The 54782-nt window shown below is 31.9% G+C and overlaps 5 protein-coding genes across 14 annotated transcripts; 3 read left to right on the forward strand and 2 right to left on the reverse strand.

Annotated features, from left to right (window-relative positions):
- Positions 1-1989: 1989 nt before the first annotated feature.
- On the reverse strand, positions 1990-2993 carry LOC7496820 (uncharacterized). The gene has a single exon (XM_024602330.2). The coding sequence runs from the start codon at positions 2697-2699 to the stop codon at positions 2145-2147; it is 555 nt and encodes a 184-aa protein (XP_024458098.1). The 5' UTR covers positions 2700-2993; the 3' UTR covers positions 1990-2144.
- Positions 2994-5304: 2311 nt separating this feature from the next.
- LOC18095306 (alpha-mannosidase 2) lies at positions 5305-10440 on the reverse strand. Its single transcript, XM_024603253.2, has 4 exons — positions 9697-10440; positions 9461-9610; positions 9303-9335; positions 5305-8496 (listed from the first exon to the last, which is right to left on the reverse strand). Exons 1-4 carry the CDS (start codon positions 10300-10302, stop codon positions 5758-5760), a joined length of 3528 nt encoding a protein of 1175 aa, XP_024459021.2. The 5' UTR covers positions 10303-10440; the 3' UTR covers positions 5305-5757.
- A 2125-nt stretch (positions 10441-12565) lies between these two features.
- LOC7487846 (uncharacterized) lies at positions 12566-15733 on the forward strand. 3 transcript variants are annotated; one of them, XM_002299991.4, is made up of 4 exons: positions 12566-13051; positions 13564-13617; positions 14978-15037; positions 15430-15733. In XM_002299991.4, exons 1-4 carry the CDS (start codon positions 12740-12742, stop codon positions 15556-15558), a joined length of 555 nt encoding a protein of 184 aa, XP_002300027.1. In that variant the 5' UTR covers positions 12566-12739; the 3' UTR covers positions 15559-15733. The 3 variants fall into 3 exon arrangements, with proteins under 3 accessions (XP_002300027.1, XP_024457973.1, XP_024457978.1); XM_024602205.2 differs by lacking the exon at positions 13564-13617 and having other exon boundaries at positions 12573-13051; XM_024602210.2 differs by lacking the exon at positions 14978-15037 and having other exon boundaries at positions 12574-13051.
- A 17355-nt stretch (positions 15734-33088) lies between these two features.
- LOC18095305 (gibberellin-regulated protein 14) lies at positions 33089-34587 on the forward strand. 5 transcript variants are annotated; one of them, XM_052452491.1, is made up of 5 exons: positions 33089-33279; positions 33389-33421; positions 33572-33811; positions 33977-34079; positions 34193-34587. In XM_052452491.1, exons 1-5 carry the CDS (start codon positions 33223-33225, stop codon positions 34375-34377), a joined length of 618 nt encoding a protein of 205 aa, XP_052308451.1. In that variant the 5' UTR covers positions 33089-33222; the 3' UTR covers positions 34378-34587. The 5 variants fall into 5 exon arrangements, with proteins under 5 accessions (XP_052308451.1, XP_052308449.1, XP_052308447.1 ...); XM_052452489.1 differs by having other exon boundaries at positions 33090-33279; positions 33572-33889; XM_052452487.1 differs by having other exon boundaries at positions 33092-33279; positions 33572-33788; positions 33867-34079.
- Positions 34588-38355: 3768 nt separating this feature from the next.
- On the forward strand, positions 38356-53149 carry LOC7487844 (GPI ethanolamine phosphate transferase 1). Of its 4 annotated transcripts, none has more exons than XR_008056804.1 (19): positions 38357-38676; positions 38755-38946; positions 39029-39184; positions 39334-39627; positions 39972-40186; positions 40290-40364; positions 40629-40695; positions 41960-42282; positions 42989-43222; positions 43313-43500; positions 44019-44160; positions 44258-44366; positions 44821-44923; positions 45041-45230; positions 49919-50017; positions 50111-50169; positions 50557-50662; positions 52176-52596; positions 52859-53149. XR_008056804.1 is itself a non-coding variant. In XM_024587376.2 (18 exons), the coding sequence occupies exons 1-18, from the start codon at positions 38448-38450 to the stop codon at positions 52338-52340; spliced, it is 2946 nt and encodes a 981-aa protein (XP_024443144.2). In that variant the 5' UTR covers positions 38357-38447; the 3' UTR covers positions 52341-52695. The 4 variants fall into 4 exon arrangements, 1 of the variants encoding a protein (XP_024443144.2); XR_008056805.1 differs by having other exon boundaries at positions 52864-53149; XM_024587376.2 differs by lacking the exon at positions 52859-53149 and having other exon boundaries at positions 52176-52695.
- The last annotated feature ends 1633 nt before the right edge of the window (positions 53150-54782 follow it).

Genomic DNA, 54782 nt, shown 5'->3' on the forward strand with positions numbered 1-54782 from the left:
ATCAAAGTTTCAGACAGATAAAACCAGGTCATATTAGCATCTCGTCATAAAAAATCTGAAAATTCTGATTCCTGTTGTTCTGGGTGTTGAGCAGGATACGTGGCTTGGAGAGTGAACAGAGTGGTTTTATGGGCTCGAGGAGCGAAACAATGGGTGGGGTATGCGCCGGTATGGTGTGCACTAGTTGGCATCCTCAACTCAGGATCTCAGCTCATGATTTTGTGGGATGGGTCATGCCTCACTCTAGCTTGTAGCTCAATAGTGGAAATAACTACCCTTGTCTTAACATTAATGGCAGTGCGAGGATTATGTGGAAGACTTTTAGGAGAAGAAAATGGGATATCTAACACCACAAATAAATTTAATGGTTCAATCACAAGGGATTTGGTGGGCTAGAATTGAGATCGGTAACGAGGAAAGAAGAGGGGCGAAATTGCCCAATATTATCTACAATATTCAATCAGGCTTCAATTTGACCCTTGATAAGTCTTAAAATGGCCCGATAGTATCACTACAGCTCACTCTTTAATACCTTTTCTTTGTTTACTTCTCTTTATTTTTACTCTCAAAAATCCAAAAAATAGGGTGCCTGGTGATTAGAGGGTGCCATGGGAACTTTTTGGAAACTATCATGATAACATTGGGAAGCTTATAACGCTCCTAGTAGAAGTGGAGCATTGATGAATCTATACTGGCACAAATAAATTGACCCTTGCAATTACGAATAGTGGATGCAATTTTCGAAATGATTTTGGAGACCTATAGCAATTGGATCAAAATGAAACATGTGTTTTACAATGATGCGCTCCAACTGTTGAAAATGAATCTCTAAACCATGCAGATAGATACAACCACAACTTTGTTAAAGTAACATGTGTTGTCTAGTAGTAGTTTGTTTGGACCACTAATGGCATCATAAACATATTCTCAACTAGCTCCTAGCTATCATGACTAAAAATATCCAGTAAGCTAGCAAACTAGGTTTTTCCCAATGTTCTAAACCTGGGGTCTTATGCTGCATACAGGACTCTGATGCTATGTTAGATACAATCCTGGCAAGGGAACAGGCTTCTAGCAAAACCAATCCCATGGCAAGAAAAAGGAATACCTATGAGTGAACAACTAGGATCAGCACCAATATAAACAACAAGCCTTAAATGAAAACTCATTTGGTCAAAGGTTTCAGGCATTTCAGATCTAAACTGACCGTACTACTTGAAAACAGACCCAACCAAACAAGAATTCAGTGATTGAAATGGCACCAGTACCTTGGCAATTCAGGGGGAGTTTACATGCAATGTAAGCACTAAGAAAAGCCTATTCCTAACTACCATTAGAAATCTAAAGAAGATCATTAATCTAAAAAAGACTTGTAACTAGAAACTGACGTGTGAAGATGACTGGCCAAAACAACACTCTAAAGTATACCTGGAAAAAACAAAATTCTTTTAGGGCCACTTGACCTTATTGAAAACCAGTTTCCACCTTTCTATTGACTGGATATGATATCCTACCTAATAAAAAATACTCTTAACATGTGAGCGAGAAGACAAGACAAACCATGAAAGTCCTTTACTGATGAGGAAATGTATGTACTACTGCAATTAGTCTGCAGATGATAAGGTTGTGAAAGCTACAGCCTAGATGTTATTAACACACATGAATACGCTCACTTTCATTATGTTAAGTCACAAACACCAAACATTTTCACAAGCCAAAACATATCCACTCCATCTGTAAAAACTGAAAAACTATCAAAACTCACAATAATTGAGTACCATATAGAGCTCCAGACAAAATGACTAAAACATCAAAACATTGAATTACCATGTGGGTTAGCAGCCAAGGAAGTAGATTGGATTCATGAACAAGCTATTAGAATTATATTTGGCATTTCTCAACCTAATTTTCATACTCAACATTTAGGACGAAACACACACATGCCAACATAAGAAGCCAATCCTAAAGACTTAATATGAAAGCATGATAGATGTAAACGAGTAGGACTTTCATCTAGGAACTATCATCATAAACACAACATGCAAATTATCTAGTATGCTATAAACTAGCAAACTTGATATTAAACGAGAAGATGTAAATGTAACACCTTCAAATTAATTCCATAAAAAAGAAAGAAAAAACCATCATCCTTCTAATGTATTACCAAGCACGAACGAAAAGAACTCACGAACGGGAGAAAACTCCACTAACCCAATATCCATTGCATACCCAGCAACAGGCAACTTCAAATCTCTCAAAACACATAAAGACTCACCCATCCTTGCCTTGGGGACATCCTGAGCCACTGCACAATAAGGAATCCAATTGTCCGGGCGATATTCTTCACTGATCTCAATCCCCTCCTTCCTCATTGCATCACACAACTGAGAATGGAATTGAAGAAGGGAAAGCGAAGGCGTGGGGGCTAAAAAGAGAATATTGTTGTCATTTGGAAGGCAACCAATGGTGGAGAGAGATAAGGGCAATGGTTCTTGCTTAGATGCGAAAGTCTTGATGATTGATTCAAGCTTAGTGGGATCAATAAAGGGAGTTGAATAAAGGGTTATGTGAGGTCGAGACTCGATTTCAATAAGTTGGCTGCTTATTTGGCGTCGAGCCAGCACGTTCCAGGCCTTGAGCACCTGGTTTTCAAGTGCTGGATCGAAATAAAGCTCAATAGCATAACCACCCTCTGACATTGAATCAAATCAAATTTGAGATCTAGAAACCCTTGATATTGTTGATTGCAATGAAATCAAAACCCTAGACGCAGTTGGGATTCAACAAAATTACAAAGGGAAAACTGTTGAGGCCAGGCAGATCGGATCAAGGGAGGAGAGATGAAATGTTAAACGGTGGATGGAGATGGACGCCGAGTTTAATTTAAGAAGAAAAGAAAAAAAAAACCAGAGAGAGGGTTTCTGTTTTATGAAAAAACATTCAAGAGAGAGAAGGAGAAGTTGCTTTTGTGACTCCGAATAGGATATTTTTCACTCGGAAGAAAATAACAGTTTACAAATTATGAACAAATCGATCCATCTTTCCATATTACTCTATGATCCACAAGTATTGAAATCAGTCAATTTGGTCCCCATACTTAATGAATTTAACGCATGACGTGCACAAGATTTTTATGTATAATAGTCCCTATTTGCTCCTTCATTGAAGTTTTCATCCACATACATTGATTTTCACTCATCACTTGCACGAGATTTGTATAAAATGTTTTTTTATTTAAAAATAAAATAATAGTTATTGTTAAATATTTATAAATAATTATTGTTTATCTTCAGCATCACCCGCAGCATATTTCTTCTTTGATCAATCATCCATGAAATTTTCAACTTACTGCAATTTCACACCAGACTTTACATTGAACTCTCAATTTTCAGAAAATCTAGACAACAATTCACAATAAGCAACTCTTTTTTTATTTAAAAAATCAAACTTCATTTTATTTTCTTCAAAAAAAATAAATTACTTAGAATATCTTAAGTTTGATGACTATTTATAAAAATAAAAAAACAAATAATCACACATCATTTGATTGAGAATAATAATATTTCACTTTATAAATTAATAAAGAAAGATAAAATCGATCATTAACTAGCAAAATTGATCAAAGGTGAGATCGACCATCGATCATCGACTAGGAAGACTACGTGAATAACTAATCAAGTATTATTCAAAATAAAAGTCTTTAGCAATTAAATTAATTGATATTGTAGTATATAAAAAACCATACAACTACTAAAAGGTTAACTCAAATATGTACTAACAACCATAAAATTTAATTACGTTCAAGCTAGAAGTCCTCAATGGAATAATTAACAAGAAGTTACAATATTAGCTTAAGATTCAAATAATATCAATAAAGAAGGAGTTTAGTTTGTATTTGGATTCAATAAAGTCGATGCCAATATTTTTATAGGATTATGATTTATATATTTAAGATAGGATGTAAGCTCTTATTCCAATATATAAATGGTGACAAAATCATAGTTAAATATGATCTGCTTCATGTATATGATTTTAATATAGTTTTTTTTATATATTTTTTCCCTATAGGGTTTTTATTACTTTCTTTACAACTATTTTTTTTTTTTTTTACACTTTAATTCGTGTAACTTTTTTTTCTCTAGGTCTTTGTAAACCTCTTCTTTTCCTTGTATGGTGTTGCTTTGGAATAGATCATCTTTTGACACTCTGATAGGAGTGTTTAGAATGAGTATGTCTCGTACAAGAAGGTATTCCCCAGTATATTATACACATCAACAGACACATCTCCGCTTAGGTATGATAAGCTAGTCAATTCCTTGGTATACAAATAATCATCTAGGTGGTAGCCTAGTTGTAAGAATTTGGGATCAAGAGGTTTGTTCTCTCTGTGGTCTTAGATTTGAGCCATGTGGTTGCTCATATGATGGCCACTGGAGGCTTACATGGTCGTTAACTTCAGGGCCCGTGGGATTAGTCGAGGTGCGCGCAAACTGACCCGAACACCCACGTTAAACTAAAAAATAAAAAAATAATAACCACAAGCCAAATAGTTAATTATTTGCGGAACAAAACTTTTATCATTTCCAACAACAACATTTTATTGGAAATTTTATGCCTCATTGGGTATGTTAAAACGAAGAAATCGATGAATAACATAGGGGAGGTATATACAGAGCTGAACTAGCTCAACACAAAGAGAGATATGGCTAGAAGAAAGATGATAGATTACACATAATTCCTGAAAGTTATAGATTTAAAAGCAATTTTCAAGGGAAGGTAACCAATAAATAAAAGAGTACATAGTCAAATTTACTAATCAGCAACCAACCCTTTTATAAAACCGAGGTTATTTGCTTGATCATTGACCAAAATAGAGGGAGCAGCCAACGGCTACTGCCTTGCTAGCGCATCGCGTAGCAGCAGCAGCATTGGATGCTAACACCAACAACAGTGGTGCTAGCATTGTTGGCATGCTTGACCTGTTGCGCGCGTAGGGCCAAGTCGGCAGTAGTGGTTTGAGCAACAACAAAGGGCTGCTACCCTCCAATGGCTACTGGAGCCCAGCGCAAGGTTGTTGCCTGTCATTGTAGGAGGTGTAACAGCGATCATAGGAGCGTGCCCACCAACAGTAGTAAATAAGAAGATGTGGTAGAATTACGATTCTTTTCCTTGAGCTAGTTTTAGGGTTTTCGTGATTTGAATTATGATTCTACTCCTGAAACAGGTTTTTAATTAAATAAAATTTAAAAGCACAGGCAGTGATGGAAAAAAACTAGTACGTTGAATCGTTGATGGAGCTTCCTCTTAGAAGAAAAGGCATCACACTAACAATAAACCCAAGGCCACAGCGTATACAGAAAAAACTCTAATTTCATCACTGTTTGCCTTAGTTCTGGAAGAGACAAATGACGATCTCTTAAACAGGTCACTTGTAAAATTTTCTTTCATCTAATTAATGTAGGAATCCTCCACAAAAATAGAAAACAAAAATACTGCATCGAAACCTTCCATACAAAATTATAGCTGAACTTACACCACTCCATTTAATCGTTCGGATGCTCATGCCACTGCTACGCACAGGGACCTGATTCCAATACAGCCTCGACAGTCGGATATTTCATGGGATAGCAACGTATAAATGGTTGCTCATGAAGTTGGATCGTGTTCGGTAAGGTAGAAAAGTTGTTCTGTTTTGCCACTGACACACATATGATCAACACACCAGAAAAGACATTGTAGTCGCATCAAGTTCTGCATTTACTGGTGTGGCCGTAGTACCAACTTGTATGCCTGTATTTCCATGGGAGAGATGACTACATGTCCCTCTTGACCCACATCCGCAACCTGCTCCATATATCCAAGCATCTCTATGTCTTCATGCAAAAGATTCAAAGAAGTTGCCTTTGCTTTCAACACCTCAAGCCCCTTGAACATGTTGAAAAGATTTAGAGGTTCATTAGCAACAGTGGTACACTGAGATCTACCCTTTCGACAGTATGAAGTATCCCAATGCCTCCTCTGTAAGATCAGGACAAACCTAGGATCTTCAATCAGCTGCTGAGAATATTTTGATGGCCGGGGAACTTTAAAATTCACCATATGCAAGTCACAAGGCAAGGGAGCAGCCAAAGGTGAGAAGGATCTTGGAGGTGGTTGCACAGATAACTCCTGGGGATTCTTCGCTACAAATGCATGCAATGGATAATTCAAGTGAGCACCAACTAAGTGTGAGAGAAGAGAAGGGCTGAGGGGAAGAGGATTGGAAACAGGATCTGAAGTGGAAGAAATGTTAGACTCAAAAAGAAGGTGAAAGATCACATTCATTGGACGATTATCCATCACTCCTTGCCCAAGACCACGTCCATCGTCTCTTAGCAAACGGCGGTCAAGCATAATCTCTAACCATCCATCTTTAAGGCTGGCCACACCCAGTGACTGTCTAGAATGGACAGAAAACCTCTTGCCATTGGATCCTAACATGAATGCTAGAGAAGGCATAGGGTAGTAATTCCCCTGCAGGGGTATCTTATCATAAGTCTCTCTCCTGCTCATCTGGAAGCCATTTAAATCAGAAAAGAAAATCCTTTTATTATCAAGATCTGTCTTGTATCTAACTATCAATTCCCTGTCATTAAAATCTTGGCCAAGAAGCTCAACATGGTATTCTTTCTCGATAAGCAATTCCCTCATAGTGCTATCTCCATTATAAATTCGAGTGCTATGGGAGATGGGGGCTTTTTCCCATGTCGTTTTAGGATAAGAATACACTTCCTGAACCAATAGACCCTCAAATATCACCATGTGCCCACCAGCCTCAATGATAGGTTGAGCATGACCATTGGGTTTGAATAGGTAGGCCCCACTTCCCCGACTAGAGTACATTCCTATTTCTTCACCCACAGCATTCATGGAACCATCTGTATTAGTTACTTTCTGCAACAAACCATGCTTGACATCAAAGGTGAGAGTTTGATGTTGATTCTGAATTTCAGCCACGCCTTCTTCTATTTTGGAGCAAGCATACGGAGCAGGGCAAGAAAATGAATTAGACATCGAGAAGTATTTTAGTTTTGCTGGTTTCGCTTTTTCACATCCCTCAAAACCATTAGCAACATAATATGTTTGCAATCCCATGGCAGGAACAGAAGCTTTCCAATGGAGACGATGCCTCCCAGTAAAAATCTTGCTTTTATCATGCTGCAATTCAGGGGACACTTGGCTTGGGACACAAGTCCAGTTTGAATCCAAAACAGTAACATCAGGCCTTTTAACAATGACCATCACAACCTCTTCTCTAGTTTGCTCCAAGGGATTAAAAAGCACAACAGATTGTGAAGTTCCTTCACGAGCATTGATTGCCTTAAGCACTGGTTGAACATCATATTTAGATCTCACCTGTTCTGACTCAAACTGGGATGGACTATGATCAGACTTTTCATGGTGAATACCAAGGAGTACTTCAATTGATTTGGACATGAAAATTTGCAAGTCCTGTAAAGAAGTATGCATCCGAATTCCGTAGTCCTGAACAACATGATCCTTAGCCGTGCCAGTTACCCCATCATGATGTTGGAAAAGAGCTAAATTCCTCCTCGCAGCAGTCATCTTGTAGGCAAACCCTGTGGCCAATTTTTCACATTGTGCTCTCTGGCAATAACCATGCAACAAAGCCATCATTATTTCTGCAGCACGAAGTGTTTGCTCTAGTACCCGATCAACAGCCTTAAAGAAAGGCCTTGAGATGTAATAGCCACTCCAATAGTCCTGTTGCCTATCAGCATAAGTAAAGAAGTCACCTGATAGAGATGGAAAACCCCCAATCTGACCAGAGCCAACCTCTCCAGGAAGAGAATAATTTATCCTGTCAGCCTCTTCACGAAGAGTTCGGAAGTAATCATCCAAAGTACCAAATTTTGCCTCTGCATTTAAACTGGGATTGGAGTTGATGTAATCAAATAACATTTGGTAATTCCGAAACTGAGCCTCTGCTTCATCAATACTGATGTAACGGAAATCATCACCAAGAGGAATAAGGAGGGTATTAGTCCGGTACAGAGTTGATTTCTTCCTGTATTGATCCAGTAGCTTTAGTGCTCTCTCCTGAACATTTTCCTGGCTGATTTCCACTGGATGTTTGCCCCATGGACACAGTTCATAATTAAAGCCATGCATTCGAGCAAAATCAAATTCACAACAAATAGCAGGCTCTGGTCCACAAGTATGAGGAATATCATAGGAATAGAAGGGCATCATGTGTGTAAAAATATCAGTGCTTTCCTCAACATCCCAGCTCTGACGCCATGTGTATTCTAAATTCTTTTGCAAAGCAAGTTCCTTCTTCAGCTCATAATGGGTTCTTTGAATAAGCATGTTCTCGAAACCCATACGACGAAGCAGATATGCCATGGTGGGAGAGTAACCAAATGGATCTATTGCCCATGAATTCTTAGGAACAACCCCGATTGTGTCCTTCAACCACATATTCCCTTCTGTAATCTGAAACATAAATTCCAAAAAGCTTCATTCAGATAATTACCACTGGAAAAAATAAAATCCTAGGCATAATTTTCATCACACAACAATGCTTCTGTTTACCAATATCAGATTGTGAGTAAAACCAAATGCACCAGGTCACTAACTGAGAAAATAGATTATACCATGCCAAATATTATATCTTATAGTGAACAAAAACAAAACAATCTAAGAGATTGCATCAAGGAAAATTAACTGCACACCAGGAACAACTAAAAAAGGCAAGCTTGAATCTACTCACTAGTTCAGCATTGATCTCCCATTTGTCTGTGTGTGTGACTTAAAAATAAAAACCAAATTTTTGCATACAGGAACTCCTAGAAATGGTAAGCTTGAAAATACTCTTCAGTTTAGCATTGATCTTCCATTTGTAGCATGTCACTTGGAAAATACAAGCCAATTTTGAGTTCCTCCACATCACACTACCTCGCCATATTAGCAAATACAAGACACAACTGATGCATTATTTTTCCATTCTAGAGATAGAAAAATGATTTATTTTTCTCCTGAAAAAGATCGAGCGTAGGACCAAAACAAACCCTCTACATTTTCCCACTATACGCTGTGGGAAGATGGATTGTAAACTGTACACATCGCTTTCAACTTGTCAACTTCAACAAAAAAACAAAGACATGCTTAAACAGCAGTTGAATACAGAGATAAGAATCCAAAGTTCAATCATAGTTGTTTAACAAATTCTGAACACATAATTCATTAATGTAACCACACAAATGCATAAAAGTAAAGGAGGAGCGCTGCGAAGTATATACCTGCTCGATTATGGCAAAGTAATGCGAATTAGCCTGCATCAAGAGAGAGAGACTTCATCAGTGATATAAAAAGCACTAGGCAGCAGATGCATGGGTATCTATGGAAGTAGAATGATTTGTATATTATGATAAGCTCATCAACATCAACATTAACATACCTCATCATTCATTACCCAACCGCCCCCAACAATTTCCAACTGTCCTGCCTTGACTAAATTGGTAAACGATTCTCTTTTTTCCACTGATGCATCCCTCCACCATCTCTCCAAATAAGACATCTCTTCCCATATGAATTTCCGACGAGGATCCTACAAATCGAATAAAACCCGAATGAATTTTACAAGAACAAAAGTAACAAACACAAAATGAACTTTTTTATTATCATTATTATTACCTTAGAAAGTGTGTGGACAATTGTATCAAGTATATGCCTAGATTGCATGTCATAATACTCCTCCACAGTAAGCTTCCAGCCTGGATCATTATGCGAATGAGGCACCACAAAAACCTTCAATTTCTCACTATTCCATTCATCCCCTTTATAGCTCACTCTCCAACCTTGCTTCCACGGCCCACCATCCTCATCCAAGAACTGGATCCTATCATACAAACCCTTTGTGGTTATATCCACAGTAGCCCCACCAGCTCCATCTTCCTTCCCGTTGAAGTTATTGCTGCTGTTTCCGTTGCTGTTGTCATTCTGGGGTGGCTTTCTATTCCGGACCCTGTAATAAGAAGGAGGCTTGGATTTAAAAGGAGAGGAGAGGAGGGGTTTTGGGATGCCAAAGAGGAGGATGGTAATCAAAAGGAAGCAGAGAGAGATTGAAAGAGCGATGGTGAAGAAGTTTGTGAAGATGAAGTTAATCAGAGCCGTCCTTTTGCGTGACTTTCTTGATGGGTGTTTTGATCTAGTCGGAGTGGGAGAGATGGTGGGGAGAAGTGAGCTGGGCCACACGTTGCCACGGCGGGCGTTGCCACCAATGTAAGAGGAGAAAGGCATCGTCTCCTCTCTGCTCTATTGCTGGGTATGCTTGTTTTTTTTTTTTTTTTTTCAAATAGAAGAGAAGATCATGGGAGGCATCGTCGCCGCCGACTTCCGCCTATGATTCCCTTGATATAATTGAAAATTATTTATTTTCTCTCAGTGGAGTCTTCCTTCCAAGTCAAGAGATGAATTTTGGTTCACTCTTTTTTTTTTTTTTTTCTCCTTCAATTTTACTCCTATCAATTCGCAGATATTTTATTTATACCCCTATTTTTTGAAATTTTCAAATGTAGTACATAAAAAATTCCAATTTTGCAGCCTAATTTTTTTATGTAGTTTTGGACCGTCCGATCATTTTTGAAAACAGAACAATGAATGTGTGTCTTGTTAACGTATTTTGGATATCGTGAAAAAAACAATTATCAACCAAAAGATTAATATGTATATTTAATCAAATAAATTAGAACTATGCCAATAAATACTAAAATAAATTCTTAGTGCTATGCCATGGGAAAAAAGCGCCAATTTTGTAGATGCATTTTATTGTATTGTGAATTTTTTTTAATTGAAAAATGTAAAGATTTTATTTAAGTTTAATAAAATAAATTTAAAAATCTAAGAAGTGATAAGTTGAGAAAAATTTGTTAATGGTAATTAAATATTAAAATAAAAAAATAATTTTTTTCATAAAAACAAAATACAGATAAGCATGGAAATATTTGTGACTTTTTTTTAATTCATATGTTTTTTTTTGTTTTTTTTATCTTAGAGGTTATTTTTTAATCAAAAAATAATTTTATTTTTATAAATACATTATGAAAATACAGTTTATTTATATCAAATATAAAAGAAAAAAATAAAGATAAATTACATTAACTTATTTGATACATTATAAAACTAAAAAATAATTATAAGAATAATTGCTATTTAAAAAAGATAGATTAAATAATTTAAAAAAATAGACAAAAAGGGTATAAACATATATATATATATATATATACACACACACATTTTCAACACTCAATTCCAAAATATTATTTCTATGGAAGATTAATTTTATCATGAAAATCCTTTCATTTCATTGTTGTTTCAAAACTTTTTCCTTCAAATTGACATTACAAATTATGAGATTTAACAAAACCTCAATCCTACTATGTTACCATTCTTGATATTACAAATTCTGTTAAATTGAAATACTTTAAATTACATTTAAACCACTTAGAACTTACATACTCTACATGCATTATCCAGAAAATCATTCATCTTGCAGATTGAAAATAACCCTTACATAAACCCATCTCTTTTCCGATCCACCAAAATATATATATATATATATATATATATATATATATATATATATATATATATATATAATGGTAAAATAATCAAAATTAGATTAAAAAACAAAAAATAAATAAAAAATGGTAGACTTAGACATCTGGTCAACCACCAAAGAGGTTAAGTGCATCTGAGCTTAAAAACTCGGGTACACATAACCAGCCTGTTTTTTTATAGAGTAGATGACACGTTATCTATAAGATTTTCAAGTCATCACCGGTAACTAGAAAATCATGATCTGAATTTTAAGATTCAAAAAATTCATTTTTCATCACCAAAAAAGGCTTATAAAACACCTTTAGAATGCCAATAAACCAATTTCTCAACTTAAAACATCTTTAAATTGGTTCAAAAACACAAAAATAAACAAAAACAATTTATATCTCAACTCGATTTTTTTTTTTGCAAGATGAAGGGTAAAAAAACATCTCAATGAATTAAAACTCATTGACATGAAGAATGAGTTTTTGTTGTTGTCAGAATATGAACAACAAATGACTTCTTTTTTTTCTTGTTTTTTTCCCTCAAATTAGGAGTTTAAAGATGAACAAAATAAATTTTTTTTGACAATAACACCTAATTTTCAAAATAAAAGAACTAAAATACATATTTTTTTTTAACTAATTCTCGAATAAACGTTTTCACATTATTTATTGTAAGATAAATATAAAATTTAACCAAGAAATAAAAATACAAAGAAAAATTCATTAAGATATTTTAATAATATTTAATAAACAAAATAATAAAATAACAAAAATTGAAAATCCAAATGGATTTTAAAGTGAATTAGTTAAAAAACAATTATACAAATAGTTTATTTAATGATAGAGGATAAATATTTAGATAAAAATTGATAAAATGTAAAATTAAATTAAATTAAATTAAACCCCATATTAATAACAAGGCGACAAAAAAATTATAAGTTATGGGGGTAGAAAAAACCTTACCAAAAAAAAAAAAAATTGGGAGCTTTTCTCTTTTCAAAGCTGCTGGGATATGGAAATGGATAGGTTGTGAGAGTTGAAGCATAAAAAACTAAGGACAGGACCTCTTAGCAACAGCAACAGCAACAGCAACCTCTCTGTCTCTCTTTATCTCTTATCTGAATTACAAAATGACTTCTACGGTCTCAACTTTCTCAGCTCTACACTCAGTTTGCACTCCCAACGCCACCAGAACTCCATCTCCTCCATTCGCCCGTCGTATCACAACCCGTTTCCATGGATTTCCCATTTCTTTCAAGCACTTGGCACTGAAAAAGGCCAATGATTTCTATTCCCATGGGCTTAGAAGATTAAGGTCACTTGAAGAGGAGACTCAAATCCCAGAAGAAGAACAACAACAAGAAGATGTACCAGAACAATCTGAACAACAGACTGTGTCTGTCCCTGTCTCTCCCTCTGACACTCTCACCATGTATTTCCAGGTAATCTTGCTTCTCTTTCTGTTATTTTAGTTTTTTTTTTCTCGATGCTTTCATCGTTTCATTTATACATGTAGATAAATGTATTAGGAACCCATTAGAAATATTCATTTTGACCGGCAAGTTTATACACATCTTATGAAAGTTTTGTTCTTTCCTGCAAATTCAATGAAACAAATAGTGTGGTTGTGTTTTCTTTTTTCTAATTAAAGCTGTTTAACCACACAAGTTTTCCTTAGGCAGAGTAAGTTAGAGTGTGATCTATGCAATGCAATGCAATGGAGACCAGAGAGGGAATGCAATGGATGCTTCCTCCTTATTTTGCATTTTCTTTTGTCAGTGCTAGGTTTTGAAATGAGTTACGGGATGGGTTTTTAACCAATTAGTTCCCATGTTTCTTGAAATGTAGTTGGGGACTCACTTTATTACTATTCCATTTGTATTTATCTTTAGGATTATTTGTACCTTACCTGCATCACTCAATGTATGACATGATTGATTTTCCATATCTCAAGGCAGAGGGAACAATGAATGAAACGGCCATTCCTAAAGTGACTAATGCCTTAGAGGTACATATGGTTTACTCCTCCCACTTCTTCTTTTTTTCCCTGTTGCTGCTTTCGGTTTGATGTGAGACGATCAATTTGTTTACAATGCAAATATGCTATTTTAGTTCATCTACAGAATGAAAGTCATTTGCCATCATTTGTAAGGAGAAACTAAAAGCACTGGTTCTTTCCTCTATTGATAACTGTATATGCACGTGGTTCTTGATGAAGTTTTATGCGTTAAGGTGATTAAGGTGATATGAAGATAGTTGAGGGTTGTTGGTAGGTAGGGAAGGAATTGTTTATATCCAACAGAATGATTCAACTTATCAGAAATACTGGTAAGTGGCTCATAAAAAAATATACTAATTGAATGTATTGTGCCAATTATTGACATTTTAAATTTGGTAGTTGAAATCCTGGGTTTGTGGAATTGGCTTGTTAAAGGATCAAAGGAAAAACATTGGCAGTCCGTGTATATAGGAAAGATGTAAGCAGAAAAGAAAAGAAAATGTTGAGTTTTCCTCTTACACTTGAACTTATGTAAGAAATTTATCTGTGTTCTCTTTCTGTTGGGGTTGTATATGATGGCAGTTTGAAGCTGGCCTTCCTAAGAATTGACAAACAACCAAAGAACAACGAGAAGGAATGCATAAAGATTGATCTTGTGTGAAGCTTAAATTGTTTAAAAGAAGTGAGAAGCAAGTTTTTCAAATGAATCAATACGGAAATCCATTTTGGTGCCAGCTAGTTTAGTTAGTAAACTCATTTAGCATTTGCCTCACGTAAACTGGAATTACAATCCAGCTCACATTTGGTACGAGGGAATTAAGGAAGGGGTAAGGGATCCCGTTCTGAGTTTGGTTGCTGAAATACTATCCAAGACCAATGATATTATTGTACACAGGGGAGTTAAAAGCTGGCATTTGCATATTAGCTCATGAAAGGATCAAAGGGCAAACAATGAGTGGTGGATTTTTTTTAAAAAGAAAATCAATGACAATCTCCTCCTTGAGTCTTGATTTTTTGGAATAAGTGACTGGTACTCTTTTTCCGTTGACATTGTATATGGTGGCGTCTACTAGAATTTCTAAAAATTGTCAAAAAGAATAAAAGTAAAAAAGATAAGGGGTGGTATGTGTAGAAATGCTATTGTTATTCTGTGTGAAGCTTGAATTATTATGAAGTAGTAAGCAAATTATCAGGATGGACCCATCCATTTTCTTAGAGGCAAGTAGGTTTCTACAGTGATCATATCTATTAGCTAGTTATATGATTCGCTTTCTGTGAATCAAGTTGGGATGTGTGAAATTATGGGTGAGAGAGCACACTTATTGTCATGCTTGTTCTTAACTTTTTTCTTTTAACTTTTCTTGTTTAGGGAACTGAGGGTGTTACAGATTTAAAGGTTCGAGTCCTTGAGGGCATTGCAAGTGTCGAGGTGTGTATGAACGGTGTTTTACATATAGAAATTGCAGTGTATTTCAGATATTGGCATATTATTTATCTTTTGGTTAGAACTTTTGGGGCATCTGCCAGTGTTATGATTGCAATGGCTGCATCTAGAAAGATATTCACTCACATTCATTAATCTTGTGGACCTTTTTCATGCGGAATCTTCCAAAGCAATCATCAAACTTTTTATTTTGGATCCCTTACATAAATGGAAGGTGTTTTTAATGCGTAATTGTTTACCAGATCTGTTTTATGGGTTTTGTCTATTAATTGAATTGTACTTAAATTCTAGAATCAGTTTTGATATATTAATAGTTAAATCTGAAGCAGATAATGACTTTGATTTTGTTATGTTCTTTTGTCGTTACTTTTATTCAGTTGACGAAACAGACTACTGTTCAAGCTACAGGGGTGGCTTCTAGTTTGGTTGAGCTGGTACAGAGTTCAGGTTTCAAGCTACAAACGTTGAATCTGAGTTTTCAAGATGTGGAGGATGCCCTTGTTTAGGTCATGCAATTTACTTAAGCCAGACGGAAAGGGAAATTTGTATCTTCTGCAGACTCTTTAATTCTGCAAGCACCTTCTTGGGAATGACCTTTATTGGATTCATTTCGGTTCCATTGTGCAGTGTTTAACAGAATAATCTTAATTGATTATGTTCAGATGGAGCAGTGTTTCTGCAGTTTATGGCCTCTTCCCTTCATCTACATTTAAACGAAAAAACACACGAGTCCAGTGCACCACTACATTTTCTTAGTGAAATAACATGCAGTTTAAGGAAGTTCAATCAGCTCATGGCTGCCTTGTTTTCCTTGTGGGATTCATGGACTTCATGTACGTTTACAATTATAGAAACGTAGTCTTTCATAGTTGGAACGGTGAGCAGCGTTGTGTATGAGTGATGGCGTAGTAGAGCAAGAATGCAATAGGGAGAGCAGAGGAGGAGAAGCAGACAATCTTGATAGATGGTGATGTAGTGGGTGAAGACTTAAGCATAGGTGGAGGGTGGTATAACTAGGTGTTTTCGATGCTAAAGGATGGGGTGTGTTGCAATCTGAACAGGGCATGATTTTAGTCTTGGGAGCACCACAATCTATAGGGAAAAGGGCAGGTGTGATGTTTAAGAGGAAGTGTGGTTGTAGAGAGAGTTATGGTGTCAATGGAATGGCAAAGGCGTGCGAGGGGGGCAAGGCAAACTACACAGAATTAAGTGTATATATGCATGATATATACACAGAATTAAGTGCATACATGCATGATATTTTCTTTGCCTGATACGCTTTTCTTATTTATCAGCCCACATATATTATTACTTAAATTCTTATATTGTTTTGCATGGGTATGAGAATATACTCGAGTGCATGGACCAAGGCTCTATAAGACTTTAAGCACACAAGATTAACAAGATATAAGTAGTAGGATCCATGGTTAATCTCTTGGTTATTGAACGCAGAGGGAGAATTGGTTTCTTGGGTTCAGAGCAGAGCCTTGACATTATTAAAGTGCAACCATGGTCCCTCTCGACACATAACATCCATTTGTTCGTCCAATACTCCAAACTAAAGAGTTATTTGAAAGTGCAAACCATGGTCTATGTGGTTAAAGGGATTTATTTTGTTTGATTAATAAGTTTAGAGTAAAGATAAAATTACTGGAGAAAAAATATTTTGCAAATGAAATTATAAAATAGTTATCATTATGAGAATTTTTATTATATCAAAGTTTTGTTTTTGAATGGTTATAATAGATGCTCTATTAAAATTAAATGTTAATTAGAACTGTTCAGATTAATATATATTATATTTTTTTATGAAAGAATTGAGTTATTCTTATAAGTTAAGATATTTGGAATACTTTGAACTAACATGTAGGTGATTGTTAAGTAATATGTACACTAAACTGACTCACATGATGATTCTATATAGGAAATTCACTTGTGTCTATTAAAAGATTCACGTGATAGTTATGCAAATGATCTTTAAACTTGAGATCACCAAGCAATCTTATATAGGGAATGTTTTGATGCTAATATTAATTAAAGATAATAAATTGATAGATATTGAGTATAACATGGTTAAGAAACAACTTACAAACACAGAGGTTGATAAAGCATCCTCCTTCAAGCTTATGATAGGATGGATCTTCATCATCTAATCCCTACATCAATAAGGAACTGCACCTGGATAGAATTATAGAGTCCCCATGTAGTACACAATACTACAATCTTTCCAAACCCCATCATATTGACCAACTACTAGTGGGTACAATGATGTTTTTATACCTCTTGCACAGCCTCATGATTTTTTTTTTTGAGACTTGGTGGCATGATATCAAATGGTGACAACCAATTTGGCCAAAATCTAGTCAACAAGTGGTGGCTCCTTCTAAAGGCATGTTCTTTTATTAGAACTTATATCTATTTAATGCTGATTTAAGGGTTATCCAGCTAGAAATGAAAAATACAACTAACATAACTTATCATAATAATATTATGGTAGTCAACAATGTCATACAAGTCATGATCGATTAACTCAATTAAATCCATAACAAGCTCAAACATAGTCAATCAAGCACTCATTTTAGCTAGTTTCCTAAGGAAAAATCCTATGATATACTTCAATAACAAGGACTATAATAAGAATGTCTGGAAGTTCTCAACAATATCTTGGATATCACATGCCCATACAACATGCAATAGAGCATGCTCAACCTAATTTGGGCATGATTTCTCACGAGGTACCACTTACCCCATAAATGTATAGTAACCTCATGAAAATTACATGGTTTAACCACTTTATCTACAACCAAATCAACTTATACTTGGGCAATTTAATGCCCCACAAGCTGACTTCCATCATGGTAATAATTAACATGTACTTGGACAATTTAGTGCCCCATAAGCTAACTTCCAGTATAATAATCTCAATCTTTCTATACTATAAAGACTCATTATTAATCAACCATCAAGGAAAAAAAAACTAATAGGGTTAAATTAGACCAACACTTAAGAGAAATGAGGTTAGATATTGAACATACTACCAAACTTGAATATAATTATCCATATCCTGAATGTATTAACAAGTTGCATCCAATTCCTAGAGGAATCAAAGTAGTTGACTTCAAACAATTGTTTTAAGAAGGATAATAAATCAATAAAATAACATATTTCTAAGCTTATTGATTAGTGCAGCGACACTATTGCTAATCTTTTCATAAAACAAGGGTTATTTGTTTTGTCACCAATGAAGATTGCCTTTCATTGGTTTTCTATACTGTCACCAAACTCCATCAATAGTTAGGAAGAAAATGAGACTTATTTCACAAGAGTTTTACAGAATTGAACTAGATGTAACATTGACTGACTTAACTAAGATGGTCCAAGATCCAGGGGAGTCCATAAAAAGATATGCTTTCATTCAAGATTTTGAAAATCAAGTGCATTGCATCCATAACAGTGTATGAGTGCATTAAGTTAAATTTAGAAAGGATGTGGTGGAAAATCAAAAAACAATTTATAGAGATCAAGTATTCAAATATCTATATCCTTATAGATTCCTAATATGAAAAGATGTTAGGTAAATGATCATATAAGAGGCTATTCAAAGGAACATGCCCAGTTTGTTACTTAAACAAGGTCACAATAACCCATTCAATGACCAATTTAAACTCCAGTGAGGAGTTTAAAGAAGTTTAACAGCAACTAATAACATTTACATAACTTAAAAAGGAAAAATCATTGTAGATCACTGCATTAAAAAAAAAAACCTAAAGACGCTAACGAGCCTATTGGTTAAGAAATAAAAGTGACCAAAGTGACAAATAAAATTAAAAATACTCATTTAACATCAAGAAAGTCAAAGTGATATCTGACCAATTGATGTGGAGATGACAAATCAAACTCTTGGGAAATCATGCAATCCCTACAACTAAGCAAACAAAAACGTATAAATATTGTAAGTGGCATCGCTAATAGTCATATGCTACTAACAATTGTATCATCTTTAGAAATCAAATTTAGAAGGTTTTGAAAGACGATTGTATTTAATTTTTGGACAAGAAGATGAAAGTGGATAATAACTCATTTCTTAAGGTAACTATAGTAGTAGCTACTCCTAAAAAAATGAGATTTTGGTAAAGGATAAATATAACAAATCATGTTTGATCAACCAAAACAAAGGATGTAACACTAATATTGTTATAATAAGAGGTATATCGAACATTAATAAGGCAAAAAAAATGAACAAGAAAATCATAAAAAAAAACCTCTATATGAAGTGTACAGGTTTCCCACTTATTATACAATTCTACCTAAAAGAGAAGACTTTTGAGGAAAAGTTGAAAAGATTGAGTAATGAAAGTTTAAGACCTTTAGGCCTAAAAGTCTTATTGATAATAAATGGCATAAGCATTAACCATAACAAAAGTGATCCAAACTTAATGATAAGGATGGCAAATTAGGAAGCAATTGCTAGCATCTCATGTATGTGGAAAGAAAGTGGTAATAAGGATAACTAACCAAAATCCAATTAATAAGGATGCAATATCGAACAAACAGGTATGGAAGGATGAAGTTAGACCATATACCATACCAAGAGAACATGTTTTAGGATTAGATAATACTAGTTCTTTGGTCAATAATCAATAGTGACAATAACCTACCAAATTGTTAACATGTGGTGTTAAAGATCATCCACACACATGATTAATATTAGACAAAATTTAGCCTAATCTTTCTCTATAATAGCTAATAATACCATGCAATAATCGATTTATACTAAGAACTGACTAATTCTAAAAAAAAAAAACCTTGAATGAAAGGGCAAGAACGAATATAATCCAAACATCATCTTCATCCACTAAAAAGGTCATTTTAGATCTTGAACAGCTTAAGAGGTGTGTGTGTGTGTGTGTGTGTGTGTGTGTGTGTGTGTGTGTGTGTGTGTGTGTGTAGAGACCATCAGAAAGATGGTAAGAAAATCTGAATAAAGTGATTGATAACAAGCTAAAAAAGTGAAAGTAAAGTCTAACCATGCAAGTCAAATATCAACCTAAAGCATAGATAGGATAAAGTTATCCAACGTACTAAACCAATAGCTAGAGAATAAGAAAAAAGAAAAAAGAAAATGAGCAATAAAACAATGACTTAAAGCCATGTCATCTAAGCAAGAAGATCATAAAATAGCCCTAATTAATCAAGAGGAATAAAAAAGGAAAATTACTACCAGAAGAATCGAGAAGTCACCCTAATTAAGAAAAAAAAACTACAACTCATTGTAAGAGGGTTAGCAACTAAATAATGCAACAAACTTAAAAATAATACTATACTCCTATTAACAAGACAAACCACCCTTTAAGAGTCTAAATTAGCTTCATCTTATTTCTTCATGAATGATGACATATAAATCAAGGAAGAAAACAACCTTATAAATGATGATGATGAAAAAGAAAAAACATTTTTAGTTAAAGATATAGTGGAAGAAAGAACAAACATCTTTCTTGAAGAAAGAGTTCCATATAAAAAATAGAAAGATAGTGGTTTTGCAATTCTGATATGATAAATAAATGGTTAGGATGCAATAAAACAAGTTGAAAGGGTATAACCAATCTTAAAATCTCTAATATCTCTATAGTCAGGTACTTCACCATCCATAAAAGTATTTTGTACAGGTTCATTAACCTCGAAGCCTTTGGTGTCATCATCTTCATTATCTATAAAGTGTTGTTATACTTCATTACAACTAACTTTAATCTCAACAACACATCACTATTAACATCCACCATAACCATCAATTACCTTATATGATTCATGTTCTATTTTTTTTGGTGGTGCAATGCCATTATTTGCATTCAATCCAACAAATCCTTCTTCAATACGTTCTGAGCTATGAGTTTCTAAATTGTACTCAACAAATATCTTTATAATAGTCAACTTATAAGCCCTCTGCATTTCTATCATTTTAATGACATGCTTAGCATTTTTCAACAAAAACACAATTCCAAATACACGAGGCCCCATATAATAAATTGCATCTCTATAGTGAACAAAGTGAGCTAACATCTTACAAATATTTTTCATATCAAAATTGATAAACTCAATATCTATATCTGTTATATCTTTAATTTCTACAACGATGTAACACCTAACACCATTTTTCCTATTAATATGAACCCAAAAAGCATTTTGTATCTTGGTTGTCATGTCATTATATATCCAAATATTTCTTAGGAGATGATAACATAAGAAGTGTGTGTATAAGAATTTTTACAATTAAATCTGTCAATATTTTTTTTTTCAAATGGATGTGTGGACTCTTAAAACTATAACAATCAAGTGAGATTTAAATTGTATGATATGGAAATATTTTTGAGGTGATAATTATAACATGGATATTAAGTGATAATATGACAAATTAGCATGGCATGACACTAATGACATGGAAAAACAATTAAAAAGGTTCGAGCTCCCCAGGTTAAACCGCATAATCCACGGATCTGGTTATGAGATAAGAATAATCCAAAAAAAATAAAAATTTTTCATAAAACCCAATCTTTAAAAAAAAAAAAAAACCAATGTTGAATTATTAGATAGGAAAAAATAAGTCCAAAACAATTGATTCCAACCCTTATTAGCCTATAAAACATGTGTCCCAAGCTATTTGATCGGAAGTACCAAATATAAAAAAAACCATGAAGGTCAATTTTCAACATATCAAATATTAAATGATGAAATAAAAAAAATCAATCACACAAAAACAATAATTAAAAGCCAAAAAAAGGTGTTAGCCCACCAGGGTTAACCTAACAAACCCACGGGTCAGGTCATAAGATTGGGATATTCCTATAAAAAACCATGAAGCCTATTTTAAAAAAAAAAAATGTCGAGTAATGAGATAAAAAAAGAGAGAATAAGTAAAAAACAAACGATGTGAACTCGTGATCTATGTTGTTAGATTTAAAGCACCAAACCTGGAAAAACCACGAAACCCAAATTTCAATAAATTAAATGTCAAAGGCTGAGATTGAAGAAAAATCAATAAAAAAGAATGATCCAAAAAAAAATAGCAACTAAAATAATAGGGATCAAATATGAAAAAAAAAAATAAAGGATGTATAATTTTGGATTAAAAGGCAAAATTAAAAAGAAAAATCAATTCTACAAAAGAATTAAAGAAGAAATCACCAAGAGAATGAGGATCAAATCCAAAAAAAAATAACAAATTTAAAATTTTGATTAAGGATGAAATTGAAAATAATTAAAAGTTCACAAAACAGGCAAGGAAAAAAATGAAGAAAAAGGACCTAATTTTAAATATCAAAAAATGAAAAATTTATATTTAAGGATGCAATTGAAAAATAATAAAATACTTACAAAAGAGCCAAGGACACAAATTTAAAAATTCAAAACAATGAGGACTAATACTCAAATATTCCCAACCAAGAAGACTACCCTCAGATTTTCAATGTCAAGTGTGAATCTTGAGGGAGGAGAGAAAAAAAAGAGAGAAAAAAAAAAACATCTCAAGTGATAATTCATCCATCACATCTTAACACGCGCTAATTGAGAAGGAAGAGGACATTGCAGTCAATCAACTGACAAGGTGGAGGAAAAGTTTTGACCATCGGATAACACTACAGCACCTTCGAAACTCTATTGGACCTTTCACGCGCTTCCACATGCAGTGAACACGGTTGATAGGTTTGATTTTTTTTAATTAAGATAAAGATCAATTTACCATTTTACCTATTTAGTTATAACGATAAAATCTAGATGGAAATACAAAAATGCCCACTTAATAAAACCAAATTAATTATAAGATTGGGGTAATTTAGTATATCTAATGTGCTCTGAATTTTCAATATTTTTTAATTACTATAAAGACAAATTTACCCCTCTATCCATTTGATTATAAAAAAAACTCAAATGAAAATACAAAAATTTCACAAAAAAACTTCATTAATTTTGAAAATGAGGGCAATTTAGTAAATTTACTGTGAAAAATGTGATATTTCAAAAAATCCCTAGATACCATCAGTCATATTTTTTCTTGGCCGATTTAATAAAGAGTGAAATTATTAGTTTAATATTTTAATCCACATTAAACTCTATCTAGTGCTATAGTAAATATCTCACATCCGATATATTTTTGATAAATTAGTTATAAGTGAAAGCATTTAAAAGGATAGATGAGGAAATATAATAGATACATTTGCAACAACCCTAATTAAATTTATTTATAAATATCAAACAAACCTATTTATATTTGCAAAACCCTAAAATATACAAATATTAATATTATTTACACGAAATTATTATTCTTTTGAGTTAAAACAATAGATTAAAAGAAGGGGAAATTCCTGTGTTCTATATATATAAAAAAGATTGTTATTGGAAAGATGTTGGAAAAACCTTTAAAATCGATTGTGTTGGTATTAATTTTTTTTAAAAAAAAAAGCTTTTGTAAATAATATTTGGTCAAATTTTATCTTATGTTTACAAAATTTATTCAATTCAATTATATTCAATTGCATTAAATTGTGAGTTGACTAACAATTAAAACTTTTGAGAAAGACAAACTTAATCTCTTTTTCAAAAATATAAATCATTTTTAAATGTTTAAGGAATAAAAAGAAATTAATATTTCTCAAAAATATAAAAGTTTAAAAAAATTTAAGGAGTTTTAAAACTTCAACAATGTCGTTAGAGTTTTTAAATGTCTAATAATGTATATAAACACAGGGCGGGGGAGGGAGGGGGCTTCCAAAGATGTAGGATAGCTTTTATCTACAACCAATTATTTAAAAGTTGAAGGAAATAATAGATTAAGAATTTTCGTTAACTAATTAAACTCAACATAAATAAAATAAGATTTTGTCAAATATTTGAATTGTTAAATGACTTGGACGAAAGCGATAGATTGAAATACGATATGAGTGTTAGAATAACAAATTAAAATGATGTTGGATTTCATTAAAATTCAAAATAGTAGAGCCCTAAAAACTTTAATAAATATTTCTTTTTCACCTTCTCCCGTATTGTCAGACTTCGCTTTTACTTAGCTTCTTTGAAAGTTTGTTGTAGGGCTGAGCAATTTCAGTTAGATATGATTCTGGATAAAAATAAAAAATTAAATCAAAATTATTATTTTTAAAATTTTTGAACCGAACTAAATCGAAAACCAGTTTAAACCGATCAATTTCAGTTCGGTTCGGTTTTTTTCCTTTCCAAACCGGTCAGTTCGATTCGCTAGCTTGAAAATCTAATAAATGATGCAGTTTCTGTACAAGCAACTCCTAGGTTCAGGGTTTGCTTTTAACAACCCAATCCTTATCAAGAAGACTTGTTTTGGTGCAGACATAATGCCATAAATTGAGTTTCTTAACACATCAGCCATGGCACAAGCTTTTGAATGTAGATTGTAGAGGATTGCCTTGTTGTGCTTGGAGTATTCCATTTAATAGTTAAGAATTAAGATCTAGAAAAGGAGAGAGCCGGGGGGGTTTCCTGGTTAAGATTATTAAGAATTAAGATCTAGAGAAGGAGAGATGCAGAGAGGGGGGTTTCCTGGTTAAGATTATTAAAATCTAGAGAAGAATAGATGCAGAGAGCAAAGAGAGGCGACTGATTTTGTTTTTAGGGAATGCTACTTTAGGTTTAGGGTTAGAAAAAACATCTTATTTATACTTTTTTTTTAAGTGCTGGCTTGGTTGAACCAGTTCGATTTGGTTCGGTTCAATCGGTTTTAGACTTTGAAAACCGAATCGAACCGGAACTTTTTTGTGATTTTTTCATAGGTTAATTCGGTTTTTTTTAGGTTTAGTTTTTTCGGTTATTGTTTTCCGGTTTTCTCGATTTAATCGGTTTTTTTGCTCACTTCTAGTTTGTTGTGTATTTAGGATTTGTGACAGTAGTTGTGGTTTAAAGTATTTTTTGTTAAAAATATATTAAAATATTTTTTATTTTTTAAAATTATTTTTTATATTAGCACATCAAAATGATTTAAAAATATTTTAATAAAATATTTTTAAAAATTGAGAGAATGCGATTTTCCCAAATAGACCCTTAAGATGAAGGGCACATTGCTTATAGAAAAACAGAAAGGCCATTGAGATGCTTTTCCTTGTATTATTAAACTTAGGTTTGATCTTGTAAACGTATAGTGATATTGGTATTATGTTAGTGGTGTTTTTTTAAAATATTTTTTTGCTTGAAAATTTTTTAAAATAATATTTTTTTATTTTTTAAAATTTATTTTTAACATCAACTTATCAAATCAATCTAAAAACATATAATAAAATTAAAGAAAAAAATATTTTTTCAAGAAGTATTTTTAAAATGTAAAAACAAGCAGGCATATAGAAAACTTGTTTTAAGAGTTTTAAAAAAATATATTTATTTGATAAAATTTAGTTGGTTAAGTTAGGTTTTTAATAATTTATTTAACTTAATTAAAATTAATTTAAATTTGATAAGATCAACTTCAAAAAATATATTTTTTTAAAATATAATACAAAGTTTTTTTATAAAAATAATTAATATGAATTAATTCAATAATCTATAAATTAACTCAATGGCTACTAATCCACGCCTCTTTTAGATAGTCCGTCGAATCAGCAAGCTTTTCCCATCTCACCATGCATAAACGGTTTCCCGTAATTCAATACAACGTTGTCAATATTTTACCTATTCGTTGTGTGCTGGAATTTACTAGAAGATCCATCCTTCATATTTGACGGGTAAAAAAATACACTTAAAACTGTGATAACTGTTATGTTGTTTTTTTATAGCGTTTTTGTTTAAAAATATATTAAAATTATTTTTTTATATTAATATTTCTGAAATTTAAAAAAAAAGATTAAAAAAAATTATTTTAAAATACAAAAATAAACGTCATCTTAATCTTACAGATATCCATGGTGATGGTGTCCTTCTTGTCGGAAAAAACAAAAAGTTATTGATATTATCAATACACGTGTCTGGGACAGTGGGACGTATCTTACTGGATCTAACAGCTCAGATCCGTTTGACTAATGTTCGAGCATGGCACGGCACGTGAAGTCACATGTGAAAAGGCTGTTGAGAATCCTACTAAATTCTTTTTATTCAATTTGGATATTGATCAGATACGTTTGTACATCAATTAAAAATTAAATCTTTTAAATATATATCTCGTATAGATGAGATGCTCCTCTATTGTATGGGAATTTTAGGTTTAATGGTTTGTTTTATTTTTATATTTTTTAAATAGTATTTAGTTATTGTTTCGACAAATAAAATCTATTGTGACAAAAAAGATGAGAAAAAATAAGACCATGAATATTTTTATATTTGTTTAGTTCATGAGAGATGAGAGATAAAATAAAATATAGAAAAATTTATTTTGATATTGATGTGTATTAACATAAAACTTATAATATTTGAAACAATAAAAAATCATTATTTTTATTTAAATTTATAATGAGCATTATTTTTTTTAACTACATAATGTGTACTTTATAGAAATACTATATACATTTCTTTCTTAGCTTTGAATGGATTTAAATTTATTACTAAGAGCAAATATTGTTCATATTATAATAATAATAATAGATTTTTTATTTATACAAATAATTTGTAATGAACATGTTCTATATAAAATAGAAAGAAGAATAAATTAGATAATTTATACTTATCATATTTATAGCATCATAAATTAAGTCATATAAATAAAACAAGAATCACTAAGATATATAAATAATGATATTTTGATTATAAAACTTATGAAGCTTGTTTATTAGGTAAGATGAACAAAACATTATTTATTGGAAAGAGTGAAAGATAAAATTAATTTTTAGGTCTTATATATGCATATGTCTATGGACCAATGATGATTCATATCATATGTGGATATGCATATTTCATTATATTTATTGATGATCATTCTATATATGATTATGTATATTTGATTAAACATAAATTTAAGTCATTTCAAAGAATCAAAGAATTCAAAAATAAAATTAAAAAACAAATTAAAAGAGTATCAAGATAATTTGATTAGATCGAGATGATAAATATTTAAGCCAAGAATTTTAAAATTATTTAAAAGAGAATAAAATTCTCTCATAATAGACATCTCCTAGAATATCACAATAAAATAGAGTTTCTAGAAGAAGAAATCATAACTTGTTGTATATGGTATGGTCTATGATAAGCTTTGTAATCCTTCTATATTCTTTCTAGGACCATAACCTACGAACTACTACTTACCTTTTAAATAGAGTTCAAACAAAATCTATTAACATTACTTCATACAAGAAATTCAAAGGTAAGAGATGAAACTTGTGGGAATGTAACCCTATCTAAAAATCTAAAGGCTAAACTAACTAAATATAAGTTTATGAGATATATAAAAAAATAATTATTGGATATTATTTCTACCTTTTTATTAAGCAAAAGGTGTATGTCTCAAAACATGCTATGTTCTAAGAGAAAGAATTCATCCTTAAAAAAAGCAGTAAAAGAAAAATAGAATTTGAAGAAGTTCAAGAAACATAAACTTATATGCAAATAGAATGCAAGCCCAATGCTATAACATTTGATGTTTTGATTGAAGTTCAAGGAACACAACAATTTCATGGATCTTGTAGGACACCTTATGTACCAATAAGATACGAATTTCTTATAGAAGCTATAATTGATGAGTTGCTCATAAGTGATGAACCTATCAACTATATGAAAGCAATTTAATGTTGATTTCATAAAATGGCTTGGGGTCATGAAATTTAAGATGGATTCTATATACACAAACTAGGTATGGACCTTGGTTGATTCACTTGTTGGGATAAAACTCATTGGATGCAAGTGGATCTTTAAAAGAAAGATTGACATGGATTATAATATACAAATGTATAAAGCCACACTAGCTTCCAAAAGCTACAAACAAACACAAAAGGTTAACTTTAATGAAACTTTGTCGTTAATAGTTATGATAAAATCTATAAAGATTTTGTTTACTATAGTTGCATATCATGATTATAAAATTTAACAAATTGATGTCAAAACTACTTTCCTGGATGAGAATTCTTATGAATATGTGTATTTGACACAACCTGAAGGTTTTGAATTCAAATAATTTGCCAATAAAGTACTCAAGCTATAAAAATCTATAAATGAATTTAAACAAACTTCAAGGAGTTAGAATATTTTTTTGAAGAGATAATTAAACAATTTTATTTCACATAAAATATGGATGAATCTTGTATTTATTAAAAGGTTGGCAAAAGATGAGTCATTTTTTTAATGTTATATATAGATGATTTATTATTGATAGAAAATGACATATCTTTACTTTAATCAGTAAAAATTTAATTGTCCAAAAATTTCTCCATGAACGATATGGAAAAAAAAACTTGTATATTAGGAATAAAGATCTATAAAAATAGAATTAGACGGTTGTTTATATTATCTCAGTCCATATATATAAATAAGATGCCAAAACTGATTAACATTGAAGAATTTAAGATAGACTTTCCTATTTCACATAAGATACATCTTTTCAAGGATTTGTGACTTGAAAAACAAATTAATAAAAATGATTTCTTATGAATCTTTTATAAGATTTATCATATATATGATGCTATTTACAATATATGTATCTTATACTATGAGCAAAATGAGTAGGTACTAATCTTATCCAAGTAAAGGTCACTAAAATATAGTTAAAAATATTTTAAGTGCTTAAGAATAATTAAAAATGTCTTTATAGTCTATGAAGGAGACCAACTAGTAATTCATGGTTATTCAGATACTAGTTTTAATTAGATATTGATGACAATAATTCTTAGTATGAATGATGATGATATGGGTCGGAAGAGTTTTAAATAAAAAACTACAACAAATTCTACAACTGAAACTAAGTACATTCCTAACATTGTTGATTTAATAGTCATGTACTATGATAAAAATGGACTCATTACACAAGCTAAGGAAGTAAGGTCTCTTCATCAATCCAAACATGTACTTAAATGATTCTGTTTGATTAAAAAATTCATAAAGAAAAGATATAAAGATAGAATAAATACCAATTGAAAAAAATCTTACAAATCCTCTCATTAAGGCATTGTCCCGTCATAAGCTTGATTGTCATATAGAGAGTGATATGATATTAAATACATGACCGATTGGCTTTGATGTAAATGAAAGATTTTTAGTGTATATGTCATGTAGCTAATCATTTAATTACACATGACACTAATTTTGTTCATGCAAAATATATATTTTATTAATAAAGGCATTTTGTATCTTTAATATTTATTTATACTTGACTAACGAGTTTAGATTAAAGATAAAGTTTTTATGACAAAAATACTTTGTTGAGAAAATTATTAAGTGATTATAATTATGAGGATTTCTATTTTATTAAAGCGTTGTTCTTAAATATTCTTAGTCGGTGTTCTTTTATAAGGGACATTAATTAGTGCTATTGATACTAGTACATATTATGTTCTTTTTTTATGAAAAAAAAATAATTGTTCTTATAAGCTGAGGTATAAGGAATACTTAAAATTAATATTAAAAGCTTGTTAAATGATAAGCACACTAAATCAACTCGCATAAGGATTCTATATGAAAATATAACTTATGTCTATACAAAGACTCACGTGATAGTTGTATAAGTGATGTTTAGACTTAAGATGACTAATTTGTCTTATATAGAAAATATTATATTTTGATCCTTACTACATGTTGACTTAATCAAATGTATCAAATAAACAGAAATTAGGTATAACTTGAACTATATTAAGATATTTGAGTGATTAATAGTGGATTCATCATCCTAGGTAAACTAGGAAAAATGCTTCATTTGTCCTCGAATAATATTGATTGTGAAATCCTTGTACATGGTGGAATGAGAGTTGAAAAATATTTCAAATCTTATTAAAAAAATTTGATGACTATAGTGTTAAGAACAAATATACTACATGCTGAAATGTCCAAATTAGAATAATATTGATGAATAGATAACAGTTACAGTGAAAAACCTATTATTAAAAGGTTAAGTTAAACCACATATGATTGTCATAATATTTGAGGAATCATAACACATTGCTAAACAGTGCATTTGATCTTCAAATATATATCAATTTAATTTGTTGAATTGATAACAAGTTAAATTATTTAATTTATTTAATTCTATTTTGATTAGAATTATTATTTATATTTGGCTGACATGTTAGGAACCAAATATGTCACACACATTAAAAACTATTGGTAAAAAATTAAACTGGAACAACTAATCAAATGGGACTTAATTATAAATAAGTTTTCAAAACTGAGGAATAAAAGGTAATTAATGTAGGGAGTTGCAATCTAAGACATAGAAAAATCAAGTAGGGATTTGATTGCATAAATTTCTAATAACTATCATGAAATAATATATGTCATGTTTTTTAAGGGGGCAAAGTGATATTTTACTATTAATATGGTTGTAAGGTTTTTCTAATAAATAGAATGATATATTTCATATTTCTCTAACTAGAAGACTAGAGAGACACTTTATACATTAAATTCATCTATATAGATAGGCATAATAAAGAAAATAAAAAGCTAACACTTAAGGCTAACAATCCCTCTCTTCTAAAAAGGTTTATAATATTTTTGATTTAGTGATTCATATGAATTACTATTAAAGATCAAATAATTAGATGACTTGTAGTTTATTACAACCCATCCTTGAAAAATTAAGCAAACCCTAAAAAGAAGAATTGGTCTTAAAGTAATCTTCTTATAAATTTTAAACAACCCAAAATTATCTAATATGATCATTGAGTCACATAAAAAATTTTAAATTTATTATTTATGTTGCATTTATGTGTTTTATAAAGGACTATGATTTTATGTTTACATAAAACTCTATCTTCATAACTATATAAATAGACCATCCAGTAGTTTGAAATGGTGGTTAACCCTGTAGACATAATTTATTTTGCAATTCATTCATAGTTTTATGCTACTTATTGTTTTTTTTTCTTATCATAGTTAATTTCTTTATAGATGTTATATATGATTTTTTTTTCAATAACACTTTATCCAATTCAAAACCCGAACCCCAGAAGAAAAAAAGTAGTTATGATTAGGAAAAAGAAGAAGTTGTGAAGTGAAGAACGAACATCAAAATTAAAAATAATAAAGATAATCAAACCAATAGAAAGAATTGAACTTCAAATTGATTAGAAAAAAATATCAAACTCCTCTACTCATCTAAATTAATAAGAAAAACCAAACGTGTTGTGGACAATCAATTAAACCTTAGCTTATGCTTGCTGATTTTAACTCCTAACAAATTGAACATCACAAACATACCCAATTAACAAAGCTGCCAAAGGAGAGAGTAAAGTTGTAGAGAAGAGAGTAAAGAGAGATGCTGCTGGAGAGAGCATAAAAAGTGTTTTAGGCACAAAATGGTGCGTGTGTATTCAAATTTTAAAGCTATCTATGCATATTGTTTTTGAGTTTAGGTCGGATATTCATACCCAAATCGAAACCTAGCATGTTGAGTCCGTTTGTTTGCGTGGTTGCTTCTGCGTTTGAAGCAACCACAGCCAAATAATTGTTTGGTAAACACAAAAACACAGTTAAATCTTGATGGGGCCCACTACATATTGCGTTTGAAACACAAGAAAATGGAAGCAGCTATGTGTTGCTTTTTCACTCGCACTGTTCATTAAAGTGAACAGTGCGAGTGAATCTTACCTGCTTTTTACACAATTTTCATGTTAATTGCACTGTTCGGTGAAGAGTGCAGTTAGCATGAACAGTTACATGTTACACTTTTCATGTTAATTGCACTGTTCACACTGTTCCGGTCGGACCAATTTCGGCCGGACCGGGTTCGGTCCAAAGCTCTACATGCATTGAACCAGGTCCGATCCAGTAAAATAAAAAATAAAAATTATTTTTAATTTTTTAATTGTGTTTTATTCGAAAAACTAGTGTTTAACATATTCAATATTTAATTTATTTCATGATATAATAACAATATTTAAATTAAAAACCATCAATATTAATATATATTTTTTCAATTATTTTATAACCTCAATTTCAAAAGCATTATTAACCAAACACATTAAACAACTTTTTGTTCAACCTCAATTTCAACCACAGTTTTAACCAAATATACATAAATATCAAATCAGCCTCAACCAAAAGCACTTTTTATAAAATAACTTTTTTAAAATCACAACAACAACAGCTATCACAATACCAAACACACTCAACATCTTTGGTTAGGACAAAACGGTATCTATTTTGTTTGGATAAAATTATCATTTCTAAACCCATTAAACCCTATTTTGTTAAGTACATGTTTGGTATATATCTTTTATTGTTGCACTTTAAAAAACTAGTTTTTTACGGAAATTTAAATGAAAAGTAGGTTTAAATAATGAAAACCAAACAATTTTTAAGTTGTAATTACCCTAAAAGCATTCCCAGTCACATAGCACACCATAACGAACGAAGCCTAAGAATAATATTTATGCAAGATTCATGTAAATCCTATGCTAAAATGACCAAAAGTCATGATAGTGGGTTATTATATATATACATCATTTACCTTATAATATTAGATATATGCTAACATACTTTTATTTATATATCTTATAAAACATTTTTTTTAATACTGAATGCACATGAAATGTTATACGAAAAACCCAATCAGTAAATAAAAGGATAGAAGGTTAGACACGAAAAAATAAGAGGGATTGGAACAAATAGTGGGCAAAACCCATTGTAGATTTGTTTCCTAGTTTCGAAGAACAGACCTCGTGCCTCGCTAATTGTAAAAATCATGGGCTCCCACCGACACGGGTGATATCTCTGATAGATATCTTTTATTACTGCGGCCAAGTGGGCCCAACGCTAAAGTCAGATTTTGTACTGCTGGAGCTGCTAGCACTAAGTGATGTTAAAGAGTTCTGCTGAGCTGTTTGTATTTGTATTTTAAAATTATTTTAATGTTTTTAAATACTTTTAAAAATAATTAGCACGATACCATACAAGTTACGAATCAATAAATGCATCAATTTCCAATGCTCAGCTCTATTTATACACACAGTACTGTTGCTTCTCCTTGAATGTGGCCAAGTAGTTAGATCTTTCACTTCTTTGTTGCTGCTTCACCTCTGGTCCTGACAATGGCTTTCAAAGCTGTTTGTCTTATGGTGGTTGCTTTTGTTTTAGTTACTGCAAAGGTATGACCTTCACTTCCTTCCTCTGTGTCGGTCTCTCACTCACTCGTACAGCTAGTTACATTTACTTGACTAGGTTACTAAAATTTTAGTTCTTTGATTGATGTTGTAGGCTTCATACATGAATGAAGACTTCAAGGAGAAGGTAATTAATTTTCAAAAAAATGCTCTTTTCCACCAATTCCTTTTTTAAAGAATTTAATTTGCTCCTTTTTAGCAAAAGAAACAAAAATAATCAATTCATTTGTTAAGGGGAAAAAAAAAAAAACTAATCCTAGCACAATCCCCGATTTAGTTGTACAGAGAAGAACGTTATTTAATTTTGAATCTGGTGAAGCAGGCTGTTTTTTCCAAATCTGTGGTGCCTGCATCAACTCCTGCTCCTCCAGAGGTCAAGTCACCGACCCCCGCCCCACCAGTGGTCACTCCTTCCACACCATTGTACAAACCACCAACTCCCGCGCCACCAGTTAAGACACCACCTCCAGCACCGCCAGTCAACCCCCCCACACCTGTGAAGCCACCCACTACTCCCGCCCCACCGGTCTACAAGCCACCATCTCCAGCACCGCCAGTCAACCCCCCCACACCTGTGAAGCCACCCACTACTCCCGCCCCACCGGTCTACAAGCCACCATCTCCAGCACCGCCAGTCAACCCCCCCACACCTGTGCCTCCTGTGAAGCCACCCACTGCTCCTGCCCCACCGGTCTACAAGCCACCATCTCCAGCACCCACACCTGTGCCTCCCGTGAAGCCACCCACTACTGGACCAATGCCCCCGCCAGTTAGGACAAGATCGGGTAACATATCTATCACTTACAGAAGTTAACATGAACTTAACATGGCCCTCTTTCCTTGTTTTAGCTATGCGGATAAGATCATAGATTAATACGTTTGGTGGCTATATGGGCAGATTGCACCCCTCTATGTGGGCAGAGGTGTAAGTTACATTCAAGAAAAAGACTCTGTGTTAGAGCTTGCATGACTTGCTGTGACAGATGCAAATGCGTGCCGCCGGGGACTTACGGTAACAGGGAGAAATGTGGCAAGTGCTATACTGACATGACCACCCGCCGCAACAAGCCCAAGTGCCCTTGAATTTTTGAAAAATCTCGACTGTGATATATGTTATTGCTATTATGTTATACTATATAGTTTAAGAATAAACTTTTCTCATATTTTAATTACTCTCGAGCAGCTGTAACTCGGCAATCAGTACCATGCAAACCCCGATCGGTCTACGGTGTCTATTGCTTTCACTTGTACTGATTGCATATATTAATATAATGTTATTTCGGTTGCTGATAATATTGATGGAACCCCCCCCCCCCCCCCCCCCCCCCCCCTCTCATCTTTTAATCTTTCGTTTCGTTTCGTTTCATTTTTTATCAAGCTAGGAGATGTCGAGGGTATGATATAAGTTTTTTAAAGTATATTTTATATTGAAATGTATTAAAATAATATTTTTAATTTTTTAAAAATTATTTTTGATATTAATATATTAAAATGATGTGAAAATAAAAAAATATTAATTTAAAATAAAAAATAAAATAAATTTAAATTTTTAAAATTAAAAAATAAACTGGGTCTTCATCGAATGGTATACGCTTGCCTAAAAACTCGTGTTGCCTTGGAAAATTGAATATGGAGCCCCTCGTGTTGCCTAAAAACTCGTGTTGCCTTGGAAAATTGCATATGCATGCAATCAATCAAGATCAGTTAAGAGAAGAGAGAGAGAGAGCGAGAGAGAGAGAGAGTTGAGTTACTTACAGTTACAGTGAGTACAGTGGTGTTGTTAGATGGAGCAGCAGAATTGTGAACGGTGAGGATTGGATCATCGTGATGATGATCAGAGCTGGTACTGATTGATATTGCTTTTGTTTGTAACTCAACGATTGGAACTGAGAAAACTGTTGTGTATTCAAATTTAGGAGAAGAATTAACAGAGAAGAAATTGTTATTTATGTAACCAAACAGGAGCAAAACGGAAAGGAATAGCAGTAAAGAAATTTATGTCCGTTTCTTTCTACGTTTAAAGCAACCACGGTATTTTTTGGTAAAAATAAAAATACAGTTAAATTTTGATAGACCTACTACATATTTCATTTAAAATGCAGGAAAAATCAAAGCAGCTCTCTGCTGCTTTTCTTTACTTGCACTGTTTTTTGTTTTTGAAAAAGCTGTGTAATGAATTAATTTTACTCGTACTGTTTATGTGAATGTTCAATTTTACTTGTACTGTTCACGTAAATGTGAACAATAATTTTTTTTTAAAAAAAAAACTAGTTTAGAGTGAATTAAATTTACTCATATTGTAATCTCAATTTTATTCATGATAATATTTTATCTAATTTTATTGCACGTTCAAAAAATCATAGAAACTGTAGTTTTTGTCGGATGAATTTTGTACGTAATGGAATTATAGATAGTTTAATGGAATAATAAAAAATATTTTATATAAAATATTATTTATTTCATGATGTAATAGTAGTACTTAAATTTACAATATTTAAATTTAAAACCATTAATATATATATATATATATATACTTATTTTATAATCTCAATTTGAAAAGCATTCTTAACCAAACAAATTAAACTATTTTTTGTTCAATCTCAATTTTAACTACAGTTTTAACAAAACATATATAAATATCAAATTAACCTCAACTAAAAGCACTTTTTAAAAAACAACTTTTTTTGAACCACAACCACAAAAGCTACCACAATACCAAACACACATACAAGTTGTGGTTTAAAAAAAGTTGTTTTTTAAAAAATATTTTTGGTTGAGATTGGTTTGATATTTATATATGTTTGGTTAAAACTGTGATTGAAATTGAGGTTGAACAAAAAAAAATTTAATATATTTGGTTATGAATGTTTTTCAAATTGAGGTTATAAAATAACTAATATATATTAATATTGATGATTTTTAATTTAAATATTATAGATTTAACTACTACTATTACATCATAAAATAAATAATACTTTATATAAATTCATCCGACAAGGACTAGAGTTTCTATGGGTTTTTTAGTGTGCAACAAAATCAGGTAAAATATCATTAGGAACAAAATTAAGATCACGATCAAATTCAGTAAATGCTATGCTATCATGCGATCTCCTTCTAATTTATGCAGTGTCATTAAATAATATTAAACACTGGTTTTTCAAATAAAACACAATTAAAATTTAAAAAAAAAATTAGTTTTTTTACTGGACTGGATCCGGTCCAATATATTTAGATTCAGACTGAACCCGGTCCGGCCATTATCAATGGATTCAGCCGAACTATGCAAAGAAAAATCCACTTTGCACAGTTCGGCTACAAAGTGAATTATTCACTGCACATAGAGACGGTGTGGAACTCGGGCAATGAACTCGGGCAATCAGAAGTAGATGATTTGTGTGTATTTGGAAGTGTGATTGCGATTATTTTTTAAAGTGTTTTTCACTCAAAAATACATCAAAATAATAATTTTTTTATTTTTTAAAAATTATTTTTTATATCAACGCATTAAAACGATCCAAAAACACTAAAAAATATTAATTTAAAATAAAAAAATTCAAAATTTTTAGAAATACAGGTTCAACATTTTATTGAGTATGATTGATTTTGATCCATTTTACCAAATTTAACTTGATTTTACTAATTTAAAATTTTTTAATTTAATTTTACATATTAAATACAAATTTACCACGCGATGTGAACAACATTACTTTGCAATTCAAGATGATCCAAAAGCAGTTATAAGTTTATAACCCACATATGAGGGGAAACACAATCATGATGTACCTACAGCTAGGACATACAGTCATGGACCATCAGTTCGTGAATGGGGTCCCTCAAGGATTAGACCAGATGACAATTAGCCTTGACCCTGGCTGGGGTCGGGATCAGTTCTGCAACTGAAAACCAGTCCAGCGATTAACAACGAGCTTTGCATGCTGAACTTATCAAACCCGAAAACCAAACAAGTGGTTCTAGTTTCAGATTAGTTGGATTCTAGTTGTTTTTATATTTTAAAAAGGTTTGTTTTAAATAAAATTATTTTTTTAAAAATTATTTTTTAATGTTTTTAGATTATTTTGATGCACTGATGTCAAAAATAATTTTTAAAAAATAAAAAAAATATTATTTTGATATATTTTTAAGTGAAATCACTTTAACAAACAATCGTAACCATACTCTCAAACAGACACGCCCAACTGCAGCTTACTATGGTGTTTTAAATGGTGGCACTCAAATAATTTTGTGAGAATTAGCTACCTTTCTCCTTTGTTTTTCAATTAAGAACTAAAAAATATTAAAAATAATTTTTTATACTAAAATCGAATTGAAAAAAATATTTAATTACTAAAATTATATAATATACATTATTTTTTAAGTTCAAGTATCAAAATATATATTTCCCGAAACTTCTAGAACGCCACCTATATTTAATACCTGTTTAATTTCGGTCTTTATTCTTCAAATTCAACCATTTGCTAAGAAATCTAAATTAATTAATTTTTAATCAGGATAAAATCATCTAACATGAAATTTTAAGAATCAAAGTGAATTATTGAAAAATACACAATATCATTCATAATGTTTTATATATGTATAAAAAGTATGGAGACAAGACATCCTTAATGATGTTGTTAAGAGAGAATAGTAATGATAATAACAATGATTGTATTAATAAAAATACTAAAAAATATAATTAGACTACTGTGATGATATCTATAAAATACTATTAACTATAATAGTATTTTATATATATTTTTTATTTTCTCAATATTTTTTTTCCAAACAATGATCAAAGTTGACTTGGTCTTCTCCTAAGATTTATGCTAGACTCTCATTTTCTATACTCATACTCGGAGTTCATGTAATTGATAATAAGATGAAAATAATCTCTAACGATTCAACAGTACCCAGCCTCCTACGCCTTTTATTTTGTATCTTATTTTTATTTAAAGTTTAATGGACCCCACTAATCACATAATTTTTCCACGAACGACATGGCACTCATGTAACGGAACGACAAGTTGGCCAAAAGGATTCAAAATTAAGCTGCAGCCAGCAGGTCACCAGAGTCTAAAAAGTCCGTACTCTAAACCCAAAGATCCAGTGAAGGGAAGAAAACCGATTAAAAAAAGAAAGAGAAGAGGCAGAAAAGCATGAGAGGCAGCGATGGGATCTTGGGGATGAAAGGAGGGGAAAGAAATAGCAGTGAAAAATGGGTAAAGAGACGAGAGAGATGGTTAGTAATACTTGGTGTAGTCCTTCACGCAGTTTATATGCTAAGCATATTCGATATCTACTTCAAGACCCCAATTGTTCATGGCATGCATCCTGTCAAGCCTCGCTTCAAGGCCCCTCCTGCTAAACGTCTTGTTCTCTTAGTTGGTAAAAAAAGCAATTTGTGTTTTGTTTTCGAACTCTCACCCTTAGTTGTATCCTGATAGTGATACTAATTTTTGTCAGCGGATGGTTTACGCGCCGATAAGTTTTTTGAGCCCGATTCGGAGGGTAATCACAGAGCACCATTTCTGAGGAATATTATTAAAAACCGAGGTAGATGGGGAGTATCTCATGCCCGCCCTCCCACGGAATCAAGGCCCGGACACGTTTCTATAATTGCTGGTTTCTACGAGGATCCTAGTGCTGTCACAAAAGGTGGATTTAGTTGCTGCTATCAATCGATTATCTTCCGCATTTCACCTTCCATTGATGATTTGGTATTGATTTACATTTGCAGGATGGAAAGCTAATCCAGTTGAATTTGATTCAGTCTTCAACCAAAGCAGGCATACATTTGCCTATGGTAGCCCCGATATTGTTCCAATATTCTGCGGTGCCCTGCCACACAGCACATGGAAAACCTACCCTCATGAATTTGAAGACTTCGCAACTGGTTTGTCTCAACCTCTACACAAATTAATCAATTCATTTATTGTCTGAACTCTCAAATGGGAAAGCTCATTAGCAATAAATATAATATTACGAATCAAGCTGTTTTTACCTCTTGTCCAACGTTTTATCAATACAATAGTGTCAATGCAGATGCTTCCTTTTTGGATGAGTGGTCTTTTGATCAATTTCAGAGCCTTCTGAATAGGTCCACCCAGGACCCAGAGTTGAAGGAGTTACTTCTACAGGATAATCTTGTTATATTTCTGCATTTACTTGGCTGTGATTCAAATGGTCATGCACATCGCCCCTTTTCTTCCATTTATCTCAATAATGTCAAAGTTGTGGACCACATTGCGGAACGAGTTTATTCTCTCCTTGAACATTACTACAAGGACAATCGCACATCATATATATTTACAGCCGATCATGGAATGAGTGACAAAGGTTGGTACTATCTTGTATTTCTGCTTGAGAGTTTTCTCTGCTTCTTTGCAATTCATCAGTTTCTGTGTTTTCCGACCGTTTACATGGTAATTTCGTGAATGATTGTGGACTTATTCGTATGTGAATGGACTGAGCTGGTTTCCAATAACTTCACCAAATTCATGTCGGGGCCATAATTCAAAGTGTAACTTCCAAGGCCTAAATTCAACATGATTAAGATGCTTTCTGATTTTCTGTCCATATGCTACTTTATACCCTTTGGTCGGGTCATTTTTCATCTCAAAGAATTCTGTTTATGGTGCCCTTCCGAGTTACAGATGCTGACATGCTATGGTTCTACCCAGGTAGTCATGGAGATGGGCATCCTTCGAATACAGATACTCCCCTTGTTGTCTGGGGGGCAGGTGTCAAATATCCCAAGCCAATCTCCACTAGCAACAATTCTGATCATGGTGTTTTTGTTGATGAACATGCACATGACATGCCAACTCCTGTAGACTGGGGCTTGAATGGCATTGAAAGGGTGGATGTGAATCAAGCTGATATTGCACCCCTCATGGTTTTACATTTTCCTCTTTGAAATGTCATGTTTGAGCATTATTTAATTCTTTATATCTCCTTGTTTGTTACCTGTCTGATATACTGATCATCTTTTCTGCCAGTCAACACTTCTTGGCCTGCCATGTCCTGTAAACTCAGTTGGAAATCTGCCGCTTGGTTATGTGGATATGATTGAGGTCAGCATGCCTTAAATGAGTGATGATGAAAAGAAGTCATTGTTATCTTAAGGGTCCTAGAATGTTATTTTTGCATTGGATGCATTATGGTATAGATCGAAACCATTGTGACTGCAAGTGAATAGAAAAGTGAAGGATGTTATTTATTTGCTATAATTTCCAGGGAGAAGAATGCAGCATCATTTATGAGAATTTCATTTATGAATTGAACTTGTCATACTAAATACAACACTTAAATTGACATTTTCTACTTCTAAAATCCAGGCTGAAGAAGTTGAAGCTGTTCTAGCTAATACAAAGCAAATCCTCAACCAGTTTCTTTGCAAATCAAGTATCCTTTATCAGTTTTACTTGTCATTGACATTACAAGCACATTGCATGCAGCCTTAAACGCAATATCTTTCAGTTCTTACCAAAAACTCAAAATATTTGTGTGCTTTTGGTAATTAGGAGTGCATTTTTTTTTGGTTCAGTGTCATGCATTTTATATTCAGATATACAATGCAAAATGATGAGGAGTGAAGAAAGACAAAAATGTGAATTAATATTTGATTATGTAAGGATTTTATTTATTTAGAATTTTATTGTTATTCAGGAATATTAGTATTTATTATTTATTGGATAAAATAAGAATGTAGTAGATTTATTATTTTGGTAGGTTTTCCCATTCAGATTAGGATTTTACTTTTTCTACTGTTATTGGGATTTACTTTTTGTATTTCTATTTGTTTAGATTCCAACAACCCTACCTAGAAATTCAAGTAATGCTATGAATACTGATGGATCAAATAAATAGAGTTTTATGGAGAATTGTTTCTCCTAATTGTTTGTCCTTGTGTTCTCGATGGTGGTTTTACATCAAAAGACAAATACGAACTAACATTTGAAAGTAATTGAACCAGTTTTTCCCAAAGTGTTTTGGTTTGGTTTGCAGTTACTATCAAACTAAAGAAATTTTGGATATGTTATTTTGCATCACAAAAAGCAGGTAGCTTATGCTTGTTTTTTGAATATTCTTTTCAGTTACCTTGATTTTGAACTTTAAAATGCAATGCAGTGCCATGATGGTAATTAAATGGCCTCACATCTCTTAGTGTTTTTTTTTCCTTTTTAATGGGATACAGCTTTGGCTTTTGAACTGAGTTTGTTTCCTTCATCTGTTGTATTGTTTCCATGTGCACCCATACTTTTCTAGTTTGTATATAGTAACACTTCTCTAATTACGTATCAGTACAACTTTTAATAGACTGTGTCCTAGTAAGTTTTGTGCTCATGGCATTTTAGAGAAAATATATACTTGGAAAAAAGAAGAAAAAAACAATTGGTTGATTCTTCTCAGTTTGAATATTTCGAAACCAACTAGTTAGAAGTTTATTTGAATGAAATTTTGCTTCTTTTACTTTGATCCCAAATTACTAAAATAACCAAACTGAAGTTGTAAAATTCATCTGTTGCTGAAACTTATTGAACAGTCCCCTGCAAAACTTTATAATCTGTGCTGTCCATAGTATCTTCAACATATTGTCCTTAGGTGCTTGCAAAAAATTGTCCAATGGTGTAATTGAGTTTGCTATGTGATTTCTTAACAAACTTAGAAATAAAACAGTCAAACTCCTTATATTTCAAGCCTTTTAAACTACTGGCTCATCATTCTGCTGCATTAGAACACATCGAGTATCTAATATCTATCAGAGACTATGGAAGTGCAATGATCCTGGCTCAGAACCTCAGAACCTTGGCTCTCAAAGGACTTCAATATTTTCAAACCTATGATTGGCTTATGCTGATGACTGTAATTACTCTTGGGTACATTGGTTGGATAATCTGTCTTCTTCTCCATATTCTGCAATCTTACACTTCATTGGCAGATGTATTTAAGAATCCTCATGATGCATGGCAGAGAAATAATAAAACGAAGGTAATATCTAAAAAAGCTTAACCTCTTATAAAGTGTATGTTATGTTAAAAGAATAAGAGAAAATGATGAATATTTCTTGTTTCATTTCTGTTGGCTTGTTTATCAATCCTAATATCACTATTTTCATCACTACTTGGCTAGCAAAGGAAGTTTGTTTGTTGATATCAATGGTTTTTCATCAAGAATGCAATAATCCTTGAACATTAAACACTCTGGGTTCTTGGTCATTTTTCAGCCTGTTTCCCTGTCGATGATGCTAGCTGAAAAATGTTTTTGAATGGTCACAAGCATTTCACTGGAGAAAATAGAAGATATTGTTTTTTGTTATCTTAATTCCCAGAAAGATGTAAATATACCTAATAATATACATTAATGTCAGCACAAAACTGAACGAGAGTGAAGAAATGCAGTCATCATTCGTCATCCCTCTTTTCTTATCATCGTGATCATTTTTTTTTCAACTTCAAATGTTGAAAACACTTTCCTCTTCTTATTTGACAATGAGTATTATGGTCTGCAAGTCTTATTCCAACATGTGGTTTTTGTTGCATTATTCTGTCTTCCCTTCACTAAATTTCTAAATTTCTTGTTTTTGTTGCAAGGCTTAGTGGGATCTATTTATGCTAAGTGTTGGTTTAACTGTCACTAAGTTTTGTTTCTTGAGATTATGCATTATGTTTCTGGCTTATCAAATTCTTTTTAGCAGGTATATCTGTTTGGATGTCTGTTGGCGGGAGCGATTTCTGTTTTATTATTCATGGAGCACTCTCCTCCCTTGTACCATGCATACTTTTCCATGACAGTTTTTCTGTGGACCCAGATAGTGGGTGAATATCAGTTTATAAAAACTTTGTGCCGATGGTTAAGTTGGGGAAAGTATAATTATATAATTAAGATTTTGGCTGCTTCTGCTGTATCAATATTCATCCTTGAATTTCTGGTAAGGGCATCGATCATGCTATTTCCTATCTAACCATGTGTAGGTTGTAAGTTAAGTTTTCTGAGGCTACATTATTTGTATTTTGTTCAGGTGAATAGTTTCACAGAGAGGAAGCTCTACACATGGTGTTTTTTTATTATGGGGATTATAGCTGCTTTTTATCTTTTTCATGCAATTCCCTGGAGATCTGGGATACCGATTTATGTCTGCTGTGCGTGCTGGTTTCTGTCTGTTTTTACTTTGATGCCAGCAGACATTCCTGATAATAATGGACTAGTGTAAGCCCTTTTGAGTTTGTTCATTTGGTTGGTTAGTTATGCAGTCTTGCTTTGGTCAAAATGTTTTCAAAGGAATTATAACATTATCTGCATATCAATAATCTTTGAGTCATGTCTAAAATTTGTCTCTGATTTCCTTGATGATTAATTATTGTAGTGGAAAAGAGGGGTGAACTTCTATATTGATATGATGGTAAAGTTCCTGCAAGTTTGATAAACAAATGTTCTTATTAATGATAAGCTTATAATTGAACATAAATTCTGTATTGAAATTCCTATTGCAATCAACAATTCTGATCTTACTATCAAAAGGAAAAAAATTATCTCCAAAGACTTCTGCTCAATATGAGTAATGTAAATGTATCAAACATGTCTTTTGATTGATTGTCTACAATGTCAGAAAAGTCTTAAAAATTGAAACATGTGAAAAATTGAAAAATGGTAAATCATTTTTATCAGGTTTATTACTTTCATTTGAGGTGGTCATGCTGTATGAATGTTAATCACCGTGTATGTAGGATTGCGAGTGGAGCTATTATTGTCATTATAGGAGCAGCTGCAAGGTGGCTAGATCAGCATTCTGAAGGGAATAAGTTTTGGCTGCGGATCTGCTACCACAAAATGGAGAAACCCAGGTCCCCAGTTCTATTTTTCTTGCAGGTATAACATGTCTTTAATTTTTTTTTTGAAACAGATGTTCCATAATTCAATTGCCTAACATCTCTGAAGGTCATCTCATGTTTTACATGAAAATTAGGTTCTTTTGGTTGGATTATCATCAGCGATGGTGTCAATATCAACATCTCACAGAAAAGAGAAACAAGAATTGCATGCCATACACCAGTTAATAAATTGGTCTATTGGCGGTATACTTTTGACTCATTTCTGCTTTTCTCTAGTGTTATTTAGGCTTTTGTGTAAAGTTTCTTGAAATTTGTATGCAAAAATTCCATTTTCCTTTATCGTTTTTTTAAAAACACAATATCCTTCTTACAACTCAACCCCTACCAATTATTATGGTGTTTTCTACTCCTTTGAATATATAATGTATGTTCATAACTCAAGCCTCTGTGTTTACCTAGGGAAAAGTTTGTATCACAGAGCCAATGTATTTTAATGTCATCTACGGTTATTTTTTAGTGAATGATCTACATTTGCTGGTGACGACTCATGTATAGGGAACATCAAACCCAACTCACTGTGTATAATACATATAAGTTTTCTTTTTATTGCCTTGTATAAAGGTAAAGGCTGTGATGCCATACTTAAACCATTTAAATGACATGTCATTTGTTACTTCTTGGAATTGTCTTATTACAGGTTTCTCAATGGTTCTCCCACTTTTCTCAGAGAAGAGCCTCTTATCACGGCTGACTTCTATATTTCTTGGTTTTGCACCCACATTCCTGCTTCTATCTATTGGGTATGTCCAAAGATTTTAAGCTTCAATTCTAATTTAGCACTTTTGTTATATGCAAAAAGTTAAAATACACATTTATGATTTTCTTTCTCTGGGTGCTTTTTCTTGAAATCCAAGCAGATATGAAGCTGTCTTTTATGGTGCACTTGCTCTTGTGCTTGTGGCATGGATACTATTTGAGAACACAATTCTCCATTTGACGAAGGTCGCGAAATTGTCAGCTTCCATGAAAAGAACTGGTGAAAAAACCATGCTTGAAAATGATGTTAGATACTTGCAGCTTTCTGATGTGAGAATTCCATTAATTTTTGTAAGTCTCATCCCATTTCACCTTGACTTCCTCTTCCAAATTTCTTCCATAATTGGGATTGATATGGTGAATAAACATGAAGTAGATATTCCAATTCATGCAATGTGTATGGTATGATACCATATATGCTCATTGTGAATATCCTAAATCTTTATAATTCCTCGAATTATGTTTATTGATTTAAGCAAAGCCCTTAACAATTAGTATACAAAAATTGAGATTTAGTTTATGGGTTTAATTTAGAGTGGTGCATAATTTGTTGGAATGTAGTAGATTAGTGAAGTTGGTGCTTTCCTTAGAATTTATTTTATTATTTCTCATATTAGGGGTATTTAATTAATTTAGGTCATTTGGTTAGCATTTGACTTTTTGAATATTTTTCTTGGAGGTTAAGTTGTTTTGCTTGGTGATCAAGACTAGTGAATCCTCTTGCTATTAGCATCTAGAGCCTAAACTAGAATAAATAGGCCGACATGGTTATTTCATAGAATTTATCAATTTATTTAGATTTTAGAGGTTTCTTGGTGAACTCTAAACCATGTTTATCCTTTTCCAACTTCAATATTATTCATGTTTTAGCCTTTGTTTTCCTTTATTTGCTGTTTGGATTGTTATCCTCTTCCCACACTACACAAATTGGCAGCAGAGCAAGGCAAAAATGGTTAATGTTTTTGTACACCCCTATACTCTTAATATTCTTAAAAGGTCCCACTACAATTTTGTCTAAATATCAACCTTATACATTACATTTAAACCATTGTTACCCTCTTTTATCAGTTGGTGTTATTGACATGTGACTTGTGTCATGTGGCTATAACATGGAATTTTTCATTGATATACATTTGATTCTAAAATTTCTTGAAAATTCAATTTGATCCTTGTATTTTTTTTTCATTAAGACTTTCATTGAAAGTTTTTTGGTCATTGTACTATATAGTAAATATAATTTAGTCCTTAAATGAATTTTTTTTCTCTAATTAAGTTCATGTCAAATTGTAAACTTGGTCAAAATTAGTTAAATAATTTAGATAGATTGATGTATTTTGAAGTGTTATTACTTTGATTTTGACTTTTTTTCTCATATTATCATACATATATTATTTTTAAGAAAACTTTGTTTCCCATGGTATCATATATCTATTTCAAGATTGTTTTTCTTTTATTTTTTTTATAATTTGTCTTGATTTTTTAGGTTTAAATTAGAAAAAATAAATTAATAATTTTTTTTATAATGATAGATAACAAAAGGTTTATTTTTTAAATGGGTATGAAAACAAAAGCTCAAAGAGATCAGCCTTTCACTTCAGGGTTATCATATTGATCAATGACAAATCAGTCTTTTAACATTTTAGATGCACAATGAAATGACTTAAATACCTTTTAAAGGAAAAAAAACTAAAACTATGGTCCAAGGGCTTTTAGGTCTTTTAATGCTTTGATTGCACAATGAAATGACTTCTTTGCTCTTACAAGATAAAAAATTATAACTGATGTCCATGAGCTTTTTCATATTTCCATCATTTTTTTTAGTTATAATTAATTTGAATGAGAGACAATTTAGTCTTTTAAAAAATATAAATATAATTCAAAAACTAAAAGTAATTGGCTCGTGCAACGAGTGAGAGGTGTCCGCGCTCTTTGAGAGCGTGTGGCGTTTCCCAACAATCAAACACTATCTTCCTCGATGGCTTGGATGCATTGCGTCGTCCTTTTCCTAGTGGTAGGCACTTATGCATGATAGAGCAGCGGTTGGGTTGCGATGAATTGTTTTTCTTTTCCATGCCTTGGATTTTGTGCTAGCTCTTTCAAAAATTAAATGTGTCTTGTTAGTTTGTATTTGTATCAATTTTAGTCTCAATTCTTATGATTGTTGATTGTTATTTGATTTGCTTTTAATGTTTTTTTAATTTGATTTATTTTTTCAATTTCGTCTCTCAGTATTTTATTTCATTTAATTTTCGTATTCAATTGGATCCTTCTTATTATTTTGATTGCTAGTTTTTTTAATCTTTTTCTTGATTTATTTGTTTTTCAATTTAGTCTTTTAGCATTTTATTTCATTTAATTTTTTTTATCCAATTTGGTTCTCATTCTTTTGATTGCTATTTTTTTTGTATTTTTATCATTTTCTTGATTTGTTTTTCAATTTAGTCCCTCATTATTTTCATGAATTTGATTTTTATACTAGATTTGGTCTTGATTATTTTGATTGCTATTTGTTTTGTTTTTAATTTTGGATGATTAAAAATTCTGCTTCATGGTTTTTCCATGTTTGCCTTCTATGAGGCAATTTAATCTCATGACTCGAGTCATAAGTTCCGAAGTTAGCCATTTGACTTCATTTTATACAGTTTTTTTTTTTTAAATTGATTTTTTTTTCAATTTTATCTTACAATATTAAGTTATTGGGTCTTGAGCTTTGTTGTTTTTTTTTCCTGTGGGGTTGTCCCGATCTCATTTCCTGGGAGGTAAGTTAGTCGAGTTAACCCGGGTTGACTCGGATTTTCAAATTAATTCTTTTTTTCAGTTTTGTCTTTCATCATTTAGTTTGCTTGAGAGTTGCCATTGTTTTATTCAATTTCTTTTGTGCGGGTTATTCCAGTCTCATAATCGAGTATGAATTTGGCATATACTGACTCGAGATATTTTTTGGTCATTTCTTAAAATTGATTTTTTTTAATTGAACTTCAGATTTCTTTTATTTTTCTCTTTATGAGATTATCCTGTTCTCGTTTAATTTTTGCTTTGTTATCAATTAAAAACTGTTGAGAACTTTTAAAAATATTTAAAAGGTATTTTTTCATAATATTGGCTAGTGTTTATTTTTTTTATTAGTCATTGACTTTTTTTTCCTGGTTTTTTTATTATCGTTGTTTTTTTAATCATATTATTAAATTAATCAAGATTATAATTCCCATATTTTTCCTGCGCTTTTAAAAATGCTATCATCGCTTGGGCATCATTTTTTATGTTAGGAGAAATATGATCCAACCTGCGGTGTAACGCAAACCACCTATCTAAACCGCCTTACCTTGTCCATCAACTTTTTTATATATATAATTTTGAACAAGTTTATGATTCATCATGTAGAAACTTAATGAATTAAATTGTATTTATTGTAAAATATGATGATCGAAAAATTTCAATTAAGTACTTGTTTGTAAAACAAATGAAATATTGAGACCAAAGTAAATTTTCAAGAAATTTTAAGGACCGAAATATATATTAGCAAAAATTTCATGCTATGACCATGCTTGTGACATGTTTCAAATTTGAACTGTGTTAGTGACACCAACTAATGAAAATATATAACACAGATGAAAACATAATGTGCATGATTGATATTAAGATAACAAAATAATTGAGGGATCTTTTAACAAAAGAACCGAGTACAAAGCATTAATCCTGAGCAATAAGATCTTCAAATTGTGATGTGGTTTTCAACCCTTAACCATGGTAGGATGTGTTGGAGAAAGATAGTTGAAGTGTAGCAAGAATGACAAGATACTTTATATGTTGGGAAAGAAATAGTTATGGGCTGGAATCTTTTGTCAATCTATGATGAAGTGGATGTGGATTGGGATTCTCAACCAATATTTGATGTTCACTTGGATGATGATCTTACAATGCTGACAACATTGATAATGATGTTGCCACTAGAATACTAAGTTGAGTGCAAATAGGACATCACGATTGTTCAACAAAAGAAATTTGTTGATTTGCACTATGACGATCCTTTTGGTTCTAGTGTGATATTACCCCGGAAGTAGAATCAGCAAACGACATTTGATTGTAACACATGTTAACGAAACAAGTTTAAGCTTTGCAGTTCATTACTTTGAGATAGATGGAAGAGAAATAAGTTGCGAGTAGATGTTTCTCATACAATGGGTAACTAAAGCTAATTTTTAGAACTGTTGTAAACTTTAAGCAAAGAAAAGAGGGATTAATGAGTCTTGATTTGACACCTATGATATCAGGACAATAATGGTTTTGACTCAAAGATGAGTTTCTTCCAACCTAAAAAGAATGACATAGGAGATTTCCTTATAGTTTATTTTATTTTGTTTCTGATATTAGGTTTATTTAATTAATTTAAGGTCATGTGATTAGGATGTGACTTTCTAATTATTTTTCTTGGAGGTCAAGTTGTTTTGCTTGGAGACCAAGACTGGTGAATCCTTTTCTCACAAGTATTTAGGGCTTCAATTAGTTTATATCGCTGCTAAGGTTATTTATGAAGACATTCTATCTTATTTTATCAGTTTATTTAGATTTTAGGGGTTTCTTGGTGGACCCTAAACCTTGTTATCTTGTTCCAACTTCAATATGCTTTATTTTCTAGCCTTTCTTTCACTGTATTTTCTGTTTCATATTGTTTTCCTCTACTCTGCATTGATTAAAAGTTTAGGGGAGTTTCCTCCATTGTTTGTTTTTGGTATGTTAAACGAAAACAGTGTATGATGGCAGAAAGCTGAGAGGTGTAACAAAAAGAAAAGAATGACAAGAGAGGAGTTTACTGTGCTTTTATTAAAGGAAATGTAAAATTGTTTAAAGATTTCTGATTTTTATTGAATGTGAATAGCTTAACTGTGATATTTTTTTCATCGAGAAACTTTATTATTGTACTGGTTGATAATCTAAGCGGTGATGAAATTTATATGGCCTTGATGGTTTGCACTTTTCAGCTGATTTTGTTTAATGTTGCTTTCTTTGGGACTGGAAATTTTGCAAGTATTGCAAGTTTTGAGATTTCATCGGTGTACCGGTTTATTACTGTCTTCAGTGTAAGTGAAGTTCAACTTCAAACTCTTAAAGTACATGCTGATTTACAGTTTAAAATCAGTTATTGAATTGATATGATTTCCTCTTAATTGCAGCCTTTTTTGATGGCCACGCTTCTTATCTTCAAACTATTCATACCATTTATGCTTGTCATGTAAGTTTTTGTTTACTTCACAAGATTAAATTAAATAAAGGTCTCAGTCATCTCACCAAAACTTCATTTTTTGATTGGCAATAGCATGCCTAAAAGATAACAATTCTGCAATAGCATCATCATATACTGGGTCTTTTTTCCAGCACAATAATGTGCATTCCATGCACTTCAAAATGCTAGAGAGATTTGGCCACACCAATAGAATTCCCATTGTAGGGTATGAATCCAAGCCCTGACTTTGGAGATTCAGCTACTCCCCTAGAGAGATTTTTGCCATTTGTAGTATGCTGATTGATTTCTAGAGCATTATAAATAGGCAATCAAATCTTTATGGGATTCCGCTGCTCTTTTGATTGTTATTTCTGTGTGTTCTGAATTCAAATGCAGATGTGTATTCAGTGCTATAACCAAACTACTTCAAGTTCCACGGGTTGGATGCTATTTCCTTGTTATCCTATTTTCAGATGTGATGACCATCCACTTTTTCTTCTTGGTATGATCATCTTCTACTCTTTAAATAACATTTTATTATTTTTCTTAAACTCGTCCTTATAATTTTTTCCCCTGATTCCATCATATACTGCATGATTTGTTAGTAATGGAGTCATTTCAATCACGTCATTAGCTACGTGGACTTGTCCCAAAAGTTGTGTTTTGCTCCTGTCTTAGGATAAATGAAATAGGAACTTGATTGGTTGGGGCCAATTTTTGTCCCACCAAAATGGAGCATGAGAGACATGTCTTGAGGACAGTTTAAGTGAATTATTTTTTTAATAATGTCTCTTTAAACATTTCCCATCTCTACCCTATCTTCAAATCTGAACCATTTAATTTACATGAGTTAATTCCCATCATTGGATTTGAAAACTCAAAGATCTAAAAGAAAAAAATGTATAAAAGTATGAAAAGTATTAAGAAGAAAAGGGAGAGAGGGAGAGACATAATCTAGCTAGTTTTTACTATCATCAAATGAAAGCTCTCATCTCAATGAATTCACAGACAAATTATACAATTTCATCAAGGGGTTTCGGAGATGTGGATTTGAAGTTTTTGATCTAAAAACTTAATAATTGAATTTGTGGTGTTTGATTGTTTGAAAACGTGTTTTGTGGTTTTGATTTATGTTTATGAGATTGATGAAAGTGTTGTAATATGTTTATTTGTTGAAAAATACATGAATGCATTTTTATTGGAATCCAACATCCCTAATCCATCCCAATTCCATATACTTAAACTCTCTCCTTCTCCAACCCTAGCTCACATTGAATACTTAGCTGGATGCTAAATCAAATCTGCACTGGATATTATGATATTAGGCTAAACAAATTGTACAAGGATGGCATTGAGAAAAAACAAAAAAGAGTACAGGTACAAAGTTTGACCCAATGAGGTTATGGTCACATTGATCTTCCTTTTGAACTCGTTGAAAATATTACTTTTTGGCAACTTGCTAGAAGACGGCTAGTTTTTTTCTTGATCTTTCATAGAAATTTCAAAATCATAATTTATAATAGTCATCTTAATCTTGTGATAATTTAATTGTAGAATATTAATTTTATTTCATTTAATTTATAATTATCATGAAAAAGTTGTATTGCTATATAAAAAAATCCTTATATTATATTTATAATAAAAATTAAATTTATAACACTAACTAAATACGAAAATTTAAGAGAAAAATAATTTTAATCTTTTACAATGCTAAAAGTGGGAAAAATGTGTTCATGTTTTTCTTCATATAGATAACATAAGAAAAACTTGTAAAGAAAAACCGTGAAGAATCTCTAACATGTATTTTTCAAATACAAATTTAAAAATCTGGAAAAATGGATGGAGAAATATTGCATTTGAACAGGAAGTTCCATTTTTTTTTTCCTAACTGAAATTGAAGTATTACTATCTGAATAGATTTATACTGTTTTAGAGAATTGGGCATTAAGAAACACAACCAATATGTTAGTCTCTTTCTGGGCAACTTATAAATTTATGTTTTTGATGAGAAACAGGTCAGAAATACAGGCAGCTGGATGGAAATTGGTAACAGCATCAGCCATTTTGGGATTGTGAGTGCCCAAGTTGTGTTTGTGCTGTTACTTTTTGCACTCACAAACACATACACAAAAGACATCCAAATTGGATCAGCTGGCTCGTCATCTCAGAAAGCAGCTTAACCCTCGAAGTGCTAATTAAGAAATCACTTTTTGCAACAAGGTTTACTGCAAGGTGATTTTGTTGCACTCGTATGACAGCTTTAATGGATTAAGAACAGCTACGTTGTTTCATTCTTTTTGGTCATTGATTCATCTGAATTCCAATGCTTCTTGTGCATACAAACGAGCTGTTGACCTTTTGGGGATTTTCCAAGTTCCTTCCAGTTCCATTATACAAAAGTAAAGCTAAATTTTGATACCGGTCTTACCTAGACAGGTGAGTTTACCATTATCCATTTGTACTGATTTTTAACTGATGAATATGCCACTGAAGAACTTTGAATGACTACTTAAGACACTAGCTAATTTTTTACTCTTTCACTGTCCTCTGATTCTTCCCTTCCCTTCCTCTTTTATATTTTTCCCCGGTTCTGGTATATATCGTTGTCCTTGAACGTCTCTGAGCAAAATATCATTTTGCACTTGGAACTTGGAACATTACTTGCTTATTTTGGACTGTTAACTGTTTGTGGTACAAGCCAAGAGTTTGTTCCGTGCGAGGTGTTCGAAGCTTTATCTATTCCAACTTGCTTTGAAGAATTCAGGAATTTGTATGTTTGGCTGTCAAATTTTCTTGGAGACGCAAATCTTTGGAGATGTACTCGTTTTATTTTCATTCTAAACGTCTTTGTATATATAAAATACAAGTAGGAACCTAGAAATGGTGCATAAAGGGAGAATGCCAGGTAAGGTCGTTGGAATTAACTTGAAATATTTTTTTAAAAAAATGTAAAAGTGAGTTTTCCAGGGAGTTCTTTTAATTTTTGTAAGTGCCGGTGTAATGTATTTATGATGTGGTTATTTTTAAGTATTACCAATAATTAAAGACTAATAAAAATATGTATCTTGGAAGAGTTGCAATCCAAGTCCACTCCCTTCTTTCTCCTCCATTTTTTATTCTTAATGGAGCTTGATTGGTTTAATGGAGCGATAAAAGGATTGCAGCTTGTGTATAGAAAGAATGGATAAGTTCAAAAGGCATATGAGTAGTAGATTCAAGAGTGTGTGGATATATATATATATATATATATAGTTTTTAGACTAAAAGTTGATAATTGACCAATTGTTAGCCAATTAAATGTTGACACATGCCCTAGTTCCATTGAAATAGACTAAAAAATGTCCAAATTTGGATGTTGAAGGGGAAGAAATATTCATTTTTCATGTAGATGACTTCTAGATACTTTGCTCTTGATTTCTCACGGTCAATATTAAAAAAAAAAAAACAATTATATATACAGGTTTTTTTTAATATATTTTTGTAGTTAAAAAAATTCTACGCGAAAATAAAAAAGTTTATGCATAAATGTAATAAAATAAATCGAGAACTATTTGTGTTAAATAAAAGGGAAAAAAACCATAAATGATAACTAAGAATAAAACTAGAAAAATCAAAAGATAAATATAGATCAAGATATTTAATCTCGCAAGATGAGATATTTACCTGGTTGCATTTGCTAAATTTGTCTATTAAAATAAATTTTTTATTCAATTAAATAATAATAGAAATATGTGCATATTAAATTGATTGAATAAAATAAAAAGAAAAAAAATATTATGCAAGGCTGCACATATTAGAAATATTATCTGAAAATAAATATTTTTTTATTTTAAAAATTAATTTAATCTATACAAAAGATAAAAAATATATATATATAGATAAATCATAAAAACCTATTCAAAAATTAAATGCATACAAAATAACCAAAAAATAACCATTTTAAAATAGGCTCTCTAAATAAAATAAAAGATAAAAGTGGTATTAATCTAAATATAAATAATAATAATAATTTAAAAAAAAAACATACAAAAAATCATTAATTTAAAAAAAAAAAGAAAAGAAGAGGCTAGACGATGCTGGGTCTAATAAGTCAGGTTAGCCCGTTTGGTCAATTTCATCATGGCCTGTGATATTGAGCTTTTTTTTTTTTGCAGCTGAGACGAATGATATGTCATCAATTTCAATTATTTTTGAAAAAACAAAAGATTCAAACGACGCATCGTCTATATTACCAAATTTCCGACCATTGTGGTGGTCGAAAAAATAGGGTTAATGGTTTTACGACCCTATAACTAAATTTTGAACCCAATACTAACCAAAAACACATAAAACACCATAGGGAACTTGATAAATCCATTCATGGTCTTAAAAAACCCAGAAAATCATCCCAAAACTTAAAATCAACCCAAAACAAAAAATCTTATCAAGATCAAATATGTTTTTCGTAGCAATTTCAAGGTAAAAAAACACCTAATATGAGATCCCCTCATAAAAAAAATAATTTGATATAAATTTCAATTGTTTTGAAGGTCTGAATCAGTGCCAACATAGATTTTTTCTCTCTAGCACCGGATTCTGGTGATTTTCTTTCACCTCCCTCACACTAGGAGCCAAAAAATAAG

This window comes from Populus trichocarpa, chromosome 1 (genome assembly GCF_000002775.5).
Source record: "Populus trichocarpa isolate Nisqually-1 chromosome 1, P.trichocarpa_v4.1, whole genome shotgun sequence".
In the NCBI taxonomy this organism is placed as follows: Eukaryota; Viridiplantae; Streptophyta; class Magnoliopsida; order Malpighiales; family Salicaceae; genus Populus; species Populus trichocarpa.

Excerpts from the sequence above, each read along its gene's own strand:
- LOC7496820 (XM_024602330.2), bottom strand. The coding sequence starts at position 2,699 with ATGTCAGAGGGTGGTTATGCTATTGAGCTTTATTTCGATCCAGCACTT.
- LOC18095306 (XM_024603253.2), bottom strand. The coding sequence starts at position 10,302 with ATGCCTTTCTCCTCTTACATTGGTGGCAACGCCCGCCGTGGCAACGTG. Across the intron at positions 9,611-9,696 it reads TTGTCCACACACTTTCTAAG|GATCCTCGTCGGAAATTCAT; the intron begins GTAATAATAATG and ends TTCGATTTGTAG. Across the intron at positions 8,497-9,302 it reads ACTTTGCCATAATCGAGCAG|ATTACAGAAGGGAATATGTG; the intron begins GTATATACTTCG and ends TTTATGTTTCAG.
- LOC7487846 (XM_002299991.4), top strand. The coding sequence starts at position 12,740 with ATGACTTCTACGGTCTCAACTTTCTCAGCTCTACACTCAGTTTGCACT. Across the intron at positions 13,618-14,977 it reads AAGTGACTAATGCCTTAGAG|GGAACTGAGGGTGTTACAGA; the intron begins GTACATATGGTT and ends TTTCTTGTTTAG. Across the intron at positions 15,038-15,429 it reads AGGGCATTGCAAGTGTCGAG|TTGACGAAACAGACTACTGT; the intron begins GTGTGTATGAAC and ends ACTTTTATTCAG.
- LOC18095305 (XM_024587384.2), top strand. The coding sequence starts at position 33,223 with ATGGCTTTCAAAGCTGTTTGTCTTATGGTGGTTGCTTTTGTTTTAGTT. Across the intron at positions 33,422-33,571 it reads ATGAAGACTTCAAGGAGAAG|TTGTACAGAGAAGAACGTTA; the intron begins GTAATTAATTTT and ends TCCCCGATTTAG. Across the intron at positions 34,080-34,192 it reads GCCAGTTAGGACAAGATCGG|ATTGCACCCCTCTATGTGGG; the intron begins GTAACATATCTA and ends CTATATGGGCAG.
- LOC7487844 (XM_024587376.2), top strand. The coding sequence starts at position 38,448 with ATGAGAGGCAGCGATGGGATCTTGGGGATGAAAGGAGGGGAAAGAAAT. Across the intron at positions 50,018-50,110 it reads GGTTTATTACTGTCTTCAGT|CCTTTTTTGATGGCCACGCT; the intron begins GTAAGTGAAGTT and ends TCTTAATTGCAG. Across the intron at positions 50,663-52,175 it reads CCATCCACTTTTTCTTCTTG|GTCAGAAATACAGGCAGCTG; the intron begins GTATGATCATCT and ends GATGAGAAACAG.